The sequence below is a fragment of the Camellia sinensis genome, chromosome 1 (assembly GCF_055761805.1).
Source record: "Camellia sinensis isolate YWXY chromosome 1, ASM5576180v1, whole genome shotgun sequence".
In the NCBI taxonomy this organism is placed as follows: domain Eukaryota; kingdom Viridiplantae; phylum Streptophyta; class Magnoliopsida; order Ericales; family Theaceae; genus Camellia; species Camellia sinensis.
The window spans coordinates 185,385,000-185,457,088 of NC_138961.1; the positions used below are offsets into that span (position 1 = coordinate 185,385,000).

The 72,089-nt window shown below is 37.5% G+C and overlaps 3 protein-coding genes, 1 long non-coding RNA gene and 1 other non-coding gene across 8 annotated transcripts; 4 read left to right on the plus strand and 1 right to left on the minus strand.

Annotated features, from left to right (window-relative positions):
- Nucleotides 1–1,426: 1,426 nt before the first annotated feature.
- LOC114294810 (uncharacterized) lies at nt 1,427–3,279 on the plus strand. The gene is made up of 2 exons (XR_014329100.1): nt 1,427–1,498; nt 2,889–3,279. It is a non-coding gene; the product is annotated as an uncharacterized LOC114294810 (transcript).
- A 2,144-nt stretch (nt 3,280–5,423) lies between these two features.
- On the plus strand, nt 5,424–13,852 carry LOC145800672 (NAD-dependent protein deacylase SRT2-like). Of its 2 annotated transcripts, XM_082890401.1 has the most exons (12): nt 5,475–5,711; nt 6,726–6,826; nt 6,918–6,960; nt 7,067–7,304; nt 7,405–7,470; nt 8,594–8,639; nt 10,942–11,102; nt 11,192–11,321; nt 12,277–12,438; nt 13,074–13,201; nt 13,411–13,510; nt 13,603–13,852. In XM_082890401.1, exons 3-12 carry the CDS (start codon nt 6,939–6,941, stop codon nt 13,651–13,653), a joined length of 1,104 nt encoding a protein of 367 aa, XP_082746527.1. In that variant the 5' UTR covers nt 5,475–5,711; nt 6,726–6,826; nt 6,918–6,938; the 3' UTR covers nt 13,654–13,852. The 2 variants fall into 2 exon arrangements, with proteins under 2 accessions (XP_082746524.1, XP_082746527.1); XM_082890398.1 differs by lacking the exon at nt 6,726–6,826 and having other exon boundaries at nt 5,424–5,711.
- A 3,755-nt stretch (nt 13,853–17,607) lies between these two features.
- On the plus strand, nt 17,608–19,647 carry LOC145790426 (uncharacterized). Its single transcript, XR_014329101.1, has 2 exons — nt 17,608–17,664; nt 19,053–19,647. It is a non-coding gene; the product is annotated as an uncharacterized LOC145790426 (long non-coding RNA).
- Nucleotides 19,648–21,621: 1,974 nt separating this feature from the next.
- Nucleotides 21,622–33,065, plus strand: LOC114257093 (NAD-dependent protein deacylase SRT2). 3 transcript variants are annotated; one of them, XM_082890405.1, is made up of 12 exons: nt 21,622–21,845; nt 22,857–22,957; nt 23,049–23,091; nt 23,198–23,435; nt 23,536–23,601; nt 27,820–27,865; nt 30,155–30,315; nt 30,405–30,534; nt 31,490–31,651; nt 32,287–32,414; nt 32,624–32,723; nt 32,816–33,065. In XM_082890405.1, exons 3-12 carry the CDS (start codon nt 23,070–23,072, stop codon nt 32,864–32,866), a joined length of 1,104 nt encoding a protein of 367 aa, XP_082746531.1. In that variant the 5' UTR covers nt 21,622–21,845; nt 22,857–22,957; nt 23,049–23,069; the 3' UTR covers nt 32,867–33,065. The 3 variants fall into 3 exon arrangements, with proteins under 3 accessions (XP_082746531.1, XP_028052622.2, XP_082746535.1); XM_082890409.1 differs by having other exon boundaries at nt 21,669–21,845; nt 22,754–22,957; XM_028196821.2 differs by lacking the exon at nt 22,857–22,957 and having other exon boundaries at nt 21,635–21,845.
- Nucleotides 33,066–34,508: 1,443 nt separating this feature from the next.
- On the minus strand, nt 34,509–39,057 carry LOC114256948 (RNA polymerase II transcriptional coactivator KIWI). Its single transcript, XM_028196644.2, has 4 exons — nt 38,598–39,057; nt 38,406–38,511; nt 34,970–34,992; nt 34,509–34,892 (listed from the first exon to the last, which is right to left on the minus strand). The coding sequence occupies exons 1-4, from the start codon at nt 38,727–38,729 to the stop codon at nt 34,833–34,835; spliced, it is 321 nt and encodes a 106-aa protein (XP_028052445.1). The 5' UTR covers nt 38,730–39,057; the 3' UTR covers nt 34,509–34,832.
- Nucleotides 39,058–72,089: the final 33,032 nt, after the last annotated feature.

The following is a 72,089-nucleotide window of genomic DNA, read 5'->3' on the forward strand; positions in this document are numbered from 1 at the left end:
CGAAAATTTGTAAGAATATATTATTGGAATATTCTGAACGTCAGTGAAAGTCGTCGGAATGTCTAGAATATTCGTTGGACGTCAAAAATATCGCCAAAAATTCACCAAAATGTCTAGAATATTACCAAAAAAAGAAAAAGAGCAAACTGAGAAATTAAAATGAAAAAACTTAGCAAAATGTGCTAAATATTGATAAACTGAAAGAAGAAAAAAAAAAAAAAACCTAAGAACAACAAACAACAACAATAAAAAAAAACATATGTTATTTTCAATTTTTGTAGGATTTAAACAAATAATTTCTAATATTGATCAAACTGAAAAGTAAGTTTTAAAACTGTAAAATGTTACAGTTACAAAGTATAATTATATTAAGTATTTATCCTTATTAATCAAACTGAAACTGAAAAACATGTTATGAAACTGCAAAACCGTTCTAAAGAATGATTCAATTCAGCACCAAAAAAACTGAAATTGTAAAATTTTAAAATTTTACAGTTTTCACCGCCTATAATTAAAATTCAAAAACAACTTGTTTAAAATTTGAAAATTTTCTCCATTATAACAGGAAAATAAAAGTATTAAAACTGATAGATCAAAGGAAAGAGACAGATATAAAGAGATGTTTGTACTTTGACAACTATTTTTTGGTTTAGATCTAACTGAATCTAACATAGATCTATTCAGATCAGATGTAGATCTGAGTAGATCTACTCATCTTCTTTATTGGAAACTCATCTCTTTCGCCGTCAGTGAGTACGAATCAAGGAGCTAGTGCTCGGTAGTTACCTGTGAACCCCAATCAATGTGGTTGCCGATGGTTGTAGATTAGAAAGAGAAAGAAAAAAAGAAAGGCGTCATTGTGGTCATGGTCATCGCCGATATCAAATAAAAAGAGATACAAAGAAGAAACAAGGTGTAAGGAAAGAGAAGAAGATAAATGGGTATAGAATTTTTAGATCTATCTAAAAGATTTTGAGATTAAATACAATACACACTTTTCAAAAAGTGCTTAGGGGTAATTTGCCATTTTTTTTTTTTTTTTTTTTTTTAAGATTTGAAGGTGCAGTTATTAAATATGTTTTTTTAAAAAAAACATGTTTAGTAAATTTGAGAACAAAGTGGAAAAAAAAAACTCCTCACTTTTGTAAATAAGTTCAAATAAAATATAATCGTTAAAGGGCCCAAAAACGGACCCCTTGTTTTTTATGAACATTAAGGTGCCGTTTGGTAACAGTATTGAATTTCTTATTTAATTTAATTTTTTTTTGTGTTTTAAAATTTATGATTTATTATTTTTCAGAGTGGCCTAACTACTTTAACTACCTCCCAAGATTCAAGAAAGGCTAGTTTTGCCCTTTCACAAACTCATCCTAATCTTTTTGGAAAAGCAATTTACAAAAACAAAAAACCGTGAAACCCTACTACCAGCGGTTATAAATACCCACACACCGCAACCCATAATTTTATTCTTCCTATAGTTTTAACCTAGCAAGAGAAGGTTCGTCTCTTTCTTTTCCTTTGTGTTTTTTTTTTTCTTTTTCTTCTTGAATGATTGATCTGTTATTATTCGTATTTTGTATCAACCCTATGACAATCTCAATCTTGGTGTCATGTAAATTTTATGATAGACTTTCTTTGTGTTAATGCATCTGAGATTTTCAAAAATTGTGATTGTATTATCTTCTACATGTTTGTGATTGCATGAATGTTTGTGATTGCATAACTTGAATACCATGATTCCTTCTACATGTTTTTGTTAATTTTTGTATACGTTACCATGTCCATGTTCAATGTGTGTGGTGAACTCCAGGTTTTTTTATTTTTTATTTGAATTTTTTTCCTTTTCCTTTTTTTTTTCCCCCTTTTTTATTTGATCTATCACGTTCACGGACACTGCCAGATATTTGCCCGATCTAGGTAGAGGAGCACTTTGCATGGGTTTCTTGATTAGTCGAGATGCGTGTAAACGGGTCCCAAAAAAACTGTATCATCAATTGGAACATGGACTTCTGTAAATTTTTTTTATTTGCAATGGTCTATGCCTTTCATTCTTGGTATTCTTGGTGGTTCATGCAAATTTTAGTGGCCCAGGAACTAGGGGAACCTAGAATTATTGCCCAGATTTCTGTCTAGAATTGAAGTGTGGGTAATTTTCTAGATTAATTTTTTGATTCAGTTTAGTTTAATTTTCAAAAACTGTTTGTAGACGATTTCGTTTGTTTAGTGAATTTTCAAACCAAACAATTTTTAAAAACGGTGTTTGCAGTATTACTTATTTCAATATACTGGTTTTAGAGAATAAATATTGTAAACATTGATACAAATCAGTCACACATTTAAATTTTTGTAAGTCTATGTGTCATCAATCAAACTAATTATAAATTTTGACAAAATAACTCAAGGCAATACAATCACAAAGGAAAAATGATGCAGATTTATAAAAATTAATATTAGATTGCATTTGTTATTATCTTTGAATGATATAATAAACACATTAATTTATATATTTTGTGAATGTCTCACACGTATCTTATAGTGCATTTATTTATTTTATTTTATTATAACTATTGTGTTGGCGGGGCCATATCGCATTGCGTTTCTGTGTCCTGTCCATGCTTCTTAGAGGTAGAGTTTCTTCTGTCTTGGTCTCTTTGTGAGACTATTGCAGGACAAACAAGACATAAGAAAGAAAGAAAAAAAAAGAAAAAAAAAAAACCTGTCTTCTGCATTAAATATAATGCAAAGTCCTCTGAAATTTGCAAATTCTAATTTGCTCCTTGTTGCCTTGCACTTACTATTGTATTCCTTTTGTATGTGAGTGTGTGTCTTTTTATACATAAAAAGAAGAACATGTATTAAACTATTGTCTTGTTATTTTGATTTAGCAGAGCAACATGGAGTCTCAGGTGAAGAATGCACAGGTGATACAAGTCATTGGGAGGACAGGGTCAAGAGGGCAGGTGACTCAGGTAAGAGTGATGTTTATGGATGAGTCGAAGCGTACTCTTATGAGGAATGTCAAGGGACCGGTCAGGGTTGGGGATGTTCTCACCCTGCTCGAGTCTGAAAGGGAAGCTCGAAGGCTGCGCTGATTTTCATTGCCCCCAAACAACGAATATTTCTAGTTATGGTTATCCTTTTGCACTCATTGCCATCGTGATAGTTCAGCATTATGTAATAAAGATTGTTTTTTGAAGACTGGTCTTTTTAAATGGCATATGGAGATTATTTTGCTTGAGAAATTTCTTATGATTCAACTGTTGCAGTTCTTTGGTATTAGTTACTATTGTGCCTTTTGCTCTTTTACTTTTTGGAGTAGAGATTTTTAGATGCAAAAATCTCAAATGAAGTTCCAAGACCGAATTATTGATATATCGATTGATATGTTTAATATTAATTGATATATGATTGTGTTCGATATAATCTCAGTTGAACTGGGAATTGGGAAGTGTTGGAATGTAATATTCATCTTTTCACATTGTTCCTAATATATGTCATAGCATTGGTTGTTGTCAGTTTCTTAGCGTCTGACTTTTTTTTTTTTTTTTTTTAATGGAATTATTTATTATTTATAAACATTAAGAAAATTAATCACATTCAACCATTCCATAGTGGTAAGATAATGAATGAGATCAGCCTTATTGCCTATTTACCAACCAAAATAAGTCACAGTTAATTTTATCAAATTGACTTTATCTTCTATACAATTAACCAAAACGAGTCCAGTTAGCTAGCTAGTTCCATTCATCTCGTCACTAATACATCAAGAGCTAAAATATTGAATTTTAATAGTTTAATATTTTAGTCAGGATCTTTGATTTATTTATTTAAAAAAAAAAAACAAACAAACTTACCGAAGGCCGTAATAGTTGGCACTAACATTGACCCCCCAGTAATGGTGTACACCGAATATAAAAATTATTGAAATTGCTTTATACCTAAAAGTTAATGGATAAAGTCTTTATCCTTCAATTTAATAATTGTTGTTTTTAAAAAAAAAAAAATCATTTTATTCTTTCCTCCTTTCACCCCCTTCAATTACCACCAATCCCTCATCATCGGACACCCCCCCTCCTATCGAGTTCGGATCCTCTCCAGCCTTTCCTTCGGGTGACGGCGTAGATCACTCCACTGAACATTTATGATTGAGATTAGCTTAAAAAAAAATAAAGCCACTGACACACGTCCTACCACACTCATTCACTCCTCTTTCTCTCTCTCCCCTAATCAAAAATTTAAAAAACTGTTTTAATATTTTTCATTTTATTTTCACAAGATATATATAATTTTTAATATAAAATTTTAATTTTATAAAATTAATATTATTGAAAATATACCTTTAAAATGAGACTAATATTAAATATATTTAATAAAAATTTAAAATAAATAAAAAGTAAATATTATGTTTAGTTATGTTTTCAAATTATTATTTTTTAAATATAAAAATTATTTTGATGAAAATAAACACACAAAAATCATATATTTTTGAAATTCTCAAAAACAATTTTCATTCCAAAAAAAAAAATCATATGTTTTTATTTTCTTTAAAATACAAATTCAATTTGTGCATAGATACAAATAAAATATTTTTTATTTTCTTTAAAACACAAATTTAATTTGTGCATAGGTGCAAACCAAATACAATATGTTTTTTATTTTTTTTAAAAAAAATTATAAACTTGTTTGGTTAATAAAATAAAATTAAGAGTCATTAGTTTCTAATTTAATTTTATTAAACTCGTTTGGTTAATAAAATTAAATTAAAAGTCATTAAAATTAAATTCGTTTGGTTATTTTTTAAAATTAAAACAGTTTTTTAAATTTTTTATTAGAAGAGAGAAAGATATATATATATATAGAGAGAGAGAGAGAGTGAGTGAGTGAGTGTGGTGGGATGTGTGGAAGTGACTTTATTGAATTATTTTTATTTTTTTAAAGCTAATCTCAATCATAGATGTTCAGTAGAGTGATCTGGGTCATCACCTAGAGGGAAGATTGAAAAGACACGCTGGAGAGAATCTGAACTCCCTCCTATGAACCTCTCCAACTAGCACCTCTCTTTGCAAACAAATTTTGCCATTACTTTTGACAGCTAACTATCATCTTAAAATCACTTTTAGCTAATGTCAATTGCATCTGGCAATTACCATATGCGATCATCAACAATGACCTTTTATGAGATAATCCCTTTCACTTAATTATTTAAAAAAAAATTAAATACTTAAAATACACGTATAAAAAAAAAAGAAAAAAAAAAAAGCATGTAACACTTCTTTAATGAAAAATAAATAAAAAGACATGTTTACTGTTTTTATAAATAAAAAATAAAAAAATTATAAATATTATCAAAATGGCACATTTTCATATTGACCTATAAAATGTTAACTCATTTTAACATTCTGATTTCACATCGGTTAAATTGTAGGAATTTTATTACGGTCTCAAATATTTTGCATGATAATATGCAAAAATATGAAGACAAAAACGAAATAAAACGATGTGTTCAATGTTCCGACACAGAGAGAGAGAGAGAGAGAGAGAGAGAGAGGGGGGGGGGGGAGACCTAAAAATTTTACAATCCACAAAAACATCCACAGACTTGAGAGGCTGACCCTTTTCTTCTCAGCGTTTGGTTTGCGAGAAAAGGGTGAGAAAAATCAAAATAAAAAAAGGTCATGGCGATGCTAATGCCTTCCCGATCCTTCCTGTCTGTAAGTCCTCTCTCTCTCTCTCTCTCTCTCTCTCGTGAATTCTGATACGAACGAATTACAGTTAAGGCTATGTATGTTTGGATAATAAGAATATTCAAGTAATGGGAGTGTAATTTCTGGTACCAATTCCAGAATCAAATTTCTCTACTATGTGTAATCTGATTCCACTACTTTCTCATAGGAATCATAAAAGTAGTTGGGCTTATAATTTTTATTTATTTATTTTTATCATTTTCTCATGAAGAATTTCTAACAGAAACCAAATGTTTAATTGAATTAACAGGGCATTAATAGGACTCTGTTCAAGTTGAGATGATGTTTTATTTTATGTAGAATCTTTGTTGTAATGGATGAAAAACAACTATTTTCACCTTCTCATTTGAAATCCACTTATACCAAGGCACTCAAATCCTTGCATTCATTGGTTTATATCTAAATTGTAAGTTTTTCAGTTCATTTGAAACCTACTCATAACAAGGCACTCAAATCCTTTTTTTTTTTTTTGATCAACAACAAAAGTAATTTTATGAAAAACAAGAAGGGGACAATTAAGTCCTTTTTAATGAACACAACCATTACACCAGGAAAGAACACTAAAAAGACATATACATTGCAACTATGATGCACTGACACCTCTCCGGAGGTGGCATACAGGTGTTTGACATGCTTGAGAGAGTCGAACATGTTGTGGACTCGTTGGGATATGCTAGAGACACGCTGAAGACCACTTTCAAAAAGAAAAAAAGAAAATTTAATTATTTTTACTAAAATAACATACCTAAGACATATAATGAATATTATAAATTATATGTTTTACATATGTTTCCAACATGTCATGCATTTTTTGAAAATTTGTGTGTCTGTGCTTCTTAGCATTGCACATCCTTACTTTTTTATTTATTAATTTTTAGTTTGAATCCATGAATGCAAATGCAACCTAGGAGTTGATATCTTTGGCACACTAAATACATTCAAACTAGTGCAAGACTGAGATGATAACTTGTGTGTGGGCAGTGCTACGACCGAGTTACATTCTGAATAGAAAATGTTTGTGACCATACATACAGATTTAGCAAATACATTGTTTATTAGAAAGAGAAACAAATGGAAAAAAAGTATACTAGTGAATACATTGTTTATCCTTTAGTTTTCTCTAGTCCCAGTTTTGAATTTATTAACATCCCTCCCTGCTATCTGAACATACAGACTGTCAAAGGTGTGAAGGAAATGCTTGGGACTACAATGAAAGGCTAGTGCTTATTTATTTATTTTTATTACCATCTCTTCAGCTCCTGTCCTGCAATGTTCTATACTTTTGGTATAATTGTTTGTTATTCTGTTTTCTGTCTTTTCAGATTTGCTTCAGTCAAGTAGTAAAAATCTGTGGTCTTCAAGGAAAGTGAAAAGAATCGTTCCTTTTCAGGGCTCTATAAAATTTGTACAAACTACATGTCGAATATCTGTTCCTGGGACTTCATCAATAACTAAAGAAAATGTGTCTTCAAACTTTTTGAGGGACAAGCAATTGGTTCCTGATTCAGATCCCCCAAGCATCAAAGATGTTGAGCTTTTGTACCAATTCTTTGATCAGAGGTTTCCAAATTTGACATTCTCTTAATAATAAATGCGGTTTAGAACTATGTGTATGTTTCTTCCTAGGTTCTGTTGTATTGATTATGTTCTTATTGTGCAGTACCAAACTTGTCGTTTTGACTGGAGCTGGAATAAGCACAGAATGTGGAATTCCTGATTATAGAAGGTTCTATTTCCAATTTTTTAAAGTTTATGTGGAGCATATTAGTCCCTCAAAATTTTGATTGCAACCTCCAATCATAATTTACTTGTAAAAGTATGTCTCAGGGAAGCATGAATTTCGTAGCTGTAAGCTTTTTGAAATTTTACTAATTAATAATGTGCATTCTGATTATTTTCTAGATATGAATTGTAATTCTGAATGTTAGTTTGAATTTTATTGGATCTTGTATATTTTGCCAATGTGGCAACCAAAAAGTACTTGCAGGTTGTTGCAAAAGCAAAATTTGTAAATCATTTGCAACAACTTTTGTTCTGTTTTTATTCCTTACTGGTTTTGTATATATTTCAGAATGCCGCATTTTGGTTGGCAGTAGTTGACTAGGTTTACCTTTGCCTTCTATCTTAATGTGTAGCATGTGGGCCTTCTTCACCATCAAAGATTTTCTTTCACTATGTCTTGTAATCGAATTTATTTGTTTTCCTTCCAAATCAATTGTGTATGGGTCTTCTTGTTGATTACCATCATTATCTAAAAAGAATATAATAAAATTTCTGTTGCTTATCTGGTTTTTGGGGTATTTAAATCTAAAAGAGCGTTCATGATTTGATATTCGGAGTACTTTCTAACATAGCCACTGAATTCTCAAGATTGAACCAACCAACCAACACAACCTACTTCTAGAACCTGTATTCATTCCTTCAGCTACTCGGGATGACTCGTGTTACAACTCCACCTTCTGACTCATCATTTCCTCCCAAACCAGGGGCATAACAACAAGAGGCAATACATCTACTTTAGCCATCTATTCAAACCATTCTATAGTGTGGTCCGCCCTAGGAATTCGACCACGCACTATGAGTTGGGTGAGCGGTGGGTCTCAGTACCATGGCTTTTAATGGCCTTTGATGCTTGTTCATTTCTTGGGAAGAAATGCAAGGCTTTAGTTTGTCATAAGGTTCCTCCCGTACAATGCACTGTTAAATTTGGAGTTTGCTACATTATCTTTTAATTTATAGACATTATCATTGCTACTCTAAATTCAATGCTTACAGGAATTTTTTGTTATTTTGTTTTCATTTATTTATTTATTCTTATGAATATGCTGGATTGTTTTGTTTCAATGCAGCCCAAATGGAGCTTACAGTTCTGGCTTCAGACCAATTACTCACCAGGTGATCTGAAGGCATGTGCTCTATTTTCTTGATCTGTTATCATGTTTCTTTGTGGAAGGGGTAACTGTTTCTATTTGGTTTTAGGAGTTACCTTGATCAAAAGGAAATTAGAGCGAGGAGTAATAATAAAAAGAATGAAACAATTGGGAGCAGCTCCTTATGGAGTCAAAACATTAGAGAACGACTGTGAAAGAGATGAAGATAGCCTGACATTTATTAATTATTATCCAACAAAAAAGCTACTTTCTACATCATCTATTTAATCCAAAGGCTCAACAAGGAATAAAATATCAATACGAAGAAGATATATTGCAACCTAAAAGAACATGGATATATTGATGAATCAAAGAAATTGATGTCATTCTTGAAAAAACTCGGAAATTAATAAAAAATGAAATATTTTGGATCATATAGATACATCAAGGTTTGAGAATAGATATCATGCACGCAGTGGCGGAGCCAAGAAATTAAAGCAGAGGGGGCACTTATTAATTACAATATTAAATTTTTTTATAAAAATATTTAACATAAATTTTTACCATTAACTTCAAGAAAGATAAAAAAAAAAAATTAATCAGTGTGTTTGGTTTTCGTTTTCTGAAAACTAAGTTTTTTATTTTTCGTATTTTTTTTTATTTTAGTGAATATTTTTTAAATTTTAAACAATTTTTTTACCTTTTTAGATGCACATTACTTAGATATATATCCAAATAGTAAAATATTTGTGAAAAAATATTTAAAAAAAATTAATGAATACACAAAAATACGAAAAATGTATTGAATTTTGATATTATTTTTTGGTATTTAGTGTATTTTTTTTTTAAAAAATTCACAAATATTATACTTTTTAGGTATATTTATGTTAGGTGTGTCTAAAAATTAAAAAAATTTGCTTAAAATATTAAAAAAAATTATTGAAAACATTAAAATACGGAAAATAAAAATATAGAATTTTTTGAAAACTGTTTTCTGAAAACTAGAACCAAATAAGCTAAATATTATTTGTAATTAGTGTATCATGGACAATATTAAAAAAAGTCATGGATATAAAGTTTTAAAATAAATTATATAATGATAAATTAATTTTTTTATACAAAATATGCGTAAAAATTCAATATGATAGTTATACCACGTCATCATTAACATGTGATATCACCAACCAATAGTAAAGAAACACATAGAGAATGAACGCTACATGTCAAATGTAACTAATAATTCAATAAATTTTATATTTTTATTGAGATTAATTATGTTTGCATGTCAATAGTGATAGACATCACCATTACATTGAAATTTTCATAGATAATAATATCGTAATCACTTTATTTTCAATCAAAACAACCATTTTTATCCTTATTATTTTAAAAATGTCATTGACATTTAAAATAGTATTTTTATAAATTTTTTTATTTAAAGTATTTTCTTTATGTTTGCTTTTAAAAAAAAAAAAAAATTTGCAAAACCCAGGGGGGGCACGTGCCCCTGCAAGCACACATTACAAATTTTGCAAATTTCATGCTTTGTGTATTAATTTATTTGTAATAACGAATAACTTAGATTAATAAATTTTCTATGTTTTGTGCTTCTTGTGCAACAAATAAGTTTTTGACAGTTGGTATCAGCTCCATTACATCAACGACCTGTAGCTGTGTTATAGGATTGCATACTCACTGAAAAATGAAAATTATGCTCCATTAAGTTGAATTTTTGTAGCTCACTTTAGTGATCATGACATTAATCAGTCTTACACAAGCTGGAACTAGTACGGAACGGAAATGACTTAGGTATCCCACATTTGGAGCTCGAAAAAAGGATCTGTGAAATGGCTTGAGACTGCCATTCTTCTATTTGAAACAAAGCACTTTAATATTTTGCTGAAAATATTGTGAAAATAAATAAATTTTCTTGTACTTATTTACGTGAAGTCATTTGTGGCACAAATGCTTCCTATTCATTAAAAAAGATTCAGTTCAACCCGTGCACATCATAGTGACATTGCCTCATCCCTTAATTTCATCAGTGTTCTTTGTTTTCTTGATTTTATTCTGAATTTAACTGATGGAACCATGGACATTAATCTTTCTGATACGGATCTGATGTAAAGTGAGGTTTTATTCATCTGATCCTTCCAGTCTTCCTTAAAACTACATGAAATTTTATGGTTAACATTTCCTCTTGGTTTTCAAAAATTTGGCACAATTGATCAGTTACTTGAAATAGTCCACTGTAATTGTCCTTGTTTTCATTGACTGGCTGAAACTCCATGATTAATTTATGCCCTCTTGGGATCTTCTGTGTACAGGAGTTTCTCCGTTCAACCCGGGCCAGAAGGCGGTATTGGGCGAGGAGCTATGCTGGATGGAGACGCTTCACTGCAGCACAGCCTGGTCCAGCTCATTTTGGTTTGTCATCACTTGAAAAAGCCAGCTGGATAAATTTCATGATTACACAAAATGTTGACAGGTAACCAACTTTTTTTTCATATTGAATTTCAAGGCTCTGCAGTACCCTGAGCAAAACTGATGGACCCAATTCATCAACATCTTGTACAGGCTGCACCATTCTGCTGGTAGCAACCCACTCGAATTACATGGAACTGTCTATAACGTAGTTTGTATAGATTGCTGTTTTTCTTGCTGCCGTCAATTGTTTCAAGATCAATTGAAGGCCCTTAATCCAAAGGTTAGTCTCCTGATGTACAACTCATTGATTCAGAATAATGACTGTATAATGTATTTCCCTGATACCATATGTTACATTACAGTATTTATCTATCAGAGCTCAAGAAGTGAGCCCATCACTTAAAACCATTATTGTTCTATTGGATGTTAAATTACTAAAAGTTTGTGATTTTGTCTCATTATTTAAATGTATAGGATTTGTCATGGAGTTTTGAATCCTGTGTTTTCAAATCCTGTAATTTCTTGAATATCTTATTTAACTTGGGATTCCAAAAACAATGATTTTAAAGTTAAATATCTTCATGGAAACTTTTATACTTAAATTTGCTCTTGTTACATCATGCTTTTTTGCAAGGGAATGATTAACAATGTTGGAAAAACAAAACTTATTCCCATTTTCAAGTGCTTTTCAAATTTTAAGCAGTACAATTTTGCTTCTTCATGTAGTGAAGATTTAGAACCCAACTACGATGATATAGTGCTCAGGCGAACAGAATTATGTAGAAGAATGAAATTGTGTGATGTCTTTTTTTTTTGTTACCAGATAATGATCACTTTAAATTGAAGCCAAATTTGTTTATACATAGCATTGTTTGCAAGGTGTTTGGCATTACCGGCTGTTCATAAACTTCCAGATGCATTGACCTCATGGCATGCATAAGAATAACTTTTACTATTTACCCTTTGGAAACATCTTTTATTAGTAATCAGTTCAGATCTAAAAGAATCGGCTTTGAGTTCCGTATCATGCAATGTAGTCCCATTTCTATGACGGCAGGAACAATACATATGAATCTTTTCTGTAGGTTCCGTTGCAGTTATCTTTTTGAATACTTTGTCCTATTGTATGCATTAGAATGGTAGAAATTGAATTTAGTCGTAGCCTCATAGTCATAGTTCAATTTACTCGCCCTTTATTTGAGGTGGCAATTGAATAATGTATCGTTTCCTTGCAGTGGGCTGCGGCAATTGAAAGTTTGGACTATGACAGCCGGTCAGATAAGAGCTTTGGCATGAAGCAAAGGCCTGATGGTGACATTGAGATTGATGAGAAATTTTGGGAGGAAGGTCTTCAAATCCCAACTTGCCAGAAATGCAATGGAGTGCTCAAACCTGACGTAATACATTTGACTTTTAATATATGTATTTGCAGTGTTTCAGTTTGCTTTCTTGGAGGGTGCTTATAATTCTCACCCTGAAAGAAGAATATGATTTGGTATGATTGTAGGTGATGTTGAAAAGATATGCACACTGAATAGCCAATACCTGCTGATCAAACCCTTATATCTGTCTATTGCTTTACATATTAAAACCTTAGACACTAAATGATAATTAATGTGCCCCCATTGTTCTTTGTAAAAAAGAAAAGGGAACTGTTACCGCAGATGCATTTTTAGAGGACAACATACACATACTGATCTCTTAACCTTCCTGCGTAGCGAAGTTGCATATGTTTCGATGTCGATATTATGTTGTGTTGTGATACCAAAGAAAGAAATGTGGAGTAGAACTTCCTTTGGTTATGGTCTCATTGTCATAATTTGTCATTGATTCAAATTATTTTTGCTCCACTGACAGAGAGGATCTATTATTTTTTATTGAATTGTATGGTCAGTAGGAGTTCTTTGTAGTTTCTCTTGGTTTTATATCATTGCATTTAGCTTCTCTGCGCACACACTTCCTTGAACTACATAAAAAATATATATCCCGAGGTAATCCCTTAGATGCTTGTATGTATTTGATAATTTTGAAGGTTGTCTTCTTCGGCGATAATGTCCCCAAGGATAGAGCTGATAAAGCAATGGAATCTGCAAAAGAATGTGATGCTTTCCTTGTTCTTGGATCAGCTCTCATGACCATGTCTGCTTTCAGACTTGTTAGGTACAAAATGTTGTTGCTTTTCTTTTCCTCTATTGGGTCTGTTACCAGATAAGCTTTATGTATGAAAAAAATTTGGATTCGTATTTACCTTGGAAAAATTGAATATCATATCTAATCTGAGGAAAATTTAAGAGAGTAATGTATACTGTATTTTCCTCCAAATTATTGATAATCTCTGGTTGATATGGCTCTTCAAATTGATTTTACAGAGCTGCTCATGAGGCAGGTGCTGCTACTGCAATTGTAAATGTAGGTGTGACCCGGGCTGATGATTTTGTGCCCTTAAAAATCAATGCTCGACTCGGAGAGGTCTGGTTCCTTGGAATTACTTAAGCAGCAAGTTCTTCGCAACTGGTGTGATAGCTTATCTGATCATAAAATCGCTTTGTTTGTTGGTGCAGATATTGCCAAGATTGCTTGATTTTGGTTCCCTCAGCATTCCTGCTCTCTAGTGATGGTACAAGAAAATAGATTTGATACAATATAGAGCTTGACTCTTTTAAAAGACAGCATTGCTTGAATATTTGTTGTTGCCTGATTCAAGGTCCATCATCGGCTTAATTTTTTTGTGGATGATCCATTTTGTCTTGTATGTTGTGTTAAACATTGTACGAATATTGAATTTTTTATTTTATTTTTTATTTTGGTGTATAGCTTAGCTTGTACATGTTTATATAATTTCTTTCCCGTCAAATAATGATGATGTGTTTGGAAGGAAGGAAAGTCAGCTCGTTCACTTATTAGACAAAAATGGCTTAGTGTGAGTGTTTCATTGGCTTCTCTTGTCGAAGCAAAAAATAAGCAAAAACTCACAATCAAATGCATAAATTCATTATGAGATGTACACAAAAGCAACAAATACACCACCATCAAAAGTACATTACAAGGTATTAACTTTCGCTTGCAAATGCATGAACTTTTTATAGAAGTTATTTGCAAAGTAGACCTTGCAACTTGCAAGTAGAGACAAGTCTATTTTAAAAATAGACAGAAAACATTAGAGGGGAGTAATGTTTTACTCATCATAAAGTGACAATTCTTTGGATACTGATTTAAAAGTATGTTAGAGGTTGTAACAAAAAGGATAATACTAGTTCTGCAATTGAATTGAAGCCAAGTTTGGGAATTTGTAAAAAGGTCAAAAAGTTATTCAAAAAGTTAAAAAGTTAACATTATTTACCAAAAGTCAACAATTACGGCTGCACAACTCTCAATTCGAATTTTTCTCTACAAATTAATTTTTACAATTTTTTATTACATATTTTTTTATAAAAAGTCAAAAAGTTAACCCAAACATCCATATTTTCAACCTCAAACACTCCAAACAATCCCTGAGTTGGTTGTGAACTGAGTTCGGTTTGTTAAGTAAATAAATAAACTCAAGTCAGATTATTAGTAAACGACTTAAGCTCGAGTAAACTAAACTTATTTATCTTTATTTAAATAACGTAAATAAAAATAAAAATAAAAATTATTATTGAGTTTTGAGTCCACCTTGAGCTGGATTAGTTATTGAGCCAAGCTCAATCCCTGTAAAGCTCAACTTAACAAAGTTAGTTTGCAGCCCTAAATAGTGTCCAAATGATCCAGAAAGAGAACCTATGAGCACGGATATGACCAAAGTCCTAAACGACAGTTCCAATATGGATAAATTGTGTTTTAACATTGTCGTTCATGATTATCACTATTAAATTATATTGATACAACAAATTGGTTGATTTGGCATCCAATTAACATGAATTGTCTTTGTGAGGTCACCTTGAACAATCATTTTTCAAATTTGTCATGCATCCACCAATACAAGATATCTAAACTCATTGCACAATTAATGAAACCTATAGTAATTATCGTGAATCCTATACTGATCATTTTTCAAATTTTCCATGAATCCACCAATACAAGATATCTAAACTCATTGCACAATCAATGAATCCTATAGTAATTATCGTGAATCCTATAGTGATAATGGCAACGGGGCCCACCCCAAATCATATCAGGAGTATAGCAAATCTGGGAGCTCGCTAGGGCAATGCTCATTGTCTGTTCAAATGGTTGGAAATCTTGAAATGATTCCAGTCCTCAAGACTTTCTAAATTAACACCAAGAAACACATGCATCCTAGATTTAATAGCAAGTTTGCCAAAAGCTACCCAGTTTCCATCCTCAAATAGATACACAAAATCAACAGTTTCATTCACCATTCCATCCTAGTCCCTACAAGATAGACAAAATATAGCAATTTGATAACATTTAATAGCAAGTTAGCTAAAAGTTACTCCTCAAATAGATACAAAATCAACAGTTTCATTCACCATTCCATCCTAGTTCCCTAGAAGGTAGACAAAATACAGCAATTTCAGTTCCATTGAACTCTCACTAATTTGTGGTGTTTGTTTGATTTTCACTGGTTACTTGTTCCTTGAGCTTGGCATTTGAATTTTTCCTAAAAACATTAAACTCTCACTAATTTAGGTTAATTGTTTGATTTTCACTGATTAGTTATCTTCTTGTGTGTAATTTTCCCTTTGAGATGCATTTTCTGTAGCACTAAGATATTCCCTTTAGATTAATTTTCTTTGAACACATTGGACTCTCTTTCTCTCTATGCCTTGCTTGATTTTTTCTGGCTAGTTGTCTCTTTGATTTTCTCTAACATTTGATTTTTCCCTATCCACATTAAGCTCCCACTAATTTATGTTGCTTGTTTGATTTTTATTGGATTTCTAACTTCGAATTTTATTTTTGATCTTTTGGGATATGTAGTGTTTGCTGTTTTTTAAATTATACTTAGATTTTGTATTTTAAATTCTTTGATGAACTTAGCATGGTGTTTCTTGTAAAATTATAAAATAATAATAAAAAAAAAACTAGTTTGTGAGTAGCTCATTTTTCTCTAATTTTTTCAAAATACAGAGAAAATTATGAGGAAATCAGACAAAATTGGTCAAAGCACAGAGAAATTTGAGAGCAAACCAGACAAATTTATCTATGTTTCAAAAATTTCTCTGAATTAAAATTTCTCTAGATTGAAATTTCTGTACTTCAAAATTTCTCTGGACTTTATGCTATGAAATCTTAATATGAGGGACCTTAAAAAAAAATTTTCCCAAAAATTACTTATATCTAATAATCATAACTTTTTCATTTTATTGCATTTATTTCCAAAAAAATGAATGACAAATATATTTTTAAAATTGACTATTCAATTTTTTAAGAACAAATGCAATAAAATAAAAAGATTACGATTATTGGATCACACTAATTTTTTTCACGAATAGTATACATTTAGAGTTCTACGAAATGAACGGTTTGGATTATCAAAATAAAACTCGTGGTGGGCCTTACAGGCTCTTTAAGTTTTTTCATGTTGAGATCCCAACATGAAAGAAACTCAATCCTAAAATATTTAAATTGTTTGTACATAATGTATGAGAGTTCTTATACAACCAATTAAAACAAGGGCAAATTATATACTATATTTTCTGAGATTTACTTAAAATACGGATTGCCCTATATTTTTTGAAAAATTACAAATATCTCTTTATCATAAATTTTTTATTTAACAAAATTAACTAAAAAAATAAAATTTTTAACTGTTCTCCTATATAATAATAAAATTATCTGAATTATTAATTGAAATAAATTTATGATATAATTAAAAATTGTTAATTGACTTAATAATTTATTAATAAAATGGACCATTTATTATAAAATTAAAAATTTCAAGAAGCGAAATATAATTTTTAAAATAACAAAAATAATTTATTTTTTAAGTAAAACTCATGAGATATATTTATAATTTATCCATAAAACAATGTTAACCAATACCCTTTTCAACGCACTCATTAACCAAACCCATAATAAAAAGCAAATTCCCGACACTTCAACTATTATCAAACTTCTATTCCAAATCTAATTTTAAAATGAAAAAATTTAAAAGCGCAATTATTATTATTATTTTTTATTTCTTTTATTTTTTATTATTTTAAGATTTGAAGGTGCAATTATTAAATATGTTTTAAAAAAAACAATACGTTTTAAAAAAAACATTTTTAGTAAATTTGAGAATAAAGTGGAAAAAAACTCCTAATTTTTTTAAATAAGTTCAAATAAAATATAATTGTTAAAGGGCCCAAAAACGGACCCCTTGCTTTTTTATGAACATTAATTGAATTTCTTGTTATTTTTTTTAAATTTTTTTTTTTTTTTGTGTTAAAATTTATGATTTATTATTTTTCAGAGTGGCCTAACTACTTTAACTACCTCCCAAGATTCAAGAAAGGCTAATTTTGCCCTTTCACAAACTCATCCTAATCTTTTTGGAAAAACAATTTACAAAAACAAAAAACCCTGAAACCCTACTACCAGCGGTTATAAATACCCACACACCACAACCCATAATTTTGTTCTTCCTATAGTTTCTGCCATTGTTTGATCTCTCATATTTAACCTAGCAAGAGAAGGTTCGTCTCTTTCTTTTCCTTTGTGTTTTTTTTTTTTTTTTTCCCCTTATGATTGATCTGTTATTATTCGTATTTTGTATCAACTCTATGACAATCTCAATCTTGGTGTTTCATGTAAATTTTATGATAGACTTTGTTTGTGTTAATGCATCTGAGATTTTCAAAAATTGAGATGCTATGAATGCATAACTCGAATACCATGATTTCTTCTACATGTTTTGTTAATTTTGTATACGTTACCATGTCCATGTTCAATGCGTGTGGTGAACCCTAGGTTTTTTTTCTTTATTTAATTTTTTTTTCCTTTTCCTTTTTTTTCTTCACCTTTTTATTTGATCTATCATGTCTGTGGACTCTGCCAGATATTTGCCCGATCCACGTAGAGGAGCATTTTGCATGGGTTCCGAAATTAGTCGAGATGTGCGTAAACGAGTCCAAACACCCAGTCATGAAAAAAAAAACTATATCATTGATTGGAACATGGACTTTTGTAAAAAAAATTTATCTGCAATGGTCTATGCCATCTCATTCTTGGTATTCTTGGTGGTTCATGTAAATTTTAGTACCCCAGGAACTAGGGGAACCTAGAATTATTGCCCAGATTTCTGTCTAGAATTGAAGTATGGGTAATTTTCTAGATAAAATTTTTGACTCAGTTTAGTTTGATTTTCAAAAACTGTTTGTAGACGGTTTTTGTTTGTTTTAGTGAATTTTCCCCCATATTTTAATCAAACCGAACAATTTTTGAAAATGGTGTTTGCAGTATTATTTACTTTAATATACTGGTTTTAGAGAATAAATATTGATACAAATCAGTCACTTATTCAAACGTGTCCTACAATTTAAATTTTTGTAAGTCTGTGTCATCAGTCAAACTAATTATAAATTTTGGCAAAATAACTTAAGATAATACAATCACAAAAGAAAAATGATGTTGATTTATAAAAATTAATATTAGATTGCATTTGTCATTGTCTTTGAATGATATAATAAACAAATTAATTTATATATTTTCTGAATGTCTCACACATATCTAATAGTGCATTTATTTATCTTCTTTTTTATAATTATTGTGTTGGCAGGGCCATATCGCATTGCGTTTCTGTGTCCCTGTCCATGCTGCTTAGAGGCAGAGTTTCTTCTGTCTTGGTCTCTCTGTGAGACTATTGCAGGACAAACAAGACATAAGAAAGGGAAAAAAAAAAAAAAAAAAAATCCTTTTTCTGCATTAAATATAATGCAAAGCCCTCTGAAATTTGCATATGCTGATTTGCTCCTTGTTGCCTTGAACTTACTATTGTATTCCTTTTGTATGTGTGTGTGTGTCTTTTCATACATAAAAAGAAGAACATGCATTAAACTGTTGTTTTGTTATTTTGATTTAGCAGAGCAAAATGGAGTCTCAGGTGAAGAATGCACAGGTGATACAAGTCATTGGGAGGACAGGGTCAAGAGGGCAGGTGACTCAGGTAAGAGTGATGTTTATGGATGAGTCGAAGCGTACTCTTATGAGGAATGTCAAGGGACCGGTCAGGGTTGGGGATGTTCTCACCCTGCTCGAGTCTGAAAGGGAAGCTCGAAGGCTGCGCTGATTTTCATTGCCCTCAAACAATGAATATTTCTAGTTATGGTTATCTTTTTTGCACTCATTGCCATCATGATAGTTCAGCATTATGCAATAAGGATTGTTTTATGAAGATTGGTCTTTTTAAATGGCATATGGACATTATTTTGCTTGAGAAATTTCTTATGATTCAACTTTTGCAGTTCTTTGGTATTAGTTACTATTGTGCCTTTTGCTCTTTACTTTTTGGAGTTGAGATTTTTAGATGCAAAAATCTCAAATGAAGTTCTAATACTGAATTATTGATATATCGATTGATATTGTTTAATATTAATTGATATATGATTGTGTTCGATATAATCTCAGTTGAACTGGGAATTTGGAAATGTTGGAATGTAATATTCATCTTTTCACATTGTTCCTAATATATGTCATAGCATTGGTTGTTGTCAGTTTCTTAGCGGCTGGCTTGTTTTTTTTTTTAATGAAATTATTTATTATTTATAAACATTAAGAAAATTAATCACATTCAACCATTCCATAGTGGTAAGATAATGAATGAGATCAGCCTTATTGCCTATTTACCAACCAAAATAAGTCACAGTTAATTTTATCAAATTGACTTTAGCTTCTATACAATTAACTAAAACGAGTCCAGTTAGCTAGCTAGTTCCATTCATCTCGTAACTAATACATCAAGAGCTAAAATATTGAATTTGAATAGTTTAATATTTTAGTCAGGATCTTTGATTTATTTATTTAAAAAAAAAAAAAAACAAACTTACCGAAGGCCGTAATAGTTGGCACTAACATTGACCCCCCCAGTAATGGTGTACACCGAATATAAAAATTATTGAAATCGCTTTATACCTAAAAGTTAATGGATAAAGTCTTTATCCTTCAATTTAATAATTGTTTTTTTTTTTTATAAAAAAAAATCATTTTATTCTTTCCTCCTTTCACCCCCTTCAATTACCACCAATCCCTCATCATCGGACACCCCCCCTCCTATCGAGTTCGGATCCTCTCCAGCCTTTCCTTCGGGTGACGGCTTAGATCACTCTACTGAACATTTATGGTTGAGATTAGCTTAAAAAAAAATAAAACCACTGATACACGTCCTACCACACTCACTCACTCCTTTTTCTCTCTCTCCCCTAATCAAAAATTTAAAAAACTGTTTTAATATTTTTCATTTTATTTTCACAAGATATATATATATATATATATATATAATTTTTAATATAAAAATTTAATTTTATAAAATTAATATTATTGAAAATATACCTTTAAAATGAGACTAATATTAAATATATTTAATAAAAATTTAAAATAAATAAAAAGTAAATACTATGTTTAGTTATGTTTTCAAATTATTATTTTTTAAATATAAAAATTATTTTGATGAAAATAAACACACAATATATTTTTGAAATTCTCAAAAACAATTTTCATTCCAAAAAAAAAAAAAAATCACATGTTTTTATTTTCTTTAATATACAAAGTCAATTTGTGCATAGGTACAAATAAAATATTTTTTATTTTCTTTAAAACACAAATTCAATTTGTGCATAGGTGCAAACCAAATACAATATGTTTTTTATTTTTTTTTAAAAAAATTATAAACTTGTTTGGTTAATAAAATAAAATTAAGAGTCATTATTTTCTAATTTAATTTTATTAAACTCGTTTGGTTAATAAAATTAAATTAAAAGTTATTAAAATTAAACTCGTTTGGTTATTTTTTAAAATTAAAACAGTTTTTTAAATTTTTTATTAGAATAGAGAGAGAGATAGAGAGTGAGTGTGGTGGGATGTGTGTAAGTGACTTTATTGAATTATTTTTATTTTTTTTAAGCTAATCTCAATCATAGATGTTCAGTAGAGTGATCTGGGTCATCACCTGGAGGGAAGATTGGAGAGGCACGCTGGAGAGAATCTGAACTCCCTCCTACCAACCTCTCCAACTAGCACCTCTGTTTGAAAACAAATTTTGCCATTACTTTTGACAGCTAACTATCATCTTATAATCACTTTTAGCTACTGTCAATTGCATCTGGCGATTACCATATGTGATCATCAACAATGACCTTTTATGAGATAATCGCTTTCACTTAATTATTTTAAAAAAAATTAAATACTTAAAATACACGTATAAGAAAAAAAAAAAAAAAAAGAAGCATGTAACACTTGTTTAACGAAAAATAAATAAAAAGACATGTTTACTGTTTTTATAAATAAAAAATAAAAAAATTATAAATATTATCAAAATGGCACATTTTCATATTGACCTATAAAATATTAACTCATTTTACCATTCTGATTTCACATCGGTTAAATTGTAGGAATTTTATTACGGTCTCAAATATTTTGCATGATAATATGCAAAAATATGAAGACAAAAACGAAATAAAACGATGTGTTCAATGTTCCGACACACAGAGAGTGAGAGAGAGAGAGAGGGGAGACGTAAAAATTTTACAATCCACAAAAACATCCACAGACTTGAGAGGCTGACCCTTCTCTTCTCAGCGTTTGGTTTGCGAGAAAAGGGTGAGAAAAATCAAAATCAAAAAAGGTCATGGCGATGCTATTGCCTTCCCGATCCTTCCTGTCTGTAAGTCCTCTCTCTCTCTCTCTCTCTCTCGTGAATTCTGATACGAACGAATTACAGTTAAGGCTATGTATGTTTGGATAATAAGAATATTCAAGTAATGGGAGTGTAATTTCTGGTACCAATTCCAGAATCAAATTTCTCTACTATGTGTAATCTGATTCCACTACTTTCTCATAGGAATCATAAAAGTAATTGGGCTTATAATTTTTATTTATTTATTTTTATCATTTTCTCATGAAGAATTTCTAACAGAAACCAAATGTTTAATTGAATTAACAGGGCATTAATAGGACTCTGTTCAAGTTGAGATGATGTTTTATTTTATGTAGAATCTTTGTTGTAATGGATGAAAAACAACTATTTTCACCTTCTCATTTGAAATCCACTTATACCAAGGCACTCAAATCCTTGCATTCATTGGTTTATATCTAAATTGTAAGTTTTTCAGTTCATTTGAAACCTACTCATAACAAGGCACTCAAATCCTTTTTTTTTTTTTTTGATCAACAACAAAAGTAATTTTATGAAAAACAAGAAGGGGACAATAAGTCCTTTTTAATGAACACAACCATTACACCAGGAAAGAACACTAAAAAGACATATACATTGCAACTATGATGCACTGACACCTCTCCGGAGGTGGCATACAGGTGTTTGACATGCTTGAGAGAGTCGAACATGTTGTGGACTCGTTGGGATATGCTAGAGACACGCTGAAGACCACTTTCAAAAAGAAAAAAAGAAAATTTAATTATTTTTACTAAAATAACATACCTAAGACATATAATGAAATATTATAAATTATATGTTTTGCATATGTTTCCAACATGTCATGCATTTTTTGAAAATTTGTGTGTCTGTGCTTCTTAGCATTGCACATCCTTACTTTTTTATTTATTAATTTTTAGTTTGAATCCATGAATGCAAAAGCAACCTAGGAGTTGATATCTTTGGCACACTAAATACATTCAAACTAGTGCAAGACTGAGATGATAACTTGTGTGTGGGCAGTGCTACGACCGAGTTACATTCTGAATAGAAGATGTTTGTGACCATACATACAGATTTAGCAAATACATTGTTTATTAGAAAGAGAAACAAATGGAAAAAAGGTATACTAGTGAATACATTGTTTATCCTTTAGTTTTCTCTAGTCCCAGGTTTGAATTTATTAACATCCCTCCCTGCTATCTGAACATACAGACTGTCAAAGATGTGAAGAAAATGCTTGGGACTACAACGAAAGGCTAGTGCTTATTTATTTATTTTTATTACCATCTCTTCAGCTCCTGTCCTGCAATGTTCTATACTTTTGGTATAATTGTTTGTTATTCTGTTTTCTGTCTTTACAGATTTGCTTCAGTCAAGTCGTAAAAATCTGTGGTCTTCAAGGAAAGTGAAAAGAATCGTTCCTTTTCAGGGCTCTGTAAAATTTGTACAAACTACATGTCGAATATCTGTTCTTGGGACTTCATCAATAACTAAAGAAAATGTGTCTTCAAACTTTTTGAGGGACAAGCAATTGGTTCCTGATTCAGATCCCCCAAGCATCAAAGATGTTGAGCTTTTGTACCAATTCTTTGATCAGAGGTTTCCAAATTTGACATTCTCTTAATAATAAATGCGGTTCAGAACTATGTGTATGTTTCTTCCTAGGTTCTGTTGTATTGATTATGTACTTATTGTGCAGTACCAAACTTGTCGTTTTGACTGGAGCTGGAATAAGCACAGAATGTGGAATTCCTGATTATAGAAGGTTCTATTTCCAATTTTTTAAAGTTTATGTGGAGCATATTAGTCCCTAAAAATTTTGATTGCAACCTCCAATCATAATTTACTTGTAAAAGTATGTCTCAGGGAAGCATGAATTTCGTAGCTGTAAGCTTTTTGAAATTTTACTAATTAATAATGGGCATTCTGGTTATTTTCTAGATATGAATTGTAATTCTGAATGTTAGTTTGAATTTTATTGTATTTTGTATATTTTGCCAATGTGGCAACCAAAAAGTACTTGCAGGTTGTTGCAAAAGCAAAATTTGTAAATCATTTGCAACAACTTTTGTTCTGTTTTTATTCCTTACTGGTTTTGTATATATTTCAGAATGCCGCATTTTGGTTGGCAGTAGTTGACTAGGTTTACCTTTGCCTTCTATCTTAATGTGTAGCACGTGGGCCTTCTTCACCATCAAAGATTTTCTTTCACCATGTCTTGTAATCGAATTTATTTGTTTTCCTTCTAAATGAATTGTGTATGGGTCTTCTTGTTGATTACCATCATTATCTAAAAAGAATATAATAAAATTTCTGTTGCTTATCTGGTTTTTGGTGTATTTAAATCTAAAAGAGCGTTCATGATTTGATATTCGGAGTACTTTCTAACATAGCCACTGAATTCTCAAGATTGAACCAACCAACCAACACAACCTACTTCTAGAACTTGTATTCATTCCTTCAGCTACTCGGGATGACTCGGGTTACAACTCCACCTTCTGACTCATCATTTCCTCCCAAACCAGGGGCATAACAACAAGAGGCAATACATCTACTTTAGCCATCTATTCAAACCATTCTATAGTGTGGCCCGCCCTAGGAATTCGACCACGCACTATGAGTTGGGTGAGCGGTGGGTCTCAGTACCATGGCTTTTAATGGCCTTTGATGCTTGTTCATTTCTTGGGAAGAAATGCAAGGCTTTAGTTTGTCATAAGGTTCCTCCCGTACAATGCATTGTTACATTTGGAGTTTGCTACATTATCTTTTGTTAGAATTTACCATCACCTACCACCAATTTACCATCACCTACCATCACCTACTCCTCACCTACTACACTCACCCTCTCCTATATAATGAGCCACTCACCATTTGTAATATATATCAATCAATATATCAATCATAATATACACACAATTTATGCTCTCTCTCTATCAGTTTATTTTTTATGGTATCAGAGCAGGTGTAGAACCTAATATTTTTCACTTCCCCGGCGGGCGGCAACCTCGCCTTAGCCGCCCGCCGGACCTCAACCTATTCAGCTTATTTTTCTACACATACCTTCCCATCACTGCCTAAATCCTTCTCTTCCTCGCCGGCCGAATTCCGGCTAAAAATGGATGTTCGCCGGCGAAATGACAAGCCATCACCCAAATCAGCCGGCGAACCTCTGAACCTCTGTCGCCTCCTGCAGCAATCCTTCTGTTGTCGCGTCGCCTTCGATTTCAGATCTGTGTTGCCTTCATCCTCCACCATCAGATGGCGTAGATCCGCTTTTTTAACTAAGGGAAAGCCTTCACCTTTAAATACATGACCCAGATGGCCACCACAAGCTGCACATGTAATTTCAATCCTCATTGCGGTTTATGGCTCCAGGAAGACTTTCAACCGGAGTTGAATTTAGTTGTTGCCTTGTAGAGAGGAGTTCCACATCCAGCACAGGTATAGACTCCCTCAGCAAAGAGCTTGCCCTCCCCTCTTCGTCTAATTTCTGCACAGACCCAGAAGCAGCCCACTTTTTTGTCCCCTTGGTCTTGGACTCTCTCTCTCTCTCTCCTATCATACACAGATCCATACATTATTTTTATTATCACTTCCTCTCACTCTCTCATAAAATAATACCCCCACTTTACCTTTATTTATTTTATTTTATCTTCACTTTTTCTTTATCTGCAGCTGCTCCACAGGGCACATGCTTATATTATTATTATTATTATTATTCTTACACAAAAAAAAAAAAAAAAAAAAAAATCAATTCCAACCCATTACAGGTTTTCACCAACATGGGCCACGCAACCCACGTGAATCAATACAATAAAATAAAATCAAATCAAATAAAAACAAGGCTTAGCAGGCTGAACTTTCTCAGGAGCATGATTACATTTGTTATTATTATTATTATTATTACTTTTGTTCTCCTAGCTTGTAATTTTCTTATTATTGTGGAAAAACAAGATGATTTGTTATTTTTGTCATTTTATTCATATCAGGGGATCAACCCCGATCACACTTTTTACATAAAAAAAAAAAAAAAAAAAACAACAACAACAACAACACAAATCGAAACAGTGGGATTTTTCTTCTCTACTCTGCCGCCGGTCTCTTCTTCTTGCCTCCGTCTTGGGCGGTCCTTGACGGTGTTGCCTCCGTGCTTCCTAGACCACCAAGCAAGTTGCCTCCTCCTTGCTCCTCCACTACAGCATATGGCGGACCTCCAAATCGGAACATCACGGTGGCCTTCCGCTTCAGCTCCTTATTTTCTGCTTTCAGCACACTTATCTCTGCTCGCGCATCCTTATACATGCGTTGGAGCAGAGCCAGTTGGGCGTTTAAATGCTGCACCTCATTTGTCCTACTCTGCAGCCGGTTCGACAAATTTGTGACCGCCGTCATGGTTTCCACACATGACTTCAGAGTATACTGATTGGCCTCAATATCAGTTTGCACCGCCATTTTTTGCTCCACCGACCGCATCGGAAAGTTCAATGGAGCAAAACCAGAGGTGTTTGGTTGAGGTTCACTGGCCACCGCACCAGTTATTTCTCTTGTGGACTCGTTCAGTTCTGGAAAGAGCGTAAGCAGACCACGGGACGAAGAGGCCATATTCTGGGTAGCTGAACGGGAAGACGAGGCCATGTTATGGGTTGCTGAGTGTTTCAGAGAAGGGTTGGTTACAGAATGGCAACAGAGGGTTCCAGAATCTCTTTCTCAGAAACGGAAGAGTTTTTTCAAAGGATTTTCAGAGGTTTCAGACTGGTTTGATTTCCACATGTTCTCTTAGCCTCCGCATTGATTTATATAGAACATGACGAAGAGGCCGACACGCGCACTGTCGATCACGTGCATCGCCGCGTGTCTGGCGCGCTTTTGATGGCTCGTCTTTTGATGAATTGGGCACGCCTTTTGATGGCACGCCTTTTGATGAATTGGGCACGCCTTTTGATGGCACGCCTTTTTATGGATTGGGCACGCCTTTTGATGGCACGCCTTTTGAAAGATTGGGCACCCCTTTTGAGGGTGCGACTTTTCAGGGGTCCGACAAGACTCTGTAAACTGTCCCGACATTGATTCCGGTTAGCTCCTTTATGGGTCCGACAAGACTCTGTAAACTGTCCCGACATAGATTCCGGTTAGTTTCTACATGGGTCCGACAAGACTCTGTAAACTGTCCCGACATTGATTCCGGTTAGCTCTTTTATGGGTCCGACAAGACTCTGTAAACTGTCCCGACATTGATTCCGGTTAGTTTTTACAAGGGTCCAGCAAGACTCCGTAAACTGTCACAACATTGTCTGCTACAACGGTCCGACATGACCCCATAAACTGTTTTCTACAACGGTCCGACATGACCCCATAAACTGTCTTCTACATCGGTCTGACACCGCCATCCAGTGTTCTCTACACCGTTATGACATCACCATACAGTGTCCTCTACAACGTTATGACACCCCCATACAGTGTCCTCTACAATGTTATGACACCACCATACAGTGTCCTCTACAACGTTATGACACCACCATCCAGTGTCTTCACCAATGGTCTGACACGACCATACAGTGTCACCTATCCTTTTTTATTTTTATGTATTTTCTTGTTTTGTTCCTCTCTTCAAACTCAAGTTGGTTAGTTTCTATCCTCCTTGAGTTTGCGGGGGGCTGTTAGAATTTACCATCACCTACCACCAATTTACCATCACCTACCACCAATTTACCATCACCTACCATCACCTACTCCTCACCTACTACACTCACCCTCTCCTATATAATGAGCCACTCACCATTTGTAATATATATCAATCAATATATCAATCATAATATATACACAATTTATGCTCTCTCTCTATCAGTTTATTTTTTATATCTTTTAATTTATAGACATTATCATTGCTACTCTAAATTCAATGCTTACAGGAATTTTTTCATATTTTGTTTTCATTTATTTATTTATTCTTATGAATATACTGGATTGTTTTGTTTCAATGCAGCCCAAATGGAGCTTACAGTTCTGGCTTCAGACCAATTACTCACCAGGTGATCTGAAGACATGTGCTCTATTTTCTTGATCTGTTATCATGTTTCTTTGTGGAAGGGGTAACTGTTTCTATTTGGTTTTAGGAGTTACCTTGATCAGAAGGAAATTAGAGCGAGGAGTAATAATAAAAAGAATGAAACAATTGGGAGCAGCTCCTTATGGAGTCAAAACATTAGAGAACGACTGTGAAAGAGATGAAGATAGCCTGACATTTATTAATTATTATCCAACAAAAAAGCTACTTTCTACATCATCTATTTAATCCAAAGGCTCAACAAGGAATAAAATATCAATACGAAGAAGATATATTGCAACCTAAAAGAACATGGATATATTGATGAATCAAAGAAATTGATGTCATTCTTGAAAAAACTCGGAAATTAATAAAAAATGAAATATTTTGGATCATATAGATACATCAAGGTTTGAGAATAGATATCATGCACGCAGTGGCGGAGCCAAGAAATTAAAGCAGAGGAGGCACTTATTAATTACAATATTAAATTTTTTTATAAAAATATTTAACATAAATTTTTACCATTAACTTCAAGAAAGATAAAAAAAAAAATTAATCAGTGTGTTTGGTTTTAGTTTTCTGAAAACCAAGTTTTTTATTTTTTATTTTAGTGAATATTTTTTAAATTTTAAACAATTTTTTTACTTTTTTAGATGCACATTACTTAGATATATATCCAAATAGTAAAATATTTGTGAAAAAATATTTAAAAAAAATTAATAAATACACAAAAATACAAAAAATGTATTGAATTTTCATATTATTTTTTGGTATTTAGTGTATTTTTTTTTTTAAAAATTCACAAATATTATACTTTTTAGGTATATTTATGTTAGGTGTGTCTAAAAATTAAAAAAATTTGCTTAAAATATTAAAAAAAAATTATTGAAAACATTAAAATACGGAAAATAAAAATATAGAATTTTTTGAAAACTGTTTTCTGAAAACTAGAACCAAATAAATTAAATATTATTTGTAATTAGTGTATCATGGACAATATTAAACAAAGTCATGGATATAAAGTTTTAAAATAAATTATATAATGATAAATTAATTTTTTTATACAAAATATGCGTAAAAATTCAATATAATAGTTATACCACGTCATTATTAACATGTGATATCACCAACCAATAGTAAAGAAACACATAAAGAATGAACGCTACATGTCAAATGTAACTAATAATTCAATAAATTTTATATTTTCATTGAGATTAATTATGTTTGCATGTCAATAGTGATAGACATCACCATTACATTGAAATTTTCATAGATAATAATATAGTAATCACTTTATTTTCAATCAAAATAACCATTATTATCCTTATTATTTTAAAAATGTCATTGACATTTAAAATAGTATTTTTATAAATTTTTTTATTTAAAGTATTTTCTTTATGTTTGCTTTTAAAAAAAAAAAAAATTTGCAAAACCCAGGGGGGGCATGTGCCCCTGCATGCACGCATTACAAATTTTGCAAATTTCATGTTTTGTGTATTAATTTATTTGTAATAACGAATAACTTAGATTAATAAATTTTCTATGTTTTGTGCTTCTTGTGCAACACATAAGTTTTTGACAGTTGGTATCAGCTCCATTACATCAACGACCTGTAACTGTGTTATAGGATTGCATACTCACTGAAAAATGAAAATTATGCTCCATTAAGTTGAATTTTTGTAGCTCACTTTAGTGATCATAACATTAATCAGTCTTACACAAGCTGGAACTAGTACGGAATGGAAATGACTTAGGTATCCCACATTTGGAGCTCGAAAAAAGGATCTGTGAAATGGCTTGAGACTGCCATTCTTCTATTTGAAACAAAGCACTTTAATATTTTGCTGAAAATATTGTGAAAATAAATAAATTTTCTTGTACTTATTTATGTGAAGTCATTTGTGGCACAAATGCTTCCTATTCATTAAAAAAGATTCAGTGCAACCCGTGCACATCATAGTGACATTGCCTCATCCCTTAATTTCATCAGTGTTCTTTGTTTTCTTGATTTTATTCTGAATTTAACTGATGGAACCATGGACATTAATCTTTCTGATACGGATCTGATGTAAAGTGAGGTTTTATTCATCTGATCCTTCCAGTCTTCCTTAAAACTGCATGAAATTTTACGGTTAACATTTCCTCTTGGTTTTCAAAAATTTGGCACAATTGATCAGTTACTTGAAATAGTCCACTGTAATTGTCCTTGTTTTCATTGACTGGCTGAAACTCCATGATTAATTTATGCCCTCTTGGGATCTTCTGTGTACAGGAGTTTCTCCGTTCAACCCGGGCCAGAAGGCGGTATTGGGCGAGGAGCTATGCTGGATGGAGACGCTTCACTGCAGCACAGCCTGGTCCAGCTCATTTTGGTTTGTCATCACTTGAAAAAGCCAGCCGGATAAATTTCATGATTACACAAAATGTTGACAGGTAACCAACTTTTTTTTCATATTGAATTTCAAGGCTCTGCAGTACCCTGAGCAAAACTGATGGACCCAATTCATCAACATCTTGTACAGGCTGCACCATTCTGCTGGTAGCAACCCACTCGAATTACATGGAACTGTCTATAACGTAGTTTGTATAGATTGCGGTTTTTCTAGCTGCCGTCAATTGTTTCAAGATCAATTGAAGGCCCTTAATCCAAAGGTTAGTCTCCTGATGCACAACTCATTGATTCAGAATAATGACTGTATAATGTATTTCCCTGATACCATATGTTACATTGCAGTATTTATCTATCAGAGCTCAAGAAGTGAGCCCATCACTTAAAACCATTATTGTTCTATTGGATGTTAAATTACTAAAAGTTTGTGATTTTGTCTCATTATTTAAATGTATAGGATTTGTCATGGAGTTTTGAATCCTGTGTTTTCAAATCCTGTAATTTCTTGAATATCTTATTTAACTTGGGATTCCAAAGACAATGATTTTAAAGTTAAATATCTTCATGGAAACTTTTATACTTAAATTTGCTCTTGTTACATCATGCTTTTTTGCAAGGGAATGATTAACAATGCTGGAAAAACAAAACTTATTCCCATTTTCAAATGCTTTTCAAATTTTAAGCAGTACAATTTTGCTTCTTCATGTAGTGAAGATTTAGAACCCAACTACGATGATATAGTGCTCAGGCGAACAGAATTATGTAGAAGAATGAAATTGTGTGATGTCTTTTTTTTTTGTTACCAGATAATGATCACTTTAAATTGAAGCCAAATTTGTTTATACATAGCATTGTTTGCAAGGTGTTTGGCATTACCGGCTGTTCATAAACTTCCAGATGCATTGACCTCATGGCATGCATAAGAATAACTTTTACTATTTACCCTTTGGAAACATCTTTTATTAGTAATCAGTTCAGATCTAAAAGAATCGGCTTTGAGTTCCGTATCATGCAATGTAGTCCCATTTCTATGACGGCAGGAACAATACATATGAATCTTTTCTGTAGGTTCCGTTGCAGTTATCTTTTTGAATACTTTGTCCTATTGTATGCATTAGAATGGTAGAAATTGAATTTAGTCGTAGCCTCATAGTCATAGTTCAATTTACTCGCCCTTTATTTGAGGTGGCAATTGAATAATGTATCGTTTCCTTGCAGTGGGCTGCGGCAATTGAAAGTTTGGACTATGACAGCCGGTCAGATAAGAGCTTTGGCATGAAGCAAAGGCCTGATGGTGACATTGAGATTGATGAGAAATTTTGGGAGGAAGGTCTTCAAATCCCAACTTGCCAGAAATGCAATGGAGTGCTCAAACCTGACGTAATACATTTGACTTTTAATATATGTATTTGCAGTGTTTCAGTTTGCTTTCTTGGAGGGTGCTTATAATTCTCACCCTGAAAGAAGAATATGATTTGGTATGATTGTAGGTGATGTTGAAAAGATATGCACACTGAATAGCCAATACCTGCTGATCAAACCCTTATATCTGTCTATTGCTTTACATATTAAAACCTTAGACACTAAATGATAATTAATGTGCCCCCATTGTTCTTTGTAAAAAAGAAAAGGGAACTGTTACCGCAGATGCATTTTTAGAGGACAACATACACATACTGATCTCTTAACCTTCCTGCGTAGCGAAGTTGCATATGTTTCGATGTCGATATTATGTTGTGTTGTGATACCAAAGAAAGAAATGTGGAGTAGAACTTCCTTTGGTTATGGTCTCATTGTCATAATTTGTCATTGATTCAAATTATTTTTGCTCCACTGACAGAGAGGATCTATTATTTTTTATTGAATTGTATGGTCAGTAGGAGTTCTTTGTAGTTTCTCTTGGTTTTATATCATTGCATTTAGCTTCTCTGCGCACACACTTCCTTGAACTACATAAAAAATATATATCCCGAGGTAATCCCTTAGATGCTTGTATGTATTTGATAATTTTGAAGGTTGTCTTCTTCGGCGATAATGTCCCCAAGGATAGAGCTGATAAAGCAATGGAATCTGCAAAAGAATGTGATGCTTTCCTTGTTCTTGGATCAGCTCTCATGACCATGTCTGCTTTCAGACTTGTTAGGTACAAAATGTTGTTGCTTTTCTTTTCCTCTATTGGGTCTGTTACCAGATAAGCTTTATGTATGAAAAAAATTTGGATTCGTATTTACCTTGGAAAAATTGAATATCATATCTAATCTGAGGAAAATTTAAGAGAGTAATGTATACTGTATTTTCCTCCAAATTATTGATAATCTCTGGTTGATATGGCTCTTCAAATTGATTTTACAGAGCTGCTCATGAGGCAGGTGCTGCTACTGCAATTGTAAATGTAGGTGTGACCCGGGCTGATGATTTTGTGCCCTTAAAAATCAATGCTCGACTCGGAGAGGTCTGGTTCCTTGGAATTACTTAAGCAGCAAGTTCTTCGCAACTGGTGTGATAGCTTATCTGATCATAAAATCGCTTTGTTTGTTGGTGCAGATATTGCCAAGATTGCTTGATTTTGGTTCCCTCAGCATTCCTGCTCTCTAGTGATGGTACAAGAAAATAGATTTGATACAATATAGAGCTTGACTCTTTTAAAAGACAGCATTGCTTGAATATTTGTTGTTGCCTGATTCAAGGTCCATCATCGGCTTAATTTTTTTGTGGATGATCCATTTTGTCTTGTATGTTGTGTTAAACATTGTACGAATATTGAATTTTTTATTTTATTTTTTATTTTGGTGTATAGCTTAGCTTGTACATGTTTATATAATTTCTTTCCCGTCAAATAATGATGATGTGTTTGGAAGGAAGGAAAGTCAGCTCGTTCACTTATTAGACAAAAATGGCTTAGTGTGAGTGTTTCATTGGCTTCTCTTGTCGAAGCAAAAAATAAGCAAAAACTCACAATCAAATGCATAAATTCATTATGAGATGTACACAAAAGCAACAAATACACCACCATCAAAAGTACATTACAAGGTATTAACTTTCGCTTGCAAATGCATGAACTTTTTATAGAAGTTATTTGCAAAGTAGACCTTGCAACTTGCAAGTAGAGACAAGTCTATTTTAAAAATAGACAGAAAACATTAGAGGGGAGTAATGTTTTACTCATCATAAAGTGACAATTCTTTGGATACTGATTTAAAAGTATGTTAGAGGTTGTAACAAAAAGGATAATACTAGTTCTGCAATTGAATTGAAGCCAAGTTTGGGAATTTGTAAAAAGGTCAAAAAGTTATTCAAAAAGTTAAAAAGTTAACATTATTTACCAAAAGTCAACAATTACGGCTGCACAACTCTCAATTCGAATTTTTCTCTACAAATTAATTTTTACAATTTTTTATTACATATTTTTTTATAAAAAGTCAAAAAGTTAACCCAAACATCCATATTTTCAACCTCAAACACTCCAAACAATCCCTGAGTTGGTTGTGAACTGAGTTCGGTTTGTTAAGTAAATAAATAAACTCAAGTCAGATTATTAGTAAACGACTTAAGCTCGAGTAAACTAAACTTATTTATCTTTATTTAAATAACGTAAATAAAAATAAAAATAAAAATTATTATTGAGTTTTGAGTCCACCTTGAGCTGGATTAGTTATTGAGCCAAGCTCAATCCCTGTAAAGCTCAACTTAACAAAGTTAGTTTGCAGCCCTAAATAGTGTCCAAATGATCCAGAAAGAGAACCTATGAGCACGGATATGACCAAAGTCCTAAACGACAGTTCCAATATGGATAAATTGTGTTTTAACATTGTCGTTCATGATTATCACTATTAAATTATATTGATACAACAAATTGGTTGATTTGGCATCCAATTAACATGAATTGTCTTTGTGAGGTCACCTTGAACAATCATTTTTCAAATTTGTCATGCATCCACCAATACAAGATATCTAAACTCATTGCACAATTAATGAAACCTATAGTAATTATCGTGAATCCTATACTGATCATTTTTCAAATTTTCCATGAATCCACCAATACAAGATATCTAAACTCATTGCACAATCAATGAATCCTATAGTAATTATCGTGAATCCTATAGTGATAATGGCAACGGGGCCCACCCCAAATCATATCAGGAGTATAGCAAATCTGGGAGCTCGCTAGGGCAATGCTCATTGTCTGTTCAAATGGTTGGAAATCTTGAAATGATTCCAGTCCTCAAGACTTTCTAAATTAACACCAAGAAACACATGCATCCTAGATTTAATAGCAAGTTTGCCAAAAGCTACCCAGTTTCCATCCTCAAATAGATACACAAAATCAACAGTTTCATTCACCATTCCATCCTAGTCCCTACAAGATAGACAAAATATAGCAATTTGATAACATTTAATAGCAAGTTAGCTAAAAGTTACTCCTCAAATAGATACAAAATCAACAGTTTCATTCACCATTCCATCCTAGTTCCCTAGAAGGTAGACAAAATACAGCAATTTCAGTTCCATTGACAACGCTTCCTTCAGTGACATCAAACAGATACTCATATCCTCCAGCTTTCTAACCATTCTCAGCAACTGCCTGGTCAATTTCATCAACATGGTCTCGAAGTACATTCCACTACAAACGAAGGTAAATTAAATATAATTCCTTCAATAGGATAAAAGAAAAACAAAAAAGGGACATCCAAAACATACCTGATCCATGGGTAGTGAAATACCTGAAACAGTGCAATGAGACTATTATTATTTGATCTCATCTAATGTACAAACTCAACATCTATACATGACACATTTAAACAAAAATCCTCAAGTTCTTTCATGAGAGGCAATTACAATCATAGCCCTAAGTTTTTCTAGAAAAAAAAAAAAAAGTCATGATAATTTACATAACCGAATACTCAAAAAAATAACGAAAATATTTCAATAAACTAGTCAAGGTAAAGCACTCTAACACTGACATTCTATACAGTATATATAGTTTTCCCAATAAAAAGTTCAACTTGAAACCTGCCAGCAGAAGTCAATGTAAGGGATTGGAGTATTTATAATAAAAAAAAAATGTAAGGGATTGGAGTAGAGCACAAAAGCTAGTTTCAAATTGAATAAGTAGGCAGGGAACATGTAGCAACTCTCTACAGACTCAAACAGGAAAATACTGTAAGGTTTGCACAATATTAGAATGAAGAAAAGCCTAAGGAAATTATTGCCGATTTGCAGATAAAGTTAAAAAAAGAAGAAGCAATTTTCACTTCAAAAAAGCAATATAAAGATGAAAAAAATAAGTAGAGCTTAACTTTTACATTGAAAGTTATAATATTCCAAATGGTAAATTAGATACACACAACACAACACAACACCTAAAATATATAACATGCTAACCAAAAATACGCAAATATATACAATACCAAGAGCATACATATATATATGTTGCCCTTATTTTAGTCCAAAATAATGCCCTTATTTTTGTAAAGATAATGATTTTCATTTTAGATGCTATCTTTTATTATAATTGTTTAAAAAATTAATATGCAAGACAATCATTGTCATATATAAATGTGTAATTCATAATAAGAAACACTTTAACATAGCTTTATTAAGCACTCCATAAGAAAACTGTACAATTTGTCAGTATTTTCAATAACAATTGTATAAAGTATGTTCACAATGCACAAGTTTCTTCAACACTTTCTCTAACATATCTACTTTCTCATGTGATCTAGCACGTTCTAACAAATTCTATGTCCAATGATATTATTGTTAGGTGCCAATTAAATTCCATGTGATTTACACAAATGACAAATCCCATGTACTTTTACAAAGAGTTTCATAGCTTCCATATTCCATGTCCTTTCCATATTCATTTCAAATATGCTATAACAAAAAGGATAGGAAGATACATTTGAAACACCATTCACCTTTAATTTAACCAGTACCACGGGCTAAAAAATGTCCCTTCGTCCTTAAATTATCTAACTTTTCCCATTTTAAATAAGTAATGTGCAACTGCAAATAGCTAATGCATCATTCATTTGTAGTCTAAGAAGTACGGACACTTCTAAGAAGGTAACGTATCTGTGTGTCGAACACCGACACTCTTTGGACACTTCCCCGACACGTGTCCAACACTCTTCAAAACATGTCATATTTTTAAAAGACCTGGACACTCTTTGAACACTTGGAAGACAAGCGTGTATCTCTTAAACACACGTGTCTATCGATTAGACACATGTGAAACTAATTATAATTTTAAACAAAACAACTTAGAATACAATAATAAAACTAAAACCATATAAATTTATAGGGATTAGTCTCATATTACATTTTTTTTTATTATTTTTGAATGATATATTCATATATATAACATATAATAAAAATATAAAATTATATATTTTATGTATGTTCCCACATGTCGTGTCTTGCATTTTTTAAAAATTAACGTGTAGGCGTGTCCGTGTCATATCCATGTCGTGTCACATGTCTGTGTCCATAATTCTTAGTTTGTAATTAATTAAAAGATAAATTGCACTTTCACTTTCACCCCTTAAAGTATGTATGACTAGGGGCAACTTGGACAGGTTTGGTCGGATTGAGAAGTTGTCCAAACCCAGCACAAGTTGTGTTGAGACTTGCTCAGGCCCGAATTGTAACCCGAGGTTACCTGCCCAAGTCCGACCCGAGTTAAGCCCGAATTGTAAATGAATTTTAATATATATTTTTTTTATAACTTTTTTTTTAGTTACATTATTAAATTATTAAAATTTGATTCTATTTACATTTTTTTTATTTATAGAAAATCACTAATACCATCAAAACAAATAATTCATATAATGTAAGAGAGATGTCGCTATAGTAACCTTTACAATTTATGAGTGAAAATAAAAAAAGTAAGATTTTATATTATTTGTATATATAATATATATTCAATATGATTTAATAATATAAATTACTTTAATATCATGTAATGGCTAACAATTTATATGTATATTTAATATTTTTAAATATCTATATATGTATAATTCGGGTTTCGGATTGCTCGGGTTGTTTGGCGCCTTTCCCTAAGCCGGCCTAAATTTAATTCGGCCTTCTGAATTTTTGTCTAAACTCGTACTAAATTTAAAAATATCTTATTTAAGCCCTAAAAAAATTTGGGCGAGCTTTTGAATTTTTGCCCAAACTCGTACTAAATTTAAAAATATATTGTCTAAACCCTAAAAATAATTCGGGCTGGGTTCAGGTTGCTTGGGTTGAACCCGCTCAAATTGCACCCCTATGTATGTCCCTTTTATCACTTTGCTCCTTCAAAAAAAGATTATCTCACTTTGGTCCTAAAATTAGCTAAGTTTTCCCACTTTGGTCCAATTGCCAATGGCTGCTAGGGTTGAAAGGGTTGTTTTGAAATTCTTCTTCTTAGTATCTCAACTTAGCCCTACACACAAAGTTTGTGTGTTTGTAAGAATGGAGAGGGTGAAATTGAGTTGATTTGTAAAGTGTTGGGGTGCAGGTTTTGCAGAGAAACTAGATTTATTTATATGATTTCTAAAGATGCAATCTTCATAATAAGAAACAATAACCATTCAAGACAATCAAATACTCAATGGCTTCAATCATTTTTTCTCTCATCAAAATTGTAATGATTCTACCTTTATAACTAGAGGGAATTTAACAGTTCCTTTCATCATAACTATGAAGAGTCTAAGAATACGAAAACCTAAATTATAACTGCTGAGTGAGTGAGTGAACTAGGTCAGTACGCTCATCACACTCCAATCAATCTTAGAAATTATCAAGAAAGCAAAATCCAGATTCCCTGTTTGGTTTGTGGATTTATTGAGACGAAGAGAAAATGCTAAAGAAATCACTATTCATGGTTTATCGGTTACGTTACGACACAAAATCAAGTTTTTGACAAATTTTTAGTTGTAGATGTGAATTAGGGTTTCATATCATTGGGGGTTTCCTTGTCAATTTCCTTTCCTTTCAAATTCCAAATTCCAAACAAAACCAAAACGAAACTACCAAATACGAAAAATCACTGCAACAGTGGTACATACAGAAGAAGCACATAGTGATAGTATATCAAATCGAAAGCATACATAGAAGAGTAGACAAAAATTGATAAAAAAAAATGAACCTTTTTTGCCAGGCATTTGCTTGCCATCTTTGACATAGAATTCCCGAATATCGACCACAATTTTTCCTTGCCAGTTCCTCACAGAAACTCTCCGATTCTTCGAAATCTATAAACACCAAACACAAATTCCCCATTCGATAAACATATATACAGTGTATGTGTATGTAAATAGACAAGTGAATTGACAGAGACCTCGCAGACAACGACGTCGTCGCCGTCGTCGGAATCATCATCGGCGGAGTCCTTCTTTGAGATTTTCTTAGGGGGAGCGTCGCCGTCGGATGCGTACTCTTCCTCGTCCTTCTTCTTTCCCCTTTTAAACATTCTTCTTGTTCTTCTTCCCTCTGTATATACAAATGAGAGTAACTATGGTGGTGGACGACGATACAAAACCCTAGAGACAGAGACAAAGAGCGCGATCGCTGCGTTGGGTTACACAAATACTAGCGGTATGGCTCGAGCAAGATTCTTGCTTGCCCTCTCTACTTGCCCTCTCCGGTTAAGATTCACTCCAAGAATTTATGAGATCATTTTTTTAAAAAATCAAAAATTAAAAAGTAATTTTTTTGAGATGATTTGAACTATTAGATTTTTTTAAGTTGAATCTTAAGCGTTACAAGGAGGGCTAAGTAGAGAAAGTAAGGAAAAGATTCTTGTTCGTATCATCCTCCTTAACTTCTTACTTGTTAGTAGGGGTGGGCGCAGGTCGGTTGTGGCCATGGAATCTCTAATTCACCATCCGTCTGTCAGATTGGTGGATTAGAGAAAATCAATTCGCATCCGTCTGCCAATCCGGCGGATGTGGATTGAGCGGATTGGCGGTGAATCGGTTTGGCGGTTTGAAATTTTATAAATTTTCAACATAGTTCAACTTGTGCACTTCCTTAAGAAAAAAAAAAAAAGAAAAAAAAGAAAGTATTATAGTCAATGACTTAAAAAAGTATTACAATTACTGCATGTCTCATAAAAAAAAAGAAAGTTTGAAACTTTAGAATATCACAATCATTGCATACCTCATCCACATATTACAATTAGGGGTGTGCATAATACCGCCGAAACCGCCGAAACCGCCAAAACCGCACCGAACCGCACCGCAAAGGCAAATTCGTTATTATTTGCCAATCGAACCGCCGGTTTTTGGTAAGAAAAATGGCAAATTCTAGTGACACTTTTATCAATCCGCCGGTTTCTATTTTTCTTCCAAACCGCACCGACCCGCACCGCTATTAAATCATGTTTTTATAAGATTCTAAAAATTATTTTTTACTTAAGTTTTCTTGGTGTTCTATACCTTAGAATATAGTATTACATTACTGCTCGAGGGGAATTCAAGATGTTAGTTATCCAAAATAAAGTTGGATTCCAATTCACTTTTCAAGATGCTTAACATCACGGTATCTCTCGTCTTTTTTTTACTCTTTGATTTAAGTTTTATAATTTAAATTATATTTTTTATAAACCGCCAATCCGCCCGAACCGCCAAGGCAAATCCGTCATTATTTGCCAACCGAACCGCCGGTTTTTGATAAGGAAAATGACAAATTCTAGTGACACTTTTATCAATCCGCCACCCGCCATACGGTTTCTATTTTTCTCTCAAACCGCACCGACCCGCACCGCGCACACCCCTAATTACAATCACAACATGCTTTATCCACATAAAATATTACAATTTGTGGTTCTTAAAATATAAAAATAATTCAAACCACCAAAACCATGAACAGAGTAATAGTAGAGATTGTATATCTCTGTATTGTATATCTCTGTATATCCCAGCGGAGTCGCCAGAAACTGTAGACATCCCCGAACGTCCCGGGAGGAAATCCCCTCCGTTTTGTTCATTGGGCTCACTACAGTTCAGGACTCGAAGTCACGGTCTTGTATCTAATCTCGCAGAGTGCAATGCAAGACCGATGAATCATCAAAGAGTCCAAATCCGGCAAATCGTTTTTGAAAATCGATTTTTTGAAAGAAGTACCCAACATGGACTGCTTTGCCAGATACAGAGTCGCCACTTAAATATTTTATTTTGAAAAATTTAGGAAACCCTGACTTGTTGCCTAAGGCCACGTGTCCGTCATCACCAAAGTTGCCTCGGCTCGGGAACTTGGGTACGATTAGGGAAGGTCACTTCGTGAGCACCTCCGCTCGTCCGATCAAAGATCGGCCTCTACTAACTATGATATCGAGTTTTGAAAACATTATGCGTTCTTATTCCGGTTATTAGCCTAGATTTACTATGTGATGCGCGCAGCATACAAGTATAGACTGGGTCACCTGAATTGGAACAAAGCATCTCATGTTTGTTTTGAAAATGGTTTGATGGTGCTACCCGCAAGTAGGCTAAGGCGTGGATTTGCCACCCTCGGATGGGCTTAGAAAACATGATTTTGCCACTATCTAATGGGCTTAAAACTCACAATTAATGAATTGTTCCAATTCAAATAACCCAACCTTCACCCACAGGCATTCAGGCAGTTATATCATATAAGCACATAGCCTCATGGTAAGTATGCTATCATGGCAGTCACTCACACACATGCAAGGATGCTAAAGCATAAACACTTACTGAGTACTCCAAGCCAAAACAAAACTATGTTAGAAATCAATGCATGATCCTAACTATGCAGAAATGCCTAATGCAACACATGCAAAATACAACTAAGATAGGCTCGGCTATTCTAAACATGGCATATGATGATGCTACAGCTAGCACATATTCAACTTGGAATTGAAATACAAATGCAGTTAGTATGATGCGCTGAGCCCGGCGCATGCAAGACAGATGAATGAATGCAGACATGCTATCATACTGTATGCTAATTGAAACATGCCCTAATCTAACCATCATAAGCTGGTAAATAAAAGGGAGAAAGACGTGGGGTTGGAAGACATACATCATACACACGCACACTTATTACAGTTGTGCCCTCACTCGGAGGGTCCGAAAGAATAATATAGTCCGAATGATTAATACAGTCCAAAATGAATAATACAGTCCGAATGAATAATATAGTCCGAATAAATACAAAATCCTAATTAATTAACAAATTAACTAGGAAAGTGAGTAAATTAACATGCAAGCCTATGGACCGCCTCAGCTCTGTTCCGAATGATGGGAGATGCATGCTTGAGTTGCCCGGTGCGGAAATCCATTGCGATGCCCCAATTCGCCTCTGTTTGCAATTAATGCCGGAATGCTGTGCAAGGCTTTAAAAAGCTGCTGATTTCTGATTTGCTGCAACAGAGAGCAAGAAAGGGGCATGGCAAAGTATTTTCACATATGTATGCATGACTACTCTTTAGGGAGCGTAGTCCTCGATCCTCGTGCCACCAATTACGCATATCGATGCATGATGGCCGAGGAGTCGAATTGCACGACTCAATATGAAATGAATGCACATAAAAACACAACAAGACCTAAACTCCATCATGGGTAATCCGGAGTGTCGGCGACGGGGAATTGAGACACGTTCCGTCACTCGAAGTACGAAACGTCCCTCGTTTCCCGTGCTTGGGCTAACTCCTATCCTAAACACAATGCAAATGAGATGGCATACACAATGCGACTAACATACAACCTAGCATACGCAATGCTATGAGATGGCATACATAATGCTCGATGTAACATGGCATACACAATGCTCTAACATGCAACCTAGCATACGCAATGCTATGAATTGAAAAGGCATACACAATGCATGATGGACTTACACTAACATGAGTGGACCTCAGCCACACTTACATCAGCAGCCGTTAGGTGAAAATGAGACAACCGAAATGCGTGCACACATGCACACATACCGAGGACCGAACCTAAGGCATAAAATGCCACTCTACCAAAGCATGGCAAAGAATGAAAGATAGACTATGAACATGTAATTTCCAGTACTAAAACATGATGCTAAATGATCCCGAAACATGGAAATATGGCACCCGATGCATGGAATAAGTCCCGAAACTCAAAACTAGTCCAATGCATTGAACCACAAGTATACAAAGCAAGCATTATTTGATCATGAAGTCAAAAGACAGAGCCAAGGCAGTCCCAAAACATGCACATTTCTAGTTTAGAGCATGGCCAAAAGATGCTAACATGATGGACTAAAATAGCGTGCAACATTGGCTAGCAAGCATGGTTTACATGGCATGTATATGAAGCAAATGAGAACTCATCAAACTAACCAAAAACAGTGAATAAAACATGCTAAAATATACCCAAATAATCACTGAAATGCAGCCAATGCATGCAAAAATGAGGGGCTTCTTCGGAGGGCCTTGCAAGGGGTTGTTAAGCACATACAAGATAGACACGAAGCATAGCAAAACCACCTCTAGAAATGAGTTATGACAGACCTAAAACTCGCAAAATTGGCCCTAAAATCAGTCAAGGAAGCATATGATGAAAGGCCCCCTCAAAAGGCCTTGAATGAAATTGTTCTACACATGCACTATAGATATAAAATATGATCAAAAGGGCCTCGGACAGACCTAAGGCAGACCTTAAAACCCACATAATGAGGCCTAAAACATGATTTCGATGCATGCAAAATAGGGTCCCTTTGGAAGGCCCAAAAGACCCCCAAACAAGACAAGGGGAGAGAGGGTCACCCCCCTCTAATTTTGGCCCTCAAAAATGCATATAAGCCACTGAAAATCTACTGGATTTCAGTGGCTAAGAGGCCAAATCATGGCCAATGCAAGTGCTCTAATGCATGGCTCTAATCATGAAGGAATGAAGCATGTATAGGGGAGGATGACCCCAAACAGAAAAATGCCCTTAATAAAACTTGAAGAGGGGCTCAAAATAAGAACTTTTTCAGTTTATGAAAACTCTCGAAAATGTTCACAAGTAAGGCTAAAATAGGATGCAAAAATAGCCCTAAAAGAGAGATTGAACAAACAAGGAAGTAAATGACCTCAAAAAATAAAGTACCCTTAAACAAAGTTGAATAGGGGCTCAAAATAAGTCACTTTACAGTTTATAATAAATCTCAAAAGTGCTCACAAGTAGGACCAAGATATGATGCAAAATAGGCTTACAAAGAGGGGGTAAAGCATGCAGGGGTGTAGGAGGCCTCAAACAGAAAAGTGCTCTTAAACAAACATGAAGAGGAGCTCAAAATAAGAATATTTTCAGTTTACACCAAGGCTCGAAAATTCTTGCAAATGGAGCTAAGGTATAGGGCAAATTAATGCAAAAATGGGAGAAATGAGGACTTACCCTTGAAGAGCCGACCTCTAGCAGATTTTGGACCAAGTTGGTGAGCTTTCAACCTTTGCAAATGGCTTCCGAGGTGCTGGAATGGATGATGGAGGTGTGGTGCTAAGGGTTGTAGTGTAAATGGACCAAGAAAGTTAGGGTTTTGGAGCTTGGAATAGTGGCAATGGAGGAGGGAGGTTATGTGCCTTGGCCAAAAATGTCTAACCCTTAGATATGAAGAGGAGGGCCTCTCTTATAGAGAAGAGAGGCCAAAGCTTCTCTTGGAAGCTTCAAAGATCCTCCATACACGTGTACGGAGGATGCACCAAATGGTCTCTAGCTGGCACAACTGGATTACACTCAGAAAGGGCAAAAGCAATAAGCAGGCCGGCCAGTTCAAGTGGCTGGCCGGCCACTCCCCCTGGTCGGCTAACCAGGGGTCAAAAGGTTCAAGAACAATTGCTGGTCGGCCTACCCAGAAAGGTGGCCTCCCAGATGAGTAGAACACAGCCCTGTGGAGAAAAACTAGAAAATATGACCTAGCAGAGAGAAAAGCTAGCTTTTAAGCAAGGTTCAAAAGGGTCAAGGTGAATTTCTAGCCGGCCTACCCATATTGGTGGCCTCCCAGATGAGTAGATCACAATGGTGGTATGAAAAGCCAGAAAATGTGGCTTAAAAGTGGGAAAAACCAGCTTTCTGTCAGAAAAACCGACTTTTGGAGAGAGAAAATGAGAAAACTGGCTTTTCAGGAGAAGAGGTGGCTGGCCACCATCCTACCACTTCCCTAACAGTGAAAATAGGGTCCCTACCAAAAATGGACCAAAACGAATGCAAAACGAAGGTTCGGGGGCCAAAACGCGCGGTTCAAGGCCCCGAAAACAGGCTGTTAGGCACCGGAACTGGCGTATGACCACGAAGGTGGTCTCCAGGGCCACAGTGTCCCTCTAAAGGGAGGAAATAAGATGTGTGCCAAAAACCAAAGCAATCAGAGGTAGTTAAGCGGTTCCGAACCGAGGCACACGACGGCTCCAAAAACCGAAAACCGGCCTCCAAATGAGAAAAACGACCTACGACCACGAAACGTAGCCTACGGTCACTGAGAGATGATCTACAAGACCTTTCCCTCCCTTCAGGAAGAAAAAAAAATTAGAGAAAACAGGACCTGGTTCGCAAACTAAGGCAAAGCACAAAAGAGCTCCGAAGTTCGGAGGCAAGGCTTGCAGCCGAGACTCTGAAACCTCAAAACGAGCACAATATGCAACATCACTGAGCGCTCAACTGGTGATGTTTGAGTCTAAAGGTCGGTCAAAAATGGGGTGTCTACAGTTGTCCCTCTTTGACAGAACTCGGAAGTCATTCGTGATAGGAGTGAATGTCAAAGCCCAGAGACGACCCATTTTTGACAAGGCCGAAGACTTAGACAAACATACAAGATAACAAAGACGTGCCCGCAGGCAGGGGCAAAATGCAAAATGATATGCAGAAAGATTTTGATAATTGGACTTATACGCTTCGCGAAACCGGTTTGAAAATTGGACTTATACGCTACGCGAAGCCGGTTTGAAAATTGGACTTATACGCTAAGCGAAGCCGGTTTGAAAATTCAGGATTTATGCGATGCACTCTAATGACTAAAATGCAATGTGATAGCTAGGAAAAGGGAGGTACCTTACAGGGGCAATTGGCAATGACTTACCTCGGCAATATCCTACCTCATGCTGATGTGGGAATCTTCCTCTTCTTCTTAGTTGAACCACAGGTACTACTTTTCTCCCTGACTATGGTCGCAGCTTTCCCTATTCTCCAACAGGGTGACAGACTAGGTTGATTTGGTATCCAGAATTGAGGCGCATACATATGCTATCTCAATCTATGGGGCTGCCATACAGATTTCAAGCCGAGGATATACCCCTGGGTATTTAAACCAGACTTTAGTCTCGGAAATCCAGAACCTTTGCGTACTAAGCATGAGCCATTCGAACTCTAGTTTCCACCGTCTTAGTTGGTCTCCTAGGAACTCACCGCAAACACAGGCAGGTGGCTATACCAGACCACTGGAAGTCATTCGGGCACGACAAACACCAAAGGATTTGCACCTTTAGAGGATTTAAGGTCTCCTAGACCAAGGAGTGCACAAGACAGTGTGAATAATGCAAAAATACAATGTGCACAAGATAGTGCGATGCAGAGTGAATGCACAAAATAGTGCTAAAAGAGCATGGTGAATGCACAAAACAATGCGATACAGATAAGGTGCGCAAGATAGCGCGATGCAATGCACTAACAAGTGCAGGTAAGGTGCGCAAGATAGTGCGATGCAATGCACTAACAAGTGCAGGTATGGTGCGCAAGGTAGCGCGATGCAATGTGCAAAGCATAAGACAGTGCGATTGAGGTGCGTAAAATAGCACGAATGTAAACTGCACAAAATAGTGCGATGCGCAAAATAGCACGAATGATAAATTGCACAAAACAGTGCGATTGAGGTGCGCAAAATAGCGCGAATGTAAACTGCACAAAACAGTGCGATGCGTAAAATAGCGTGGATGTAAACTGCACAAAACAGTGCGATTGAGGTGCGCAAAATAGCGCGAATGATAAACTGCACAAAACAGTGCGATGTGCAAAATAGTGCGAATGTAAACTGCACAAAACAGTGAGATTGAGGTGCGCAAAATAGCGCGAATGTAAACTGCACAAAACAGTGCGATTGAGGTGTGCAAAATAGCGCGAATGTAAACTGCACAAATTAGTGCAATGCGCAAAATAACGCGAATGTGAACTGCACAAAACAGTGCGATTGAGGTGCGCAAAATAGCGCGAATGTAAAATGCACAAAACAGTGTGATTGAGGTGCATAAAATAGCGCAAATGATAAACTGCACAAAACAATGCGATGCGCAAAATAGCGCGAATGTAAACTGCACAAAACAGTGCGATGCGCAAAATAGCGCGAATGTAAACTGCACAAAATAGTGCGATTGAGGTGCGCAAAATAGCGCGAATGTAAACTGCACAAAACAGTGCGATGCGCAAAATAACGTGAATGTAAACTGCACAAAACAATGCGATTGAGGTGCGCAAAATAGCGCGAATGTAAACTGCACAAAACAGTGCGATGCGCAAAATAGCGCAAATGATTTGAAATGCATTAAACAATGCGATATGCTAAACAGCGCGAGTGATTTGAAATGCACTAAACAGTACGATACGCTAAACAGCGCGAGTGATTTGAAATACACAAAATAGTGTGAGTGATATACAACCACAAGATGCACAAGACAGTGCTAGTGAGATACAAAATGTAAGTGCACAAGACAGTGTGATAAAATGCATCTTTTATGCAAGTACGAGGGCATTTTCTATGCAATAAGGAAAGCATATTCTATGTATGAGACAAGTAAATCATATTCTATGCGGAATCGAAAGCAAGCATATTCTATGCATGAATCATAACGATGCACGGCACACATGCAACAACAGTGTATATGAAAGTGTACATTCTATACAATAGAGGAGCATCAAATATGTACTCTGGTGTCTCTGATTTGCCTCTTAGAGGACTTCGCAACACACTCAGCTCAAAAAGGGCACACCCTGTTCATATTGGCGAGAGATAACATCTGCATGTGAAACGTTCGAGTGCTGCTTGGACTGCCATTCTGACTTGAAGCAGGCTTACAGTTAGGGTCGAGATACACTCATACTCCAGAGAAACGGCGAGGCATGAGAAAGTGTACCTGGAATGCAGTCACGGATTTTGCTAAAGTTGAAACATGCTAAGATGCTCCAAATTTTCCCTCTTTTCTTTTGCTTTGCAGTTCGGAACCTAAATAGCTTCAGATGGGTCCTTGTTTTACTATTCACACATGACTTGGGTTGAACTCTGCGGTTTTATGAAAGAACCAATCCTATTTTGCACAAATGTGGAGAACGACACGGCACTTTGAGCACAAAACGATTTTTGAAATTGAAATGAGAAAAGGGTTCTCAACTGGGTATTGAGCCTACAACTGACCACAGCCAAAATGACTCAACAAAAGGTACACGACCTAAACACATCGAGTAACACTCGAAAAAGACTTAAAACAAGAGTTGAGGTAAACAAAACAAAAGACACGACACACAGACGTGTTACAAAGACAAGAGACCTCTCAGTTCGCGAGGAGCCAGTTTCTCCGGGTAGTGTTTCCCACCATTTTCTCATTTGTGATTCTCACATCACTCTGGCACTCAATCTCTGTTTTTCTGAAAAAAAGCCATTTTCTCACTTTTTCTCTCAGCGCGCATCTCTCTATTCTTCAATCTCTCATTTTTTATCCCTCCCCTGGATGGTTGGTGGATAAACAAAAAGTTACGGGGTCTTGCCTCTAGCATTCCGCTAGATTCTTCTTCTTGTTCACAACAGTGAGTTTCTTCCATAGAGAGGCTGTTCTACAATTGGGTGTGTAGCAAATCTGCAGCTGACATCGGTTGACGATGCTCTGCTGGGGAGTTTGGACGTGATCAGATCTGCCCAGATGAGGGAATGGGATATCTTGTCCCATTCCGGTTCGTGCTTCGCACTTGGCTTGATACCTCGTTGCTTGGAGGATGTGAGAGCTTTCTGTCCTTTTGCGGTTAGCTTCAGTGGTGCCCTTTTCCTGCAGGTATGGTGCCCTTTCTGGCAAGTGTGTTGATAAAGGGGAAAGGACAGAACACCTAACTCAACTATGCCCCTAGTTCATCATTTTGACCATTTTTTTGTTTTGTTTTCTATTAAAACAATTTTGACCAAAATGAGAGTTAGATTAACATGCTTATTCGATTTTTGATTTGAAATCATGCAAGTCAGGTTATGAGCACTGAAAATTTTCCTTTTTGGGTCCAAGAAATGGTCCAGTTTTGGAAAAGATGGAATAATTTTCGAGAGATCAGTCAACCTCAGTAAAAATTCTCAAAAATTATTTTTGCAAACAGACACTGCTCAACGAGCACGGAACCTACTCTTGAGATGCACAACCTTAGATTTGGAAGCAATAGAAAATTGCCCCTTGCTTGAAGAGAGCTACATGGCAACGAAAAGTTGTCCCTTGTTTGAATAGTACCGTAGCACACTGTAATCAGTCCTCAAAGTGACGATTACAACCAAACTCTCAGATACAGAGAAGTCAAAGATGATCAGACCCATTGCATGGACATAATCGATTTGGAGTGTTTTACGGCTGGACTTCAGAATGAAGTTGCCTACGTATCCCAAAGATGGGAATCAAGCCTCACGTAGTTCGGGGTTAAGGTACACTCGGGTATTAACCTCTCCTTTTGTGCTCTAACTTTTGCTAAGGCCGCCCTTTGCGGGTTTTCAACCTTATGAGCTATGTTCTTCAATTCTTTTTCATTTCTTTTCTTCTTTTTTTTTTCTTCATTTTTTGCATTTTCTTCATTTTTTTTTGTTCTTTTTCTTTTTTTCTTGCTCTAACTTTTGCCTGGGTTGCCCTTCCGGGTTTTCGGCCCAGCGAGCCTCTCAAGGGTAAACGTGTAGCTTTGTCCATGTTGAATAGTTTAAGATCCTGAAGTCATCTGAATCCAGGAGAACAACTGTTGTTTGTTGACGATGCAGGAGTCCATCCAACGGGGGCTGAATTTGCCCCTAGTGTTGTGGATCGGAACTCAGTTGTCTTTCAGTGATACCTTCTTCTTTCCTCTATTCTGGGATTTGACATTCTTGCCAATCTTCGTTGATTTGCAGAATGATCTATCTTCGGCTCTTCGAGCACAATCTGACATTTTTCGCCCCCTAGTTCGAGGGGTGTTCCTGATCTTCCCTTTGATCACATCTGACATTCTCGCCCCTAGTTCAAGGGTTACTTCAAATATGGCCACACAGGCCTCCTTTGATGGTTGACCATTGAACATTCTGATTTTAAGTCCAAGGTTAAAAAATGAGGGGTCGAGTCTCGAGGCTGAGAGTGATCCTAGGCTGCACAATCTCAAGAGCGATTCCACACAGGTCTTCGCAGGATCGCGCAAAACATTTTTTTTGAAATTTTTTTAAGAAAGCGACTAATCGCTCGCGCGAAAGACAATGCGAGACCAATCTGGATCAAGCCAGGATCCTTCTCAGTACTCACATTAACAAGCATGATCTCAATCATTAAGGGCTTAGCATGCCTTTCTTTCTCTCAATTGATCAAGTTTTTATAAATCTCGAGGAATTCCTTCATCTTCGTTTTCATCACAATGTTCAAAAATAGCTTTGAAAAACTTAGGTCAACGCAATGACTTAAAAGCACAGAAAAGCAGGTGAAATGCACTGTCGTTCCATTCAACTTTCTGGCACACCTGGCACAAGGCAGAAGCAAGCACAAAAGCATGAAAAACCACTGCTGTTTCATTCATAACTGTTGGTGTAATTGGCTCCATGGCAGAAATAGACTCGAAAGAAAGCAAAAAGACAAACACAAAATATGGTAGTGATGTCCGAGGTAACACCCCCGGAATCATCCAACTCCAACGCAACAGGACTGACTCGATATAACAAGACAGACCTAACCGACTTAGTACAAAAAGACTGACCATATACAAAACAACAAAACTGACCCAATACCCAAGTCAGAAAGCACAAAAACTAGTGTTCGCATATTGCTCAAAACTGTGCGTGCCATACGCCACATCTGAAGTAAACTGAGCGCCGCCCGCAGGTGGTTCATCCCCCGATCACATCACATGATCCCTCAAGTTCACCGATCCAGTGCCGATAGACTTCGCTGAGCTCGGCGGGAGGATGACCCCGTTGTCAAACAGATCCTGTACTTTATGGCGAAGACGAAAGCAGTTGTCGGTAGTATGGCCAGTTTGCTGATGGTACGCGTAGTACTGGGTAGCATCATGTGTAGCCGGAAGAGGGTTCGGGAGAGGCCAAGGCTCAAGGGGTTTGAGATGGCCTTGTCCAACAAGGATTTGGAGAGCTTTGGACAAAGGCATATAGAGGGCATGGAAGACCCTCTGACCTCGGGGTTGGTACTTCAAGGTTTGTGGATTTTTGCTGGGCGCACCAGAAAAGAGATTGGCAAGTGCTGGCCTGGCTTGCTGATCTCTTCCGAGTGAAGGATTAGAGCTAACAGGATTGTCTTTGGTATGATGGCCCTTCTCCCAGTTTTCCCTTTGATTCAGACTGCCCCCAACTTGAGTAGCGAAAGTGTCATCCACAGCCTTTGTAACAACTGCAATCACTTGCTGTTTGTTCAGTCCTTCGGCTTTTAAAGCCTCAACAGCCCACATGAGGTGTTCATGGGGATCAATGTCTACCCCTACCTTGTTCTTACCACTGGCCTCCATTTTATCAAAGGATCGGGTTGCTATATCTGAGCGGAGCCCAGTTGTTGTCGACACGCCAACACCCAGATCTGAGATGGCTTTAGGTTGGCCCTTTTCAGTTGCAGCTTGCTTGAAGATTAAGGAGCCTTTTGGATTGAAACTTCTAGCTTGTGATGTGGTCGATGATGGAGCCAAAATTCCAAAGGCTAAGTCTGCCACAGTTCTCTGAAGATCTTCGATCATTCTCATAAACTCAGAAGTGGTGGGCTCACAGGTTTGAGATGATTGGGGTTCAGATGCACCCATCATGCATAAGTCCATGCTTTATGGGATAAACACCTCAGGCTTGGGTAGATGGACTGGGGTGATGTATATGCTGGGGTCGTAAGGGACGGCCAGTGTATGGATTAGATTGAGATGTGGATGAGGTACTTGGTCATTGGGATCTAAAGGTGGGGCTATTGTCCAGTTGTCGATGAGATTTTGGACCTCGTGACGAAGGCGGTAGCAACGGTCGGTGCCATGACCGCGCTGCTGATGGTACACACAGTACTTGGAGGGGTTATGTCTGGCTGAGAGTGGGTCAGGCAGAGGTTGAGGATCGAGGGGTTTGAGATACCTTCTTTCCATCAAGACTTTTAGTGCGCTAGTCAGGCTCATATAGAGAGAGGTGAAAGTTCTGCCCTGAGCTCGGGCTGGGCCGGCGGTTTATAGGCTTAGATTGGCAAAAGGGTTGGCTGTGGCGACTGTATTGATTTCTGCGGGTTTGGAAATAGCGCTACTACCAGCATTGGCACTCCCTGAAATCACCCTCCTTGTCGCTTCACTTGTTCTGGGAATGATCCCACTGTTGAACGCATTCTCGATCTGATCCCCCAGTTCATGCAAACTTTTGAAAGTGAATAGCGGAGCGACTATCAACTTTTGCAACATATCATGCTCGAGGTTTCGCACCATCATCTGCACTTGATCCCTCTCAGAAGGGCGACGATCTGTCATTTGTGCTACCTTTGCTCTCCACCTTGCAACGAATTTCACAAAAGGCTCTGTTGGGTTCTGGCGAGTTGCTTCAAGCTCTTGGATGGTCATTTCAACTTGGGTATTGTAGGAATACTGATCGACAAAGGCCTCAGCGAGTTCTTCCCAGTTTTGCTTCACTGTATCCTTCAATTTGGCATGCCAAGTGGCTGCTGCACCCGGCAGGGTTCTTCCATACAGAGAGAGTTTCTGTGGCTTAGTCAGACCCATCGGCTTCAGGATATCCAAGAAAAGCCGGATATGTACCATAGGATCTCCAGACCCGTCGAAACGGTCAATATGTGGCATTTTGAATCTGTTTGGGAGCCGTACGGCAACCTCGGTGTACCCATCCTTAATGTTGGAAATGGAGTTAAGGCCATGTACCTTTTTGAATTGCTTCTCAAGGTTTTCAATTTTCACTGCAGTCAGATCGAGCTCATTAATATCAAGGGGATAAAGCCTCTCATTAGGCTGCACCAGGGGTCTGAAAACTCGGGCTTGAGCCAACCCTTCTCGAGGATCTGGACCCTACAAATCTTCAGCTGGCGGAAGTGGGTCAAAGTTCGGCTGGGGTCCCAAAGCTGGATGTGAGGTAGATGCCCCAGATGGGCGCTGCGTTTCAATACTGGTCTCGGCCTACATGGCAGTTCCCTGATTTAACGCTGCTATCAGGGCCACAAATTCTTTCGAACCCTGTGCCATCACGGTCTGCTGAGTTCGAACAAAGGTGATGTGACTGGCGACTGACGGATCAGATGAACCGGTGAGCCCTGACTGGCCTTTCTTTGCCTTGCCTCAGCGAAAGAACACTTGTTGCTTTGAACTGAGTCTCTGACTGGACAAAGTCTATCAGCACTAGTCCAATGTACCCGGGGGATATTGGAACGTTTTGAAGCTATGGTTCCCAGACTACCTAGCAAAAGAGAAAACAGGCAGCATCTCAGCCCATTTTCACCAAAACAGATATGAGCAAAGCTGAATGACCGTGTTCTCTACTGAATTCTGCGCAAAATTCTTCCTGTAAACCGATACCCTCAAGTAAAACTGATTGCCCCAAAATACTGATGCTCGTAGGCCTGATACTCAAACTTGCAAACTGATACATGCATTCCCTGTAGAGACGCACTCTAAAAGCACATAGCAAGCAAAGAGAGCCAAAACACCCCTATGTTGGGGGTAGGGTTTCCTTGTCCTATTTTGTCAGGAGCTAGGGTTTCACTACGCACGCAGCGGTTTCAAACAACCTATCATCGGGTAAGCAACCTGTCCTAGTTTGGAATGGTCACTATGGATTCTGAATATGCACTAGGTTGAATGGTCAAAAGGGTGCCCCGGTAAAAACCGGGGTTTGTGTTCTCATACTGGTAGAGCCCACAATCGGTCAGCCTTATGGCATGCTTTGACAAAGCAAGCCTCCGACAAACCGTTCAGGAATAGTAGATGGCAAACACGGTGTCCTAGGCTCACCAATGCACATGCAATGCAAAGAAACACATAAGTGTAGTCAAAACAAGATATCATGAGTTCGAGTCAAGTTCTCTAAATCCACAGCGGAGTCGCCAGAAACTTTAGACGTCCCCGAACGTCCCAGGAGGAAGTCCCCCCCCCCCCCCCCCGTTTTGTTCATTAGGCTCACTACAGTTTAGGACTCAATGTCACAGTCCTGTATCTAATCTCGCAGAGTGCAATGCAAGACCGATGAAATCATCAAAGAGAACAAATCCGGCAAATCGTTTTTGAAAACAGATTTTTTGAAAAAAGTGGCAATCATGGACTGCTTTGCCAGATACAGAGTCGCCACCTAAATATTTTATTTTGAGAAATTTAGGAAACCCTGACTCGTTGCCTAAGGCCACGCTTCCGTCATCACCAAAGTTGCCTCTGCTCGGGAACTTGGGTACGATTGGGGAAGGTCACTTCGTGAGCACCCCCGCTCGCTCGATCAAAGATCGGCCTCTACTAACCATGATATCTAGTTTTGAAAACATTATGCGTTCTTATTCCGGTTATTAGCCTAGATTTGCTATGTGATGCGCATAGCATATAAGTATAGATTGGGTCGCCTGAATTGGAACAAAACATCTCATGTTTGTTTTTTAAAGCGGTTTGCTACTCGCAAGTAGGCTAAAATGTGGATTTGCCACCCTCAGGTGGGCTTAGAAAACAAGATGATTTGCCACTATCTAGTGGGCTTAAAACTCGCATTTAATGAATTGTTCCAATCCAAATAACCCAACCTTCACCCACAGGCATTTAGGTAGGTATATCATATAAGCACATAACCTCATGGTAAGCATGCTATCATGGCAGTCATTCACACACATGCAAGGATGCTAAAGCATAAACGCTTACCGAGTACTCCAAGCCAAAACAAAAGCTATGTTAGAAATCCATGCATGATCCTAACTGTACAGAAATGCCTAGTGCAACACATGCAAAATGCAACTATAGTAGGCTCGGCTATTCTAAGGATGACATGTGAAATGTTACAACTAACAAGTATTCAACTCAGAATTAAAATACAATGCAGTTAGTATGATGCGCCAAGCTCGGTGCATGCAAGACAGATGAATGAATGCAGACATGCTATCATGCTGTATGCTAATTGAAACATGCCCTAATCTAACCATCATGAGCTGGCAAATAAAATGGAGAAAGACGTGGGGTTGGAAGACATACATCACACGCACGCACACTTATTACAGCATTGTGCCCTCACTCGGAGGGTCCGAATAAATAATACAGTCCGAAATGAATAACGAATTACAGCTAATTATTACACAACCACTAACTAATTAACAAATTAGCTAAGTAAGCTATAAAATGGCATGCAAATGGACTGCCCCGGCTCTGTTTTGGATGATAATGGATGCATGCATGCTCGATGCGCTTTGTCGGTAAATTCCATCGCGATGCCTTGTCTCGCCATTGTTTGCAACTGATTTCAGAAACTTATACAAAGCTCCAGGAGGCTGAAACTCCACTTGGGAAAGGCTGCCGACCAGCTCTTGGCTTGGGAAACACCTGCTGACCACCCCTCATGGTGAAAACCAAAAAAGGTGGTCGGCCTACCAGAAAACCTGGTCGGCCGACCACTTCTTCCCCCTGGACTCTGGTTTTTCTGCAACAAAGGCAATAAAGAGAGAAAGCAATGTATTTTTAACATATGTGTGTGCGACCACTCCTCCCCGTCCTTGCACAAGCTCTAGGGAGTGTGGCCCTCGGTTCTCAAGCCACCAATCATGCATCTTGATGCATGATGGCCAAGAGACCGAATTGCACGTTTTAATATGACATGAATGCAGGTATAAACATATGAAGCCAACAATTCTATCATAGATAATCAAGAACGTCGGGGACCGGGAATCGAGGTACGTTTCGTCACTTGGAGTACGAAATGCCCCTCGTTTCCCGTGCTTGGACTAAACCCTATTCCAAGCACCATGCAAATGGAATGGCATGCCCAATGCGACTAACATGCAACCTAGCATACGCAATGCTCTGTACTAAAATGGCATACACAATGCGCGTGATGTAACCTAGCATACGCAATGCTATGGATTAAAATGGCACACACAATACACGATGGACTTACACCAATATGAGTGGACCTCAACCACACTTACATCAGTAGCCATTAGATGAAAATGAGACAACCGAAATGCGTGCACACATGCACGAATACCAAGGACCGAACCTAAGGCATCAAAAGCCACTCTACCAAAGCATGGTAAGGGATGAAAGATGGCATACAAACATGCAATTTCCAGCACTGAAACATGATGCTAAATGGTCCCGAAACATGGAAATATGGCTCCCGATGCCGAGAATAAGCCTCGAAACTCAAAACTAGGCACATGTATTGAGCCACAAGTATACAAAGCAAGCATTATTTGATCATGAAGTCAAAAGACAGAGCCAAGGCAGTCCCAAAACATGCACATTTCTAGTTTAGAGCACGGCCAAAAAGTGCTAACATGATGGACTAAAATAGCATGCAACATTGGCTAGCAAACATGCTTTACATGACATGTATATGATGTAAATGAGAACTCATCAAACTAGCCAAAAACAGTGAATAAAACATGCCAAAATAAGCCCAAATAATCACTGAAATGCAGCCAATGCATGCAAAAATGAGGGGCTTCTTTGGAGGGCCTTGCAAGGGGTTGTTAAGCACATACAAGATAGACACTTAGCATGGAAAAACCAACTCTGGAAATCAAATATGACAGCCCTAAAACTCACCAAATAGGCCTTGAAATCAGTCTAGGAAACATGCAAAGAAAGGCTCTTTTGAAGAGCCTTGGATGGGATTGCTCTACACATGCATTGTAGGTATAAAATATGGCCAAAAGGGCCTTGGACAAAGCCAAGGCAGACCCCAAAACTCACAGAATGAGACCTGAAACAAGACTTTGATGCATGCAAAATAGGGTCCCTTTGGAAGGCCCAAAAGACCACCAAACAAGACAAGGAGAGAGGGGGTCGGCCCCCCTCTAATTTTGGCCCTCAAAAAAAAGAGGCCAAACCATGGCCAATGCAAGTGCTCTAATGCACAGCCTTAATCATGAAGAGATGAAGCATGTATAGGGGGAAGATGACCCCAAACAGAAATGGGACCTTAACTAAACTTGAAGAGGATGTCAAAACAAGACTTTTTCCTATAGAAAATCTCGAAAATGCTCACAAGTAAGGCTAAAATAGGATGCAAAAATAAGCCTACAAAGAGGGATAAAGCATGTAAGGGTGTAGGAGGCCTCAAATAGAGAAGTGTCCTTAATCAATATTCAAGAGGAGCTCAAAATATGACACTTTCTAGTTTATGACAAAGTCCATAAATACTTGCAAGTAAGGCCAATCAATAGAGCAAAAAAATGCAAGTTTAAGGGAAATAGGCACTTACCCTTGAAGAGAAGCAAAGCTGGAGCTTTTGGACCAAGTTGGTGAACCTTCAACCCTTGCAAATCAGTCCCAAAGTGCTGGAATGGATGATGGCGGTGTGGTGCTAGGGGTTGTAGTGCAAAAAGGCCAAGAAAACTAGGGTTTTGGAGCTTGGAATAGTGACTATGGAGGATGGAGGATATATGCCTTCACCAAAATTGCTCAACCCTTCAACATGAAGCCAAACCTCTCCTTTATAGAGGAGAGGCTTCAAAATATCCCAAAGGGACCCCAAGTATCCTCTATACACGTGTATGGAGGATGCACCAAATGGCCTCCAGCTGGCACAGCTGGATTACACTCAGAGAGAGCAAAAGCAAGAAGCAGGTCCGCCAGTTCAAGTGGCCGGCCGACCACTCCCCCTGGTCGGCCGACCAGGGGTCAAAAGGTTCAAGAAGAATTTCTGGCCGGCCACCCCAAAAAGGTAGCCTCCCAGATGAGTGCAACACAGCTGTGTAGTGAAAAATTAGAAAAAGTGACCCAAGAGAGAGAAAAGCTAGCTTTTAAGCAAGGTTCAAAAGGGTCAAGATGAATTTCTGGCCGGCCTACCCATATTGGTGGCCTTCCAGATGAGCATAACACAATGGTGGTATGAAAAGCCAGAAAATGTGGCTCAAAAGTGAGAAAAACCAGCTTTCGGTCAGAAAAACTGGCTTTTGGAGAGAGAAAATGAGAAAATTGGGTTTTCAGGGGAAAAGGTGGCCTCCCACCATCCTACCACCTTCCTAACAATGAAAATAGGGTCCCTACCAAAAATGGACCAAAACGGATGCAAAACGAAGGTTCGGGGACCAAAACGCGCGGTTTAAGGCCCCGAAAACAGGCTGTCGGGCACCGGAAGTGGCGTATGACCACGAAAGTGGTCTCCAGGGCCATAGTGTCCCTCTAAAGGGAGGAAATAAGATGTGTGCCAAAAACCGGAGCAATCAGAGGTAGTTAAGTGGTCCCGAACTGAGGCACACGGCCGACGGCTTCGAAAATCGAAAATCGGCCTCCAAATGGGAAAAATGGCCTATGGCCGCGAAACGTAGCCTACAGCCACTGAGAGATGGTTTACGAGACCTCTCCCTCCCTTCGAGAAGAGAAAATAGAGAAAACAGGACCTGGTTCACAAACCGAGGCAAAGCACAAAAGAGCCCCGAAGTTCAGAGGCAAGGCTTGCAGCCGAGACTCTAAAACCTCAGAACGAGCACAATACGCAACATCACCGAGCGCTCAACTGGTGGCGTCTGAGTCTAAAGGTCGGTCAAAAATGGGGTGTCTATAGTTTTTGAAAATAAAAGTCAATCAGCATATATCATATTTTCTATTTATTACTTTTAGAGTTAGATATAAAAACCAAAAAATATATTCAAGTTGAAAACTTTTTTCCAACAGAATATTTGAACTCTTTTTCAATTGAAACACAAACAAAATATTTAAACAAATTGAAAACACAAATTGGCGGTTGGGTTGCGGCCAAATAAACCTCAAATCCGCCATCCGTTCACCAATTTGGCGGATTGGAGAAAATCAATCCGTAACCGTCCGCTCGTCATCATGCATCCTTCCAAAATGCATGCGGATCGGTTCGATTCGGTCAGTTTTGATGGATCGGTGTATCCGCTGCTCACCCCTACTTGTTAGGTCAATGGACCCACTTTTAGGTCTAATTTTGATAATTCGAATTGTTTATATTTTAAGATTTGTTGAGTACATCATACCTATAAAAACTTAAATTGATCGGATATCAGAAAGTACGTGTTCGGAAAACTGTTTATTAAATCTTTTTAAAAAATAGTTTGTAGTTCAATGATCCGAACACGTAGTTTTTGATATCCGATCAACTTAATTTTTTACAAGTATGATATACTCAACAAATCTTAAAATGTGAACGGTTTGAATTATCAAAATAGGGCGCAATGACCTAACAAGTAAGAAGTTAAGAAGAGAAATTAAAGGGGGATCTGAATTCTCCATCCGTACCCTTATTCTTCATATTTTATTTTTCTATCTCCATTTTAGGTTGATAATAATCATTTAAACCATTTATATTATAAATTTTATAATAAAAATAGTTTGTACAAAAAAATAATAAAAAAATTACTTATAAGTTCTATATAGAGGAAAGTTAAACTATTTAATTTTGAGAGTTTTTTTTATAAACCAATTAATCTTACTTTTTTGGTAAGCTTTGTTTATGGTGTTTTGGTTTCATTTAATTTTACATAAATACCCTGTATGATTTTTTTTCCCTAAATGAGTGATTCGGTTTGGATGAGATAATGTTAATGTGTGGAACGAAGTTTTGATTGTTTAACATTGATTTCATCGTTTTGGAGAGAGAGAGTGTGGGGGTTATTGAGTGTGCTATGTTTCATTTTTCCGATGGTGACTATAATCCAGTTGTGTGACCCTTTTTTGGTGGTGTTTTACTGGGTTTGCTCCGATATTGCTTGCACACCCATTATATGGTAACAAGTGGATATTTCGATTGTTTGGTGTATTTTACATTTGTACATTTATTTTGTACGTGGTGTTGGTGGTGTATCGTTGATTTTGGTTGTTGTTATGATGATTTTTTTGGGTGTTAGCCGTCAGTGTGGTGTGTGTGCAGGGGCGGAACCAGGATTTCTCTGGTGAGGGGGCCATTTCGCCAAAGAGAAGGCATATGATATATCTACTGAGTTGTTGATGGATTCCTTAGAGTTTTATTTGATTAAATCATTATTAAATATTACTCAATAGAGGTCAATTGGACTAATAAAATTATAAGATACTTGTCTTAATTAAATATTATTTATATGAATTTTTGGTTAAGGATGTCAAAATGTAAGAATTTATAGATAAACGTTAAGGTAATAGTTGGTAATAGTTAAAAAAAATATTAATATAATTTATCTATTATACAATATCCTTAGGTACATAAATTTTTACAAGTGATTCCATTAAATACATTATAGAAACTCACAAATAAACTATATTATTTTTAATATGGACCAAATTAATTTTTTTCAATAATGTTGTAATTTTTTTTTTGAACTACAATAATGATAGAATGATAATCTTTTTTACCATAATTTGTTCATTACCTTAACCACTCATATTTGATAATAATATTGCACTGACACATAAGAGTAATACATAATAAGAAAATATGATTAGCATAACATTATTGTGTGAGTGAATTTCCGATCACACTGCCAACTCAGTATTCAGCTGGAGAGCACTGGCAGAATAGATGGCACCTGTATGACTTGCAACAGAAAGAGAAGATTTCGGCGGTGGTTCGTCCACCCGGGGGCACTCTGACGATCAAGTCAGTATATCTCTCAAAGATAATCAATAGTGCTAAACTCACTGTTTAGAATATAAATTACGTACCTTAGACCCATCGGGGGCGCCTTTCTTTTATAATTAACTCAATCCTAGTCCCCATAGAAGCCTAGCTTCAATGGATTTCTGCTCAGTGCTTATCCTGGACTCTCCAAGAGATAAAGATAAACTCACTAAGAGTGTTATCCTTATCCACACTAAAGTCCTTCCTTTTTCTAGGACTCTTATGCCTTATCCGTTTATCTCGGATTCCGATATCTTCGGAGATAACCTTGGCCTTGCTGAGATAACCTCGGCGTCATGATCAGGACACGTGGCACCTTGGCTGACACGTCGGCGTCACCTTGGCCACGTGTTGGTACTCAGAAAATATATCCCCACAATTGCCCCCTAGGTTCTATTACCTCGGCATTCTGAGGTGATGGAACCTATATCGGTACTTCCTGCCAGTACGTCGGTTTAAAGTATCTCAGCCGAGATCACTGTTAATGCCGACATGTCTTTTTAAAGAACAAGGATCCCAAGAGCTCTTCTTAAGCATATGAGCTGTCATACACAATAACTCGACCGTTTTAGCCACGCGTCTTCCCCTTACTGGATCGTACTCCGGACGCGTTTGCAAGTTGTCTTGCGCCTACATGCGCCGTCTGACGCATTCGTTGTTCCAGGCATTAATTGTCCTTTTTGCCGCCGTTTCAAGTTTTGACAAAACTTGTTTCTTTGCCCCGTCTTTCCACTTTACATTGTTTCAGAAGCTCTCTCTCTCTCTCTAGCCTTTTCAAATCTTCCATTGTTCCAAGCTTTCAAGCTCTGCTATCACCGTTGTTCACCTCCTCTGGTGAGACTCTTGCTACTCTTCTCCGCTGCTGCCGTTCGTTTGACTTCGGCGAACTCAACATCGGCTTCCTTTTTTCTGGTAAGTCACTGTTCCTCCTACTTTCAGTTTTTTGTTGCTTTTCAAGAAGTTTCGCTTCATTTATCCATTGCTGCTGTTGTTTTTGCTCAAGTATTTGATTTACGAATCATGTATTTGAGCACGTTTATCTTACGCTTTTGTTTCTGCCCATTTTATGTCTCGAATTCACACTGTTCACACATTTGTTGACTGTTGCCACTGTTCTTGGTCTGTTACACCTGTCTTGTGTTTCTTGATGATCCTTCACTATTCTTAACTCTGAATCGCATTACCTATTTCTGTTTTCCAGATTCATGCCTTCAATCTTCGTTTCCATGGATCTAGGTTTGGGATTTGTTTGTAGAACCCATAAATTCTTAGGAAAAATCGAAAATGATCCCCACAATTTCTTACCCCACAAATGTTTAGGTTTTTGCCGAGGTCCCAATAACCCTTTTAAAACACCTTCATTCTGAAATCCAGTTCCTCCTAGTTAGGCCGATATCATGGGTATGTGGAAACATAGGGTTGACACCCCGACCAAGTTAGATCACTTTAGGCGTGAGTTTGACATCCCTGCCGACGTCCATCTGAGGTTGGCTGGGGAGGATGACTCTATCATGCCCACAGCCGATTCCATGCCCCTTCCTGTTGTAGCTTTCATCGAGTGCGGACTTCGGCTCCCACTTAATATCTTTTTTCGTGAGATCATTCACTACTATAAGTTGAATCCAATGCAGCTTGCCATTAACTCCTACCGAGTCATTAATGGCATCATAGCCTTAGCCAAACAAGAAAACGTTAGGGTTACCTTAGCCGATATCCAGTATTGCTACATCATGTGTGGCCTAAAAAAAGATACGGGCTACGTTTACTACCTCAAGCCAAGATCCACATAATACAAAATCATAGCCGACCTCCCAGATTTCAACAAGGGAGCTGGAGACGATTACTTCATTACCTCGGGGAACTGGGAGTTCACTCCAGATGAGGGCCTCCATCTTTACCCTCTTCCTCGAACAGTTTTTGTAAAGAGCAATGGTAAAGAGCCCTGTGTCCATATTAACTTGTTTGTTTTAAAGTCTTTAATACTTTATTTGATTCTAATGTTTGCTTTTCTTGCAGCTCTCCCTTGGCCACCAAAGGGCTTCCGTCAGTCTTTCTTTCCCAGCAAAGGCTTGAGGAAACTGTTGGATTTGCCAGTCCTCAAACGGAGGGCCCCTCTTCTACTTAATTTCATTCCTACCTACAAGTCAGCTCTGCCCGACGTCCCTAAGAAGAAGAAGAAAAGCCTTTCTCCGCTTTCCGCTACAACTCCGCAAGCTGCCTCCTCATCTCGGCCAGATCAAGGATCAACTTCTGACCCAGCAGATCAGCCATCAACTTCGGCTCCATATCTGATCCCAATATCCCAGCGCCGTCGACGACGCCGAATAGTTTTTGCTGCTAAAATGGGCCGCCAAAAAGTAGTTGTTAAGGATCTTTTGGCCGATATTCCTGATTCAGTTGATGCCCAATCAGCGCCAACCCAGCCAAAGCTGAAGACAAAAAGGATCAAGAAGGCTCAGCCAAAGGCAAAGGTGACTCAGGTCGATACTGAGGATACCTTGCCAATCTCCAAATTGGCTGAGAGTGACAAGTCCCATTCTGCCGCCGAGGGCTAACCATCCGAATCCCCAAAATCAAAGAAGCCGAGGTCATCCGCTACAACCACATCGGGGTCTCGAAAGCAAGATTCCCCCTAGGCTCCCCAAAAAGCAAGTACTTTCTTTGTCCAGTTGCTACCAGCAAATACTTTCTTTGTCCAGTTGCTTGGGGCAATTTTTCAACGAGATCCATGCCCCATTGGGCAAACGGCCAAGGACTAGATACTGGGTTCAGGTCTACTGCTGGTTGGTGTATCAATGGTGCAAACCTTTGGCATTTTTCACGCTTCTTGACATAGGCCTCTATGTCCTTCTGCATGTAGGGCCACTAATATCCCTGGGTGATGGCCCTATGAGCTAGTGATCTGCCCCCAGTGTGGCTTCCACAAATTCCTTAATGTATTTCATATAAAAAAATCTTCAACTTGTGAAGGATGTATACACCTCAAAAGGGGTCCAGTGAAGGATCTTCTGTAGAGATGTCCTTTCGTTGTCAGACTGAATCTTGCCGACTTCAATCTGATCTTGTGTGCCTCTTTGTGGTCATCTGGCAGCTTCCCTTCCTTTAAGAATGCTACAATTGCATCCATCTAGCTTGGTCCCATATCTACACACATTGCTTTGTGCTTTGCGATCAGCGGTTCAATGCTCGGGCCCGACAGGTATTCGACCATTATCGTCCTTGCTTTTCCAGGTTGTATTGCACTAGCCAGATTGGCCAGTGCATTGGCGTGACTGTTATCATCTCGGCTAACCAGATGTAGTCGGCAATTCTGAAACAAGGCCACTAACCTGTTGACTTCCTCTGCGTAGGCTAACATCCTTTCATCTTGGGCTGCAAACTCGTCCATTGTCTGGTTGACTATGAGCTGGGAGTCATAGAAGACTATCACTTCATCTGCTTCTGCTACTACCGCCAGTTTTAGTCCTGCAATTAATGCTTCATACTCTGCTTCATTGTTTGAGGCCTTGAACCCCAATCGAACGGACTGTTCCAATATCTCTCCATCTGGAGATACCAGTACTACTCCTGCCCCTGCTCCTTGTCGGTTTGAGCTCTATCGACAAACAGTCGAACGGAGTCGCCGATGTAAATGCTGCAGGATCTGACTTTTTCCTTTTTTCTTTGTTCTGTTGCATTCGGCTGGGCTTCTCCTTGCTTTCTTGGACATCGTTCACCTCGGCTCAACGGAGCCCGATGTACGATGGATTCTGGTGTGAACTCGTCCACGAAGTCGGCCAAAACTTGGCCTTTGATTTCTGTTCTGGGTCTGTACTCCAAGTCATACTGTTCCAAGGCCACTGCCCATCTGGCTATTCTTCCTGTCAGGTCTCCTTGTTGCAGGAAGGACTTCAAGGGGTGTTATGTTAGCACCATAATTTTATGGGCCTGGAAGTAATGGTTCAGTTTCTTTGAAGCCATTACTAAAGCCATTGCCAATTTCTCTAAGGGTAGATACCTTGTTTCTGCATCGGCCAGGGTTTGGCTTACATAGTAAACAACCTTTTGCTCCCCTTTTTCTTCTCGGATTACTACTGCGCTTACTACGTATTCTGAGACTGCTAAGTACAAAAACAACTCCTCTCCAGGTTCTGGATTTGAAAGAATTGGAGCTGTGGTCAAATACTTCTTCAAGTCGGCCAGGGCGACCTCGTATTCTTCTATCCATAAAAAATCTGTGGCTTTCTTCGCTAAGTTGAAGAAAGGTTTGCACTTGTCTGAGCTTTTGCTTATGAACCTATTCAGAGCTGCGGCCCTTCCAGTCAACATTTGTACCTGTTTTGCCGACGTTGGGCTCTTCAATTCCAAGATGGCCTTAATCTGATCTGGGCTGGCCTCAATGCCTCTTCTAGTCACCAGGTATCCCAAAAACTTACCAGATCCCACTCCAAATGCACACTTCGCTGCATTGAGTCGGAGCCGATATGTTTTAAGGATGTCAAAGACTGCTTTCAGGTCGGCCAGATGACCTTTAGGTTCCTTGGTCTTCACGACCATGTCATCGATGTAAACTTCCACCGTTCCGCCAATTAGGTGTTTGAACATCTTGGTTACCAGTCTTTGGTAAGTTGCTCCTGCGTTTTTCAACCCAAAAGGCATCACTCTGTAGCAGTACAGATTTTTTGGGGTGATAAACGCAGTTTTCTCCTCATCTGGGGGATGCATGGCTATCTGATGGTATCCCTTGTAGGCATCCAGGGAGCTCATCCTTCCATGCCCCGAAGTGGCGTCTACCAGCTGGTCAATCTTGGGTAGAGGAAAACTATCTTTGGGACAGGCCTTGTTCAGGCTGGTAAAGTCCACGCAGACCCTCCATTTACCATTCTTTTTCTTCACCACCACTGTGTTTGATAGCCATGTCGGGTAATTTACCTCTCAAATGGCCCTGGCCTCTAGAAATCTGTCTACTTCCTCTTCCACTGCTTCGATGTGTATCAACGTCGGTCTTCTTGCTCGTTGGATTACGAGTTTTGCCGACCTATCAACATTTAGTTTATGGCAAGTGACCTCGGGGTCAATGCCAGGCATTTCGTAAGGCGTCCAAGCAAACACCTCAATATTTGCTCTCAAAAAAGCTTCCAACTCTTTTTCCTCTTCTTCAGCTAAGCCCGAGTCGAGAAGAAAGAAGCGTTCTTCATCCCCCTCCTGGACGAGGATTTTCTTCAATGTTTCTTCACTCTTCTTGGTTGGCTCCTTGCCGACATCCTCTAGGATTTCCACGTCCTCGCCTTCGATCTCTGCCTTCTCTGGTTCTCGTATGCTGCAGGTGGATTTCATTACTGTCATGGAGCAATTCTTTGCCTGCAGTTGATCTCCTCTGATCTCCTCTATCCCATATTCTGTTGGGAACGACAATAGTTGATGCAATGTTGAGGGAACAGCCCCCATCGCATGCAACCACGGCCTTCCCAAGATGATATTGTAAGGGGAGGGTGTATCGATCACGGTGAACTCTGTCTTTATCTTCTTGGTGCCAGCTTACACCTCCAAGCTCGTCGTTTCCAGTGGTCATGTCGGCGTTCCATTGAACCCAACCATTGGGCTATTGGATTGCTCCATATCGTCTGGGTGAAGGCCAAGCTCCTTGTAACATTTGACGTATATGATGTCATAAGAGTTGCCTTGGTCGATTAAGGTGTGCTTCACTTGGTATTCCCCAACCTGGAGGGATACTACCAAGGCATCGTTATGTGGGTGCTGCACCATCTCAAGGTCGGCTTTAGTAATGGACACTACTGGTCCTTGGCACTCTTCTACCCGATGTCTCTTCTCCCCGACTTGGTAGACATGTTGTAGGTGTTTTACCTTCTAGGTCTCCCCTCGAATCTCGTTTTCATTGACCTTCGAGTGAATTACATTAATTACCCGAGGTCCTCCTGCTTGAGGTTGCTGTGCTGGGGGAGGTGGAGCTGCTGTCGCCTGAGGCAATCTTGCTTGTTCTTTCCTTATCCTGGCCTCATCGACAAGGTCTCTCAGATGGCCTTGCCTCACCAGGTCTTCTAAGTGTGTTTTCAGGGCTCTACAACCCTGAGTCATGTGCCCATCTTCATTGTGGTAAACACAATGCCTGCCAAGGTTTCTTCCCATAAACTCCCCTGGTGCCCTTGCTGGTGCTCTGAAATAGGGTTGGTTCTGAGTTTTGTCCAGGACTTTGTGAATTGGGATTCAGAACACAGTCATAACTGCCTGTGTAGCCCTTAGTCCTATCTCTTGCTTGCTGGATCCGTTGTTACCTCGGCCTCGCTTCGGCGAGCCGTTTCTTTTTTCTTGCTTTGTCTCCTTAGTCCCTGATGTATCTTCCTCAGCTCTGGCATACTTCTCGATTCTAGCCATGAGCTCTTCCATGCTTTTTTGGCAATGTCTTTGCCAAAGATTTTTGTAGTGGATAGTCGTCTTTTAGGCCGTTCTTGAAAGATACGATCGCCACCTCTTGATTACACTCTGATATTCAGTTGAACACCTCATAGTACCTTGTTGCATAGGCCCTAAGGCCTTCTTCCTTACTGATCTTCAGAGCCATCAACACGTCTACCCTTAATGGCGTCACGAACCTGGCCATAAACATCTCGGCCAAGCCTTCCCATGTCTTCACACTTCCCTTTGGTAGTTTGTGAAACCAATCTGATGCAATCTCCCCGAAGGATGAGGGGAACACTTTGCAGAGCAATGGCTCGTTCCCACTATACAATGCCATTGAGTTCAAGTATAATCCAACGTGGAAGTTGACGTCTGACTTACCATCGTATATTTGGAACCTCGACATACTGAATCTCTTCGGCGCCTCAAATTTGTCCAATTCTACCGAGAATGGTGTTCTCGGCATAACAGGTGAAGTTACTTCGGTATCTGTAGACGTCCCCGAACGCCCCGGGAGGAACGAGCTCCCGTTCTGTTCATTTGGGGTCACTACAGCTCAAGGACTCTCAAATTTGTCACGGTTCTAAGTCTGAACCAAAGAGTCCAAATTCGGCAAATCGTTTTGAGAAAACAGATTTTGAAAGAAGTGCCAAACATGGACTACTTTGCTAGATACAGAGTCGCCACCTAAATGTTTTTTAATGGGAAATTTAGGAAACCCTGACTCGGTGCCAAAGGCCACGTGTCCGTCATCACCAAAGTTGCCTCGGCTCGGGAACTTGGGTACGATTGGGGAAGGTCACTTCGTGAGCACCCTCGCTCGCCCGATCAAAGATCGGCCTCTACTAACCATGATATCTATTTTTGAAAACATTATGTGTTCTTATTCCAGTTATTAGCCTAGATTTACTATGTGATGCGCACAGCATACAAGTATAGACTGGATCGCCTGAATTGGAACAAAACATTTCATGTTTGTTTTTGAAAGATGGTTTGTTACTCGCAAGTAGGCTTAAAATGCAGATTTTGCCACCCTCAGGTGGGCTTAAGAAAAGATGGTTTTGCCATTATCTAGTGGGCTTAAAACTCACAGTCAATGATTTGTTCCAATTTAAGTAACCCAACCTTCACCCACAGGCATTCAGGCAGTTATATCACATAAGCAAATAGCCTCATGGTAAGCATGCTATTCATGGCAGTCACTCACACGCATGCAAGGATGCTAAAGCATAAAAACTCACCGAGTACTCCAAGCCAAAACAGAAGCTAGGTTAGAAATCCATGCATGATCCTAATTATACAGAAATGCCTAATGCAACACATGCAAAATGCGACTATAGCAGGCTCGGCTATTCTAAACATGGCATATGAAATGCTACAGCTAACATGTATTTAATTTGGAATTGAAAATACAATGCAGTTAGTATGATACGCCGAGCCCGGTGCATGCAAAACAGATGAATGATGCAAACATGCTGTCATACTGTATGCTAATTGAAACATGCCCTAATCTAACCATCATAAGCAGGTAAATAAAAGGGAAGAAAGACGTGGGGTTGGAAGACATACATCACACTCACCCACACTTATTACAGTTGTGCCCTCGCGCAGAGGGTCCGAATAAATAATATAGTCCCAAATGAAAGAATAGTACAGTCCAAATATTACAGTCCAAATAATGTACAAATTCCTAATTAATTAACAAATTAACTAAGAAAGCTATGAAAATTGGCATGCAAGCCAGGGACTGCCTTGATTCCGCTCCGGGTGATGAATGATGCATGTTCGGGTTGCTTTTGCGCGGAAATCCATGACGATGCCCCAATTAGCCTCTGTTTGCACCTATTCTTGAAATGCGTGCCAAGCCTCAGAAGACCGCTGATTCTTGATTTGCTGCAACAGAGAGCAGGAAAGGGGCATAGCAATGTATTTTCACAGATGTATGCATGCCTCGATCCTCGTGCCACCAATCACGCATATCGATGCATGATGGCCGAGGGGTCGAAATGCACAATTCAATATAGGATGAATGCACATGAAAACACAACTAAAACCTAACTCCATCATGGACAATCCGGAGTGTCGGTGACTAGGGAATTAAGACACGTTCCGTTACTCGGAGTACGAAATGCACCTCGTTTCCCGTGGCCGGGCTAACTCCTATCCCGAAAACGATGCAATATGCATGACATGCATGAAATGCAACTAAGATACAATCCTAACATACACAATGTTATGGAATGGTATACAAGCTGCACGAGGTAATACACATCCGAGCATACACAATGCTATGGATGAAATGGCATACGCAATGCAATAATGGGCTTACACCAACATGAGAGAGCCTCAGCCACACTCACATAGGAGGCCATCAGATGAAAACAAGACAACTCGAAATGCGTGCACGCGTGCACGCAAACCGAGGACCGACCCTCAGGCGCCGAAATGCCACTCTAATGAGACATGGCAAAGACATGGAATATGATATGCAAACATGCAAAAATCAGTAGCAAAACGAGGGGCAAAACAGCCCCGAAACAAAGCGAAATGATACCCGATGCATGGAACAAGTCCCGAAACATGAATTTTGGCGCATGAAATGGCCTATAGCTATGCAATGCATGCACAATTTGAACATGAGATGAAAAGACAGAAGAAAGGAAGACCCTAGATAAGCATTTTTACAGTTAAAAGCATGGCCAAACAGTAAACACAAATAGGGCAAAAATAGCATGCAAAAATGGCCCTAAATGTGAGATAATGAAACAACTCACAGCTGATGACCCCAAACAGATTAGGGCCCTTCAACAAAGTTGAAGAGGGGCCAAAAATATGATATTTTACAGTTGATGGCCAAGCCTAAATCAGTATACAAGAATGCTCAAAATGCCATGCAAGATAGGGCCCAAAAGAGGTCAAAACACAAAGTATACAAAACATTCATCAAAAAGCCAAATACCCTGAATGAAACATGAATATGAGGTCAAAATAAGACTGTTTTAAGTTCTGTAAAATGACCAAAAACAGAAGCATAATAGGCTAATAGATCATGCAAAAATGGGGACCAAAGAGGGATATAATGACAAGTGGCACATAGAGGTCCCAAACAGTGATGAGCCCTTCTTCAATGTTGAGTAAGGGCTCAAAATAAGCCTATCTACAGTTTACATCATGCTCCAAAACAGATCACACATAGGCTAAAAATACTATGCAAGATAACGGTATATATGAAGGATAATGAAGAAAGTGCAAGATAGGAACCTCAAATGCCAAAATTTCCTTAATGAAACATGAAATAGAGCTCAAATAAAGGGTACTTTCAGTTTTGGTCAGAGCTCAAAACAGCAAGCAAAATAGCTAAACAAATGTTGCAAAATTAAGCTTAAAAAGAGGGAATTGGTACTCACTCTTGAAGACCAAACTTTGATAGCTTCTTTGCTTGAGTTTGTGGCTCCTTAGGCTTTGAAGAATAGCCTCCAGCTGCTGGAATGAAGGAGGGAAGGGTGGGGCTTGGTGGTGTAGTGTAAAATGGTGTAGGGTTAGAAGTATGGAAGCTTGGAGATGGAGAGGGAGAGAGATCCAATGCAAAAGGGCTTGAGGGAATTTTTTCTAACCCTTTTTCCAGAGCTGGAGGCCAGGTATATAGCCCAAAATGGGGGGAAAATGGAGGGAAAAAGTGGGGGGAAAATGGATCAAGTTTCCCCCCCAAAAGGTTGTCCCCCGGATACAGGTTTTTGAAGGGAAAAAAGGTCAGTTCTGAACCAAGCAGGGGGCAAGGATCAAGGCCGGCCAGTTATCTCAGCTGTAGGTGGTCGGCCGGCCACCTTTTATGGCCGGCTGGCCAAGGGTCAAAAAGGTCAATGAGAATTAGTAGCCGACCATATGATATTGGTGTCCTCCCATGTGTGTACAACACAACCATGTGGTCAAACAGTGGAAAAAGTGACCCAGGAGAGAGAACAACCCACTTTTAGGAGGGGTTCAAAAGGGTCAAGCAACATTAGTGGCCGGACATATGATATTAGTGGCCTCCCAGGTGTGTACATCACAAATATGTGGTTTTGGGTGCAAGAAAGTGGCCCCAGGGTGGTCAACATTGGCTCGGAAGTGAGAAAAACGGGCGTCGGAGGGTGCCGGAGGATATATAACTGGTTGCTGAAACAATTGCTGGCCTTCCACCCTTCTATGGCCTTCCTGGTGATGAAACAAAGGTACCTGCCAAAAATGAACAAAAACCGATGCAAAACGAATGTTCCGGGGCCAAAACGCGCAGTTTGGGGCCCCGAAAACTGCCTGTTAAGCACCGAAAGTGGCACTCGACCACGAAGTGGGTCTCTCAGACCTCAGTGTCCCTCAAAAGGGAGTAAATAGGAAGTATGCCAAAAATCGGAGCAAATGGAGGTGGTTTGGCGGTCCCGAACCGAGGCACATAGCCTGACGGCTCCGAAAATCGGGAACCGGGCTCCGAATTGGGCAAAATGGCCTACAGCCACAAAATGTAGCCCACGGCCACTAAGAGATGGTCTACGGGATCTCTCCCTCCCCTCAGGAAAAGAAACAGAGAAAATCGAGTCTGGTTCGCAAACCGAGGCAAGGCACAGAAGAGGGTTTGGAAATCCGGAGGCAGGGCTCACGGCCGCGACTCTGAGACTTCTAAACGAGCATAATATGTAGTATCACCGAGCGCTCAACTGGTGACGTCTGAGTCTTAAGGTCGGTCAAAAATGGGGTGTCTACAGTTGCCCCTCTTTGACAGAACTCGAAAGTCATAAGTGACGGGAGTGAATGTCAAAGCCTAAAGACGACCCATTTTTGACAAGGCCGAAGACTTAGACTAACATACAAAATAAACAGAGATGTGCCCGTAGGCATGCTCGCAGGCAGGGGCAAAATGCAAATGATACTTCAAGAAGCCGAATATAACTTATGATCATGTAAAGAAACATGGGGACGTATCCCGGTGTTTAGGGACGTATCCCGGTGTTTAGGGACGTATCCCAAGGTTTGGGGACGTATCCCAAGGTTTGGGGACGTATCCCAAGGTTTTAGGGACGTATCCCAAGGTTAGAAAAGAAGGAGAAACATAGGGACGTATCCCGGTGTTCCGCGAGGAATGAGAAACATAGGGACGTATCCCGTTGTTCCGCAAGGAATGAGAAACATAGGGATGTATCCCGGTGTTCCGCAAGGAATGTGAAACATAGGGACGTATCCCGGTGTTTCGCAAGGAATGTGAAACATAGGGATGTATCCCGGCGTTTCAGAATGGTGTGAGCATTGGAACGTATTCTGAACACTTTTAACCGAGGAGGGAGAAACATAAGGATGTATCCCGGCGTTTCAGAATGGTGTGAGCATTGGAATGTATTTCGAAATGCTTTTAACCGAAGAGGGAGAAACGTAGGGACGTATCCCGGCGTTTCAGGATGGTGTGAGCATTGGAACGTATTCCAAATGTTTTTAACCGAAGAGGGAGAAACGTAGGGACGTATCTCGGCGTTTCAGG

Bases quoted from the DNA above. Each gene is read 5' to 3' on its own strand.
- LOC145800672 (XM_082890398.1), top strand. From the start codon at position 5,676: ATGGCGATGCTAATGCCTTCCCGATCCTTCCTGTCT. The intron at 6,961-7,066 runs GCTAGTGCTTAT...CTGTCTTTTCAG, and splicing joins GCTTGGGACTACAATGAAAG to ATTTGCTTCAGTCAAGTAGT. The intron at 13,202-13,410 runs GTACAAAATGTT...TTGATTTTACAG, and splicing joins TCTGCTTTCAGACTTGTTAG to AGCTGCTCATGAGGCAGGTG.
- LOC114257093 (XM_028196821.2), top strand. From the start codon at position 21,810: ATGGCGATGCTATTGCCTTCCCGATCCTTCCTGTCT. The intron at 23,602-27,819 runs GTTCTATTTCCA...GTTTCAATGCAG, and splicing joins GGAATTCCTGATTATAGAAG to CCCAAATGGAGCTTACAGTT. The intron at 27,866-30,154 runs GTGATCTGAAGA...TTCTGTGTACAG, and splicing joins TCAGACCAATTACTCACCAG to GAGTTTCTCCGTTCAACCCG.
- LOC114256948 (XM_028196644.2), bottom strand. From the start codon at position 38,729: ATGTTTAAAAGGGGAAAGAAGAAGGACGAGGAAGAGTACGCATCCGAC. The intron at 38,512-38,597 runs GTCTCTGTCAAT...TGGTGTTTATAG, and splicing joins ACGACGTCGTTGTCTGCGAG to ATTTCGAAGAATCGGAGAGT. The intron at 34,993-38,405 runs GTTCATTTTTTT...GCACTGTTTCAG, and splicing joins GCAAATGCCTGGCAAAAAAG to GTATTTCACTACCCATGGAT.